This window comes from Pholcus phalangioides, unplaced genomic scaffold, assembly GCF_987345545.1.
Source record: "Pholcus phalangioides strain wild (caught in Gottingen) unplaced genomic scaffold, Ppha-v1.0 ptg000015l_1, whole genome shotgun sequence".
Classification (NCBI taxonomy): domain Eukaryota; kingdom Metazoa; phylum Arthropoda; class Arachnida; order Araneae; family Pholcidae; genus Pholcus; species Pholcus phalangioides.
In genome coordinates this window covers 27,873,158-27,945,246 of record NW_028301608.1, presented here as the reverse complement: position 1 = coordinate 27,945,246, position 72,089 = coordinate 27,873,158, and the positions used below count along the sequence as shown (strand labels likewise).

The 72,089-nt window shown below is 35.9% G+C and overlaps 1 protein-coding gene across 4 annotated transcripts; it reads left to right on the top strand.

The window, feature by feature from the left end:
* Positions 1 to 35,327: 35,327 nt before the first annotated feature.
* LOC149075769 (uncharacterized) lies at positions 35,328 to 67,587 on the top strand. 4 transcript variants are annotated; one of them, XM_089243280.1, is made up of 7 exons: positions 35,328 to 35,410; positions 37,371 to 37,598; positions 42,347 to 42,578; positions 42,678 to 42,801; positions 49,608 to 49,711; positions 54,370 to 54,519; positions 66,171 to 67,587. In XM_089243280.1, the coding sequence occupies exons 3-7, from the start codon at positions 42,352 to 42,354 to the stop codon at positions 66,364 to 66,366; spliced, it is 801 nt and encodes a 266-aa protein (XP_089099406.1). In that variant the 5' UTR covers positions 35,328 to 35,410; positions 37,371 to 37,598; positions 42,347 to 42,351; the 3' UTR covers positions 66,367 to 67,587. The 4 variants fall into 4 exon arrangements, with proteins under 4 accessions (XP_089099406.1, XP_089099403.1, XP_089099405.1 ...); XM_089243277.1 differs by having other exon boundaries at positions 49,608 to 49,726; XM_089243279.1 differs by lacking the exon at positions 35,328 to 35,410 and having other exon boundaries at positions 37,476 to 37,598; positions 42,347 to 42,584; positions 66,171 to 67,347.
* Positions 67,588 to 72,089: the final 4,502 nt, after the last annotated feature.

Sequence of the window (72,089 nt, the reverse complement as noted above, 5' to 3'; positions counted from 1 at the left end):
ATTAGTTGTTTGCGTCAAGAGATTTTTGGCCCACCATAAAAGTGATTTTTCTGATTTGACAAAGTGTAGGTAAGAAATTTTTTTGTTCATAGTAGTTAGTAATGAGGTTCAGTGTTTGTGTTTCACGGGAGAGATTTCATTAAAAAATTCAAATACTAAATTCGTTGACAAATTCATTGTTTTCAAAAGACTTTTGAACTCTACTGTATGTTTTAATAGACGTGATGAATTCTGTGCTTATGCATAATTACCAGCTATTTAGGTTCGATGGATATGTAGATGTTGCGAGTACAAGCGCTATAGCGCATGTACATGCATTATATATGTGTGCGCTAACGAGGTGTTTTCAATCTGGCGATGAAACACGAGATTGAAAACACCACCACTCTCATATATCCGTCTGATTCAATATCACAGTAAAAGCCACTTATTTGTGAGTGGCACACGTATTTTTTGTTTCTCCAACTCGATGTTATAGAAAATGGAATCGTGCAATATTTGTACATCCTCATAACTTATCCTCCGATAATGTCTCAAGGACTTCTTGAATCCACGGCGATAGTAATGTTACCAATAGCCAAGCAAATGAGAATTTATGCCTCTTGTAGAAATATTCATGTTTCGAGAATGACGGTTCGAATTGAATGTTTTACGTCGCTTAGGTAAGAATATGCATTCGTGGTACTTGTATCCGTTTCTAAGGTGACTTGTATTCATTATGGATAAAAGGAACATCTATGAACATCTACATGAACATCTCTCTCCCTCACTCTCCCCCCCCCCCACCTTCGCTATTTATTCACAACAGATAAATGACATTTATTCGACAAGATTATGGGTTATGCATAAGGTGATCATACTTTATCGTGAAATATACGAGAGATTAGGATACGAGAAAACACGGGATATTGCCGAATATGAAGGTGCTGTTAAAAAACATGCAAATTCGCATGGCCAGCTGTTAAAAGGCCTTCCATGTGGATAGCGAAGAGTGGCATCATCCTCAAATATTGCCAAATGTTTCCAAAAAGTTGCTAATGGTCAACAAAATTGTACAAGTATGCATACGGGTACATGCAGTATAGTTCAAATCATCATCATCAACCATTTTAATCCACTGCTGGATGTAGGTCCCCTCAAAATTTTTTCCATTTTAATCTGTCTTATGCTTTTGCATTCCATTTGAATCCAGCCACCTTTCGCATCTCATCGCTCCATCTTGTTTGTGAGACGCTCTCTAGGAGGTTATCCCCCCCCCCCCCCCAAACAATTTAAAACACTTTTGGTCAATTTTTTGTCCTGTCTTCTTGCAATATGTTCAGCTTATTTCCATTTTAGACATTTAGTTCTATCCATGATATAATATACTTTTGCTTGGCTCCTTATACACGTTATTCGATTTTTGTCTCTTCTTGTGATGCCCAGCATACATCTTTCCATGCTCCTCTGCGCTGTCTGTACTCTTCGTTTTGCTTGTGAGTGCCCATGTTCCAGCTCCATAAGTTAGCGCCCGAGTAGCGCTGTGGTAAGATGCTCGTCTATCACTATGAAAACTTCCGTCAAGGTTCGAATTCAGGCATAGAACGTCTGAAGCAAGTTCTTTACCTACCGAGCCTGGGGCGACCACCGATGGATGGAGCCTTCATTTCCCACCCAGCTCCACTGGTTGGATATTGCCGTATGGCGATATATGACCGAAGTTAGTGTGCGGTAAAGTTACTAGCTCCATAAGTCAGTCCTTTTAGTACACACTGGTTGAATACTTTTTTTTCAGGCATAATGGCATGCCGCTCTTCAGAATCACGAGGTTTTTGCCAAAAATGCTCCACTCAATCCTAATTCTTCTGTTTATTTCATTGAGATCACTGTTGGGTGTGGTAGCCCAAGTTGATAAGATACTCGCCTAAAGTACCAAAGAATATTTAGAGGTGTCCCAAGTTGGATACCAGATTCTCCTTGTCAGAAACTTTTCTGACACAGCGGTGCAACACAAACGGTGACATGACCACAGGAGTAGATTACTACAGCTGGAATTCGCATCGAGGGATTAGCGCACCAACCTTTCGATGAGTACAAAAAAGGCTACCGTTCGGAATCGGCAATACATTGTAGGTCCCGGTCCAATTAGCCCTCGTGTGCAGAAAATGACGTGGTGTGACGAAAATGATCAAATAAGATTACTGTTGTCCATAGTAATTTCTTATCCAAGTATACATAACTTTATGTCTCTTCTATCTCCGTGTTGCTGAGAAACGCAAATGGTTGTGAGAATTTCTCCATTTATTTTAATTCCTTTCTCATCCCAAAATCCAGTTTTCTAAATATATTCAAAAAAATATTAGTATCGATAAGACAAAAAAAAATGAAGTTTTTCGAAAATGGGAGAAGGCCATTCAAAGTACGATCACTAGCAAATCATACAAAGGGATTGAGTTGGTTTTTCATTTTGAAATCAGAGTAACAGAGCCACGTTTAGGCCGACAGACCAGACACGACCCAGGCTCTGTCCCTCCCGGGATATAAGCCATTTACCCGTGCGGGTTGTATTTTTTTTTTTTTTTTTTTTTGACGCTGCCACGTTTAGGCCGATGCAACACGAACGTTAACTTCATGTACGTCATTTTCGGCGTACGAGAGAGGGGGCGAAGAATGAACTAGAGTTTGTAGAGAAAGATGTATCCTCTCCACTTGTTAATACAAGATACACAAAAAACTGTATATCTTGGTATACAAAGAGAAACATTTCTTTGACATAAATACAACTCTATCTTTTAAATTATCTGACAATACTGGGTGCTCTCACAAAAAGTTGAGCTAGGATATAATTTCAACTCTCATATCTCAGGAAGCATTCAGAATAGATGAGCGTTTTCTATGTCTGCGAGTAGATCTTGTTAATACAAATCCAATGGTATCACTCTGGTTTTAATGCCTTTTCCCGGTCTGAGAACAAGGCTCGCGGCCCGGTTTCGTAACGAAATTGTTTCACACTATATCTCGAGAGGTTTCCAACGCAAACAGAAGACAATGGTGACGTCTGATAGATATTCTTAAGATAAATCCAATGTCATTACTTTGGTTTTAATACCTCTTCCGGTTTTGGCACCAGATCCGCGGCTCGTATTCGTAACAAAGTTGTTTTACGCTATATCTCAGGAGTTTCGCAACCAAAATAAACAACATTGGTATCGTCTAGTTTAGCTTTTCCAAGAAAAACTTCGATTATGCCAATTACATTACGTCAGTACCTACCGCGCAATGGTAGGCCCAAACAACGAATTCCCGTCAAAACTGTGTCTATGACACAGCCCACCTCAATTTGTTTTTATATCAAAACGAACGAATTAAAAATATTTTCGACTTCGATTTCATTAAAATATTATTATCAGACGTCGCAATCTTATTTGATGATCAGGTAGCTCCTGATTCATTTTCCCCCTATTAAAACGATATTTTACGCTGATATTAATCAATTCAGTCATTATCGTAAAAAGCCGCGAGCATCGAAATCTCATCAAGTTTTCGTTAAATGGTTGCTAATGGCCTAAACGTTATGTTTTTTGTCGATTGCAGAGAAGAAATTAGAACACTGAACAATATAAGAAGGTACAAAATAAAAATCTTTGAATAATATTAAAAATTCAATACGATTCGATTAATCAATTTTTTTATAAAATGTCATTGCCATTTTCAGAGTGAAAGACGCCTTTTATTCACTGTGTTATATTAAACAGCGTGGAATAATGTAAAATACACGAGAGTCACCAGCAACATATGATTTCAGATTCTAAAGGGACATCAGAGTTAGCAAACATTAACCAACTTAAAGCCAAAAGTAGCCAAATACAGTGTGAAAAAGTTGATCAAATAATAAAACTTTTGCTGCCATCTAGTGAGCATAATTCGCACCGAAATTGCAATTAATCGCGTCCGTATAGGGGTTTTAGTCTAGTGGAAAGAATGATGAATGAATGTCTGTGACCGTAAGGGTGACCGTTAATTAGGGGTTGGAAATACATTATTTAAATACGCTTTTGCCGGGAGATTTTTATTTTGCCATAAAACAAACGGAGGAGGTGACCGTTATAAGAGCAGTTTTATTGCACTGTATTTCTCGCGAGTTCCAAAATAAATGTTTTTCCCTCTCTAGTTCATATAATTTCATTTTTCTAAACATCAATACTTCTGATTATTCAAATGTTCTCGGAATCTTCTGAAGAGAATAGTTAGATGGAATAAAATCGATAGCTGTGTTATATTATACTGCCACCCTGGCATTATTATCATACTGTCCTGAAAAAAAAATCAAAATACATTGAATAATTCATAAATAATTAATATTTTGAAGTTGACAGAGACTGGTTGGATCTTTTTTCCAAACCAATCACATATTCATTCGTGGACTTGTTATCGTCGTTGTCCTCTTACAAATTCGTAAACTTTTGTATTCGTCTTCTCCTCTGACGCATATACAAATTGAAAAGCATATTTTTCAAATGCGGCACATTAAACAGCGATAAGCTTACCACCGTTAAAGTAAATACGTTCCCCCTCTCCCCATACGATAAGGAGTACAAAAGGAAGCTAAACCTGAATTGTGGCTGTCGGTTAAATGCGAGAAAAATTATCAGCGATGAATAATTAGGCACTTCTTTAAGTACAGGAAAAAAAATAAAGTTACGGTGGTGTGCGTTTTTTTTTTTTTTCTCTTTCCTGCTCCCCGTTCGCTTGAATTCAAATGTACCATGGCACGAAGATTAATAATACGTACGAGTACTAAAAAGTATACGCCGTTATCTCAAGCGTCGCGTATTAAACGCCCGCAGGAATTTTGCGACGCAAGTCAGTTCGAGCAGAAACATTCTTGCTCTGGAGGATTTATGAACATTAGTTTTTTTTTTCATTTTTTTTTTTTTTTTAACCTCTTCTTATTCACAACAAGCTAAAAATGAAGGTAATTTGTCAAAGGAAATACTCACCAGAAGGTTTCGTGCAATATCAAAACTGAAAATTAAAAAAAAGATCTTATTATGCTCCCAGTACCTACTTCATTTTATTGCTGTCCCTTCTATGAGCGAAAACACTGACTATGAGTATTTATCAAAGCGTTTGCCTTTCGTTTAATGTGACTATGGAAAGTGTGAACTTCGAGGATTATATCGAGAATTGTTTCCTCATTTTCTTGCTTAAAAATAATAATAATAATAATAATAAAGTTTTAGGGAAGTTTTGGAGAAGAAAAATGTTTAGGCATGACGTTTCTCTTGCTGAACGCACACAAATGCGAATATCGTCACGTGAATTTATTGAAAGAAGTATTTCTATTGCCACAAAGCATATTATTTTTGTTGCACTGGAACCACTACTACTACTATTGCACTCGAATCACTGTTGCCATCTAGAAGAAATTAAAAAAATATATGTGCATCGAAAAATGTTTCATTGCTCGTTAGTTTCAACTACATCTTCGGCACACCAAAAAAATAATTTCTGAAATTTTGTGGCAAACATAAAAACACAGCAACCGATATCATAACGCATAAAATTTACACCAGTGCGCAGCATAAAAATGAACAATTCATGTTTTCATAACATATACGTATATCGTTCATTTCGATGTTGCATGCCGATTTTATCCTAGCAATCAATTTTACTTTCTAACCCGTATTAACCTATTATAACTAATCCGTATTAGCCCTCTAACCTATTATAACAGATTTTCTAGGATTTTATTTGATAAATGCCAGCAGCGGGGGTTTGCCACTGTGCGGTTGTGTGGACATCGTGCTGGACTCTCGTCCTAATAATCCAGGTTCGAACCCCGTTGACGGCACAGTGGTGGTTGGCAGAAGTTGGTTTTCTGCGGTTTTCCAGCTTCGGGGAGCGAATGCGGCCGGTCTCCCATTTAAAAAAGTCTCTCCGCAGAGAGCAGGCAGACCTACAACACGATACAGACATAACATGAAAATTCAAGCATTTCCATCTTTACTTCAGAAAAGGTAAGACAGATGGCAGCATGAACACGAAACAAGCACAACTCTATAACATAGCTATGTTAAGTTCACACATTACGGCATATGCCGCTTCAGTAGAAATTCCGGGAAGAAATGTGTACGAGGTGCATGTACGGTTAAGTAGTGTAGCAGTAGGAGTCTTAGCTAAACAGTGTTTCCCGCATGTGTAATTATATAAAGGGTGTCTCATAAAAATTAGCAACTCTGGTATAGCGAGTAGGTTATGAACCTCTGGGTATAAAATAACGAAGAAATTATTTTAGTCCCATCTTACCCTCATGTATTTTATTGGGCATTTGTATATGTTTTAATAAGTCTGTCATAATGATCCCTAAGAAGTATGAAAATCAGACATAACTAACTTTATCGATAGAAGTTAAGTTCCAAGAAGATAAAGTTACTTTTTCTTTTCTACATGGGTAATTTTTTTTTTTATTGCTAGATCAACCACAAAATTTTCAATGTTTTAGACATCAAAATTTATCTTTCTGTTTCTGTACTTCTTGCCTTGTCTATGGCATAACTTTTCAATGTCTTTCAAAATTCTTCAGAGATGATATAGAAAACTGAGTAAAAAGAAAGCTGTTCCAAAGTTTTTCATGGCAAACAAAAAATTTTTCTCCCTGGGTTTGTTATTTGTAGAGATTTTCAACCTCAGTGATATATCTCGGCTAACAAAGATGATTCGTACCGGAATCACGTACGTTAGCCGAAACATGATTTCCCATAGGTTTCTATGCAAATCGTTTGATCCGTTAGCAATCGGAAACTGACCAAAATTTGAAGATAAGCTTTTAAAGCACCAAGAAGCGCTGTAAAAAAGACAAAAACAGGAACTCTAAAATAGGCAGCTTCAGAATTGGGCAAATGAGAATCTGCAGAAAGATGAGAGATGCTGAAGATCTTTTTATTTTACGCTAATATACACAACAAACACCAGCTTTAGTCTTTCACCGCCACAACCTAGTCGGCATCATAGGTGCCCTCATTCATTTGTGATTTGCTCAGATGGAAAATATAAGCTCCTAGAATGTGCCTATCTCATGTAAACGGTTCAAGAGTTCATCATGTTGGACCCTATCAAATGCTTTCTGGAAATCAAGATGCGCAACGTCGACGTTTCTGCCTTTACCCAAAGTCTTAGTCACATTATCATAGAAGGGAAGAAGATTCGTTGCACATGACTTTCCCATCCTGAACCGCCAATTAGTTCTTGGAAGTTGCCTGTGAGAAGTTGGAAAGTTGGAGTGGGAGAGATTTGAGAACGGTCTTAATACACAATATATACAAAATATATATAAGCACCTCCAATGTGACGGGAAGCCTCCGTCCACAGTTTTGTTTCCCTTTTCTTTTACGGAATATGCAATATACGCACACAGAAAACACGCATCACTTACACTGCGACGGGAATATTCAAACAGCCTCCTGTTAAACAGAGTTACCTGTGAGATCTAGTTTAAGCTATTCCACGTAAATCCCATTTTACTCTCTTTCGTCGTCTTACGTAAGTCTCTATAAAGCGAACGATTGTACTCCTTGTCATGTCTTACCATGATAAGTTTCACTTTAAAATTCAGATGTTGTAATATCTGTCAAAAATCGACCCTACTTCTAAACGTAGCCTGAAATTGAAATTTCAACTATGATAATAAATATAATGAAGATGAGGTTCTCGATCCCCAATTCAAATTTATATATTCATGACTCCCTTTCAGTAACATATCTCTTTCATCTAATTACAAAGACTTCGAGAATTCAATTAACAGTCTTTATCGCATTTATGTTTCATTGAAAGTAACATTCACCGAGACATTCTACACGTGCAATATCGATTGTCGCTCTCTCGCATATCTTTCTATCACATTGATTGGGATAATAGAAGCGGGGCTTGTTGTTTTGTATTATGCCGTGCTTTTAGAACTGCGCACAACACTAGTCTATAGTCGTAGAGCAATTCATTAGAACTTCACCCCGAAAAAATAAAATGGAGATTGTGTTAGAATATTTTGGCCTAGAAATGGATGTGCCTACGAATATTTGCGTTTGTGATAGTGGTTGCTACCATCTATTTTGCGAAGCAGTGTTCTTCAATCGCTAGTCCGAGGACTAGTACCAGTCCATGAGAATTTTCTACTTGTTCGCAAAACATTTCGCCCAATTCATATAACCGCTGCATGATTTTTTTTAATTAATCAATTTGATCAATTTAACGAAATATTACAGCATCTCTTAATTAATCATTAGTTACATTGTAAGCTTCCTCGTCCTCCATTGATTTCTATTCCTATCATATACGTGAGAAGATCTGCGATTTTTTTTTTCATTTATTTACTTTAAAAATTATTTCTTCTTTTTATTTATTTTTTGCTGATCTGTGAAACTTAGTAAACGTAGGAGCCAGCTCGTATTCACCCATTCGTAGTTGACAAATTCATATGAATGCTATTTACATGCGATTCATGACATTTGAATAATATCGCGTCTGCACATTTCGTGACAAAAAAAAATCTATGTTTGAACTTAGTTCGAGTTGAATTTATTCAGCATTGAGCACATCAACGAATATATCTGAATATTTTTTATTTCCAAATAACGGTTTATCTCACCGTTTCAGCATTGATTCACTAAATCTGGGTTGCAAAAGTGTTCAAACATTATTATCATCATCATTATAGAATAATTTGTTGTGTAAAAGTTGTGAAATTACAAATCTCCTGTTGGGAAATTTCAGAGAGGAATAGACTAATGCGTGCCAGCAATATATCGTCACTGTTGTAAGATTGGCATTAATGAAGGAGAAGAAGAAAAGAGTGTGTGTTTAATCGTATTTTGTAGAGGGGGCTCCATTTTAGTTAAAATTAAATTCCTCGCATACTTACTCCTCGTTATTGCGGAAAGATTGATTGATTGATTCCAGAGCAAAATTGCTTTTCCATTGGAGATCGGAAAGAGTTCAACTAAAGACGTTGATGGAAGTTCAAAAGAATCTCTTTTCTTGTCTAACTTTGGAATATCCTAAAGAATGAATTTATTCATGATAAACTGAAAAAAAAATTGGATTTTAATTTAAATGGAATGAGACAAGTGAAATCACACAGTATTTCCAGTTCACACTGCATCGGTAAGACCCACTAAGCAAAAAATTACATTCACAAAAACTCATCTTCCACTTCTAATATGCAAGGTAGATAGCAGTACTTTGGACCTTCACGTATACATTAGAGTAGTAATAATAGGTAATCGATGTAAATATATTTACGGTACAAATATACTCAACGTTTTTGTGCACGTGCCAATTTGTAAGAAGTGCATGAAAGAACTGTTTACGTGGTACAAGTGTAGTTTGTAAAAGCAGCTATTGTTTTCAGGCCATTCTTCTTTATTCCTGCATCTACAAAACACCAAAATGTATCGTAATTTATCGTAACAAGGTTGGTCACATTAACGTATCAAAATTTCAACAATACAACCTTCATGAAGTCTTAGAATTATCAACTGCAGATTTATCTGAATCGTTCTGTCTGGAAATTGGAAATGAGTTTATAAAAGTAACGTCAATTTTAGAATCGAAATTTATACTTCAAACTGATTTTTGCGAAATCAACTGAATATAGAAGTTATGACTTCTGTGTGTCCGGTTTTGCTCGTTCAAGTAATGGATGTCATGGAACTTTTATTCCTATGATTTTAATTCCTTCAATTCAAGATTTTCCAAAATAAAAATGTCTTAATGAGATATAAATTTTCATCTTTCGTAACGTAAATTTAAAATACGAGTATGTCAAACTTAAAAAAAACCTTCAACTCACACACTGAGCTACTTAATACCCATTTGATTACTCATCAAGAAAAAAAGTAAAACTCACAACTGATAATTAGAAACGATGATTTCTCACGGTCCCCCATACTTATATGAAGCAAAACTTAACCCCCTCGCTTACAAGTGATTGGCAGCAAATTCGGATAATCTCTATTTCATGAATCGGCGATAAATATGGTAACCTTATCCTAACCTAACCACACGTTAGGAAAAAAAAGATGGGGCAAAAAAAGTATACGGGAAAAGAAAGGGAAAAATACAAATGAAAGAGCGTAAAACAGTCTAATACAAGTTGTAGATAAGAAAATAAGAAAGCAGGTACTGCGCAAAGTTAGATTTCTCTTTTCACAGTCACCCAACCTGTTTTCTTTTACCCTAAGGCCAGGTTTATACTATCGTGATACGGCAAACGATGCAGCATGCAACTCGACGCGGACTGGTTAAAAACCTGAATTTCAAGTTTTTTAGCCAATCCGATTCGAGTTTCATGACGGGACGCTTGCCATATCGCGCCAGTGTGAGCCTAGCCTTACATGTATATATTAGAAAGGTAGTGAACTTTTTTTCACATATGATGTACTATCAGGGTATAGAAAAAACGAAGGTGAAATAAATAGGGTTACAACAAAACCTCGTCATGATGAGGAGAGAGGAAATAAAACAGAACTTGTCTGAATTTATTCCACTGTGTGTGTTTGGACTCATTATTACGTCCCTGATCGTAAAGTGGTTAAATTTCTTGAATTTTTTGTAATGTTGAATTTTGTCCCGAATAAGGTGTCAAACTCCAAAAAAAATCCAAGAAACAAGTTAATAGAACTATTTGATAACAAGTAGCAATGCAGTCACAGTTTCATTTTGAATGAATTTCAAAGGCAATTGGGGGTTAACCATTAAAATTCTGATTAAAAAGGGAGTCGTACTACAAAAAGTTCGGAAACCACTGATATATTTTGAATCAATTGCGATAAAACACTTCCTTTTCTTTGATTTTTTTTTCTTTTTTTGCGCCAATCAACAGCTTCTCTTGCTTCTTATCTTAGGCAGAAGTCTTTTCAAGTTCTACCTATTCAACTGCATTGTTTTTACTCGTGCTAGCCGCAAAATTATAAACTGTGTACTCTTCCTTCCGATTCACATACTTGGACGAATTTCTTGAGGTCACGTGATTAATTTTCTGACCAATCAGACAGTCGCACTTGAAACGCAGTTCTCATAATATAGGTGTGTCCCTCGTGCAGAAAAGTGCAATGTTGGGATACGATCTCGTGGAATGAGTGTATTATATTTCAAGTGACCTTTTTGGATGTGTTGTTTTTATTATATTTCCATGATAATCATATTTTGAGTGGCTAATGAGTTGGATTTTTTTATTCATGTGAAACATATCCAGTCTTTGCGGAGATTGAGACTTTTCGTTGTACTTCTGCGGTAGGAACAATCGGTGCATGTGAGAGGCAAACAAAGAGACGGAATGACTTCCTCGGCAGACAGTGATATACTGGTGCTTCGTTTGGAGATGCAGAGGAATCTGTGTGTCTTTGTTTGACGTCGAACAAGTGACGCATCAATTTTGGTATGATGAAGCAGATTCTCATTGGTTTGGTGGGATTCGGAGGTTCCAACTTTGAATGGGAGATCGGAACTCAAAGGTGTTGATTTCTTTATACTCTTGATCTTGGTCTTCGGTATTACTGAGTGTCTTGGTACACCCAAATGCTGTCCCGCTTTCCTCACATTGAAATTTGAGTTGTGTTTGTAAACCTATATTGCCTAGTGGTTCAGAAATGCATTTGTATCACCGGTCTTCATATTTTCTTTCAATGGGTATAATATTTGTTTTATTTTAAAATACGTTCATGTTTCTGCATCACGACAAGGAGAAAACATTTTCTTTGCACGTGTACTCCCACAACAGAAATTCTAAAACTTTGGTCAGCAAAGAAGCTGGCATCTATTGCAGGGGAATTCGCGGAAGTTCAACATTTTTGCATCCGTCTTTTGAAAAAGTAGAGAAAAAATGTACATAAGGTTAATAGAGTTGCTTTTTTCTTTCGTAGATTCTTTTTGAGCCAAGTTCTTATCTGTTTCCAAGCATTCGCGAGAGTTTTTGTTCCTTTCTCTATGTCTCAGTGTGTATTCACAGTTGGCGAAACATATGCAACGAAAAACTAATTCGCTTCCAGCCAAGCGTCACCACCGACTCACAAATGAGAAAACCGGAAAAAAACCAACTTTAAACTAAATTAACTCCCGCAAAGAAATCGCGTAATAAGAAATTATTTAGAGAAAACAAAAAAAAAAGTTCACTAATGAGATTTCCGTGAATTATTTCTCTTCCAAAAAACTCAAAAGTCCACTTTTTTTTATTATAATTTATAATTATCATCACTGTCATTACTTTTGCCCCGAAAAAAAAACATGAAAAAAATTTCTTTAAAATCATGTACATATGTAGTATACAGGGTGCACATAGCCAACTCTTCGCGCTGCAAAATATTGGAGAACCGTTGATCGTAGAGGCAAACTTCCAATAAGAAAGAGCATCCAGATAACGTATTTGTTGTATGGTTATCAAAATTAGAGAAAAAAAAAAATTTATACTCTCCCCATGTGCCCAAAAATCCAATTGGAAAGTTGTTGCCCTGTTGCCCCTGATGCCTACTAAAAATATTCCACATTTTAAAGTGCGATATTCGCTGAGGTACTTGAGTTCAAAAATCGGAGAAGAACAACATAAAAAAAGTTAATTCATATAAAAATTTATTTTTTTGATTTTAACAACTATATAACTTCTTGCAATGGGGATTCTTATTCTTGCGGGCCGGTGAATACAGTAAAAAAAATCTCGTGGACCGGCGGAAGTCGAAAATAATAATTTGTGAACCGCAAAAGTATGAATATATAAATAAGGGAGATAGTTTGCGGACACGCACAGGCAAAAAATAAATAAATATGATAAGTAATTTGAGTTGAGCATAAAACAAATGAATAGGAGAAATAATTCACAGACAAAATTATTGACATTATTATTGACAAAATTATGTTACAGACACAAACATATACATAAATACAACATATAAACGTAAAAACACTTTGTGACCTCAAGGAATTTGAAGATGCTTCCAGCAGAGGTATACGGGGTTAGAATTACTATCTTCTTTCGTTATTTTAATTTTTTTTAATTTTAATAAATATTTCTAACTTTTGATCCTAAGAAGGGAGGCATGGACCCTGAATGTTTCTGCGTACTCTTCTGCCTTAAAGAATGCTGTGTAAAAAGGGCCCAAAAAAAACTGTGTTTTCCCAGGGCCCAAACTCATGAGGACCAGGCCTTGCTTTCGTGGTAGTTAATTCTGAATTAGTAGTTAAAGCTAAATACATTGAACATAAACCACCAGCAAAAAAAATTTTCCATGAACTTATGCCGGTGGTGGAAATGCGTTCTTCTCCGCTATGTCTTTTATAAACTGTAAGTAACGTACTTATGGATTTCCTAAAGCGATCAAATTTTGTATTCTTATGAATGAAGAATTCTTAGAATGATTTATGAGAATTCGTATCGTACTCAGTTTTGCAGGGAGAACGTTGGAATCGCTCTCTGCAGCAGTGCGTACCCGATTCCTCTGAACTGTTTTGCGATAATGTGTTTCTGGTTTCTGCTTAAAGGCGCATCTTGCTTTTAAACGTCGAGCGCCGAAGACGCTCCTTTAACGATCTCACGCTGCTTTCTGCGCGAGCCTGAAAGCAATGTTCGCGAGCGTTTCATAAACTGCCGATATTTTCATAAAAGCGATGAACTTACATTAATCTCTGACCGAGCGGGCGTAAACAAAACGTTAATCGTTGCATGAAGGTGTGGTCGTCTCACTTATTGAGTGTAATGGCGTTAAGCAACGATCAGAGTGGGAAAGATATCGGTATCGATCCTTCATCGTATTCCCATGCCGCTGCGTTCTCTAGCGGAGCCTAATTTCTCTTACGTGTTTCTGCACCAGCAAACATTACCAGCTATCTCGGAGGTTTCAGCTGCCCGCGTCGATTCAACCGTACAATAAACGCATTTTCACTCCATTGAATCTGTATAATATTTAAAATCTTACCACCGCCCATAAAATTCTCGTTGTTTCGCCGATATTTGGCTTTTATATCTGTGTTAATAAATAAGAATTATTTTGTTTCGCTCCTTGCAATAGCCGACAATTTTAATTCGTTAACTCAATTTTGACTGGCGTTGCATTATTTGCCCAACGCTTTGTTTGACATTTTTTTCAAGTAATTTTCAGGTAAATTTTTCTATAAAATGAATATTCTGGGAATCAAAAGGTTTAATGAATGTCATAGTATTTTTTTACAATTTGTTTACAAAGAAATTTGATTTTGTATAACGTTTCAGAAATGAAATTTTAAGAAATTTTATCCGGATTTTCAATTTGCATTTTTTTTGTAATGACCGTGCAGAAATGATTTCTGAAAATGAGAAAAAAAATTTCAATTTTTTCAGTCTCATTAAATTGAGGTAATTAATTTATATTAGTTGAAAACTAAATTTTGTTTATTCATTTATGCAATATTGTTTGGCCAAGGCCTATACAAGAGAACGTGGTGATTTGAAATAGGAGACGATTGATACTACATACAGTATCAGAAATCGAAGTACAATCTATAATTTTTTATTTTTTTTTGGGGGGGGGGACTAAATTTGAAGCAATCTGTGGATGCAAGAAAAGGTTTTCAAATTTTTTTGAGAGTGATTGAGCGTATCGGAAAAATGTGAAGATTTGATTAGAATATGGGAAGTGTCAATGTTAAAATAGTCGTGGAAGTCGTGGAAGTTTGAAAAGTAGGGTTAGGCGAGCGATATATCTACGGGAGGTAAGTGAGAGGATATTAAGTTGGGGGGCGTTTGAGCTGTGTGATGGAAACAGGAAGAACAGCGGTTCAAAATTAAGCAGGAAGATGTATTTTTATAAATTAATTGGAAAGCTACATTAATTACAAAGAAAGACATGCTAAAAAGCTTCTCAATATTTTTAAAATTCTTCTCAAATTTAAGTGACCAGTCATCATATATATATAAAAATTGTGCGATTTTGTCAAGAATTTGAAGAGCGGTAAGAAATTGGCAATAAGAATGGGGGGGGGGGTTGTGTGCGATAAAAACTGTTGCTGTGTCATATCAGTCTCTATCCGTCTTGATTATGTGACTTCAAACGTGATTTGCAGCGACAGACATCTTTAGTACTCCTCACATGGACCTTCGCTGTCTTGAAAGCGGGAAATGTGATCCATCAACTTCAAAGGATTAGGAACGACTTTTCCAAATCTTGGAGCTCTCAAACGCAAGTACAAACAACGCAGACACTAACTGGCGTATTCTAGCACATTTACTGATTAGAATAGCTTGGGAATAAATTGTGCTTTCGAATACTCTATGAGATTTAATTTGAATTTTTTTTTCGAAGACGATTTTTTTCCAGGTGGTCAAGTCTCAAATTGGACAAAATATCACTATCTCTCAGCTCAAAAGCAGAGAAACGCTCTGACGAACTGAAAACTTTTGCCTTCGATTAATTGCTAATCATTTTTAGAGTCAACACTTGTTTTTCTGTTTGTTTGTTTTTTTTAATGCAAAAACTGAATCAGTTAATCTCGTTAAAGCAACGTCGAAAATTTCACAAAATTTTGTCATTATTATCGGGGTTGGCATTTTCGAAACTTTTTTCGATTTTTTGACTTAGAATAGAATCTATATTGTGCAAATAATATGGGTAAAACTATTTCATTCTAAATAAAATGACCATATTTGATTGAGGAAAAGTACGAGCAATCGTGATCGTTAATATCAGACATCGCCAATTTTTGCCAAACATGTTGCCAATTATCAGCAAAATCACCAAATAGTATAGCTTATAAATAACCTACTGCAGTGATTTTATAATATATCCGCAATAGAAAAAAAAAGTTTAACATAGTAAAAATACTATACGTGTTATTAATAGTCTTATTTATTATGATTATAAGTTATGCAAATTACCTTCATCTCGATTCCAATATATATCATTAATTAAATAATTGAAGTAAGCTTCATTGGAAGAACAAGGAAAAACGAGACATTTCTATATAAAAGAAAGAAAGAGCAAAAAAACTGAAATAATACGGGAATGCCCCACATATGGATCATATCGTTGAGCAAGTTGGAATGTCAAACATTCAATGTTAGATATAAACAGCAGCAAAGCAATGTGATGTGCTCTAATTCTAGGAACATTTTGGGGGAAATGTGAAAAAACCAGGAGCCAAAAGCGACGAAAAATATGTCGTTGTATCCGAGGCATTGCTCATTTTTGATGCACCATGGTCTGCACACGAGGACTAATTTCAGACCGGGACCTACAATTCATTGCCGATTACGAACGGCAGGCTTGTTTTTTATGCTCATCGAGAGGTTGGTGCGCTGACCCCTCGATGGGGGAACTCCCTGCGGTAGCAATTTTTTCTGCGGTCATGTCGCCGTTTCTGTGGTACCCCTGTGTCAGGAAAGTTTTCTGACAAGGACGAACCGCGTATCGAACTCGCGACACCTCTAAACATCCTTTGGTACTTTAGGCGAGTATTTTATCGACCTGGGGTACTGCACCCCCAAGGCATTGCGTTTTCATTGACGTTACACAGTGAAAACTCTATATAACGATACTGTAAGGATCCAGAAAAAAATATTGTCATAGAAGGTTAGGGGGTCATTCAAGTATTACGTCAGCATCGAGGGGGATTTCGGATTTGCTGACTTGATGACAGGGGCAGGGGGGTTTGAAGGTTGCTTACGTCATCAACCACCCTTTTTTGAAGATATGAAATATTCTAAGCTGCTGAAGAAATTTTGCTGACAAGTGGGAGGGTCAGTGTTTTGCTGACGTTTGCTGACAAGGTGGGGGGGGGTCAAAAATGGCTAAAAATCTGCTCTGCTGACATAATACTTGATGATCGCCCCTTATCGTCGTGGACAGTTTGGAAATTTGTACTATTTTCTTTTGCATAGGACTACCACCGAGACCAGAGAAAATATCGTCAAAAGCCAGTTTATCGTTTTAGACAGAATCGTTATACACCGGTTTCACTGTATAAACAAAATTCATTAATATTATTGTCTATAGCAGTATTTCTCAACCACCGGGTACTAACATTAGTCACACGGACCGTGAGTGTGATTCGCAGTTTCATTTCCCCCATTAATTTCTCGTTGGTTGTGTGTATGACCGGGTCTTTCACTTACGCAAAAGATTTACCGGGCTGCGGGATTCCAAAGTTTGAGAACCAATGGTCAATGGGATTCGGTCCTAACCAATAACTCTTGACGTTATAGCCGAAGTAACGTTATAATATATTTTAACTATATTTTAGCGGACTTCGGGAATTTTACTACTGCCTCGTCCTTAACAAGAAGCCAGTCCTAAATTATTTGCTAAGGACGAAAAATAAATTTTATAATATTATCGCACGAACAGGATGAAGCGCTCTTCAAAATAAGGATGACCCTTACCTCGTGGTATCATTGTTTTATCGCAGTCAACACATATTCAAGAATGGTGCTGTGAAACCTTTTCTATATGTCAAACTCATTCCTGTATCGTTAAAATATGGATAAAGATATTAACGATATCCGAGGATGGTGTTACATCCGCTATCCATACAAAGGTTTAACACGTCATCTGATAGCAGTGTCAGCAATTGTGAGCTTTGTGCCTGAATTAGTTCGACCGTTCAGTGCACACGAGCTCCAAGGAAAGATTGAGATATTCGTTGCCTTCGAGTCTAGTGGTCAAGGGCGTTCTCCCGGCAAGAGACAGGACGTGAGTTCGATTCCCTGCAATAGAAATTTCTCTCTTTCTTAAATATATCTCCGCGTCAACCAGCTGTTAAAAACCTTCGTGTTAACGATATATCTATCAAATTGAACAAAACTGACAAATTGGATATTGATGGTGCCAGGTGTTGCGTTTGCATACATTAAAGTCCTTGAGTGTAGATCTCATGTTGACATCTTCAAGCATGAAACAGGCATCATTCATTCTAGAAAAATGTTTGGATGGTGGTTATTAGTGTTACGAAGAGTTCATTCGATATTCTGTCAACTGTGCATCTCTACCCGAGAAGCAAACGCACTTGTCTATTGACACGAAAGATGAACTTGAAGAAAATATTTTTTAATCCACACGATACGTGCCACAGAAATTCTTTTTCAAACATTCTGCACATTCAAAAAAAGACTGCTTCCTTCCAAGCGCAAAGCATCGCTTTCCTGAAAGTTATTCGTATGTGATTAAAATCGCACATCGACCAAAACAAAAAACCAAACTTTCTCATCTAAAACAATGGATACTCCGTTAATTCGTTTCACAAGCACCCCCCTTCCCCACGGGAGGTTTAACCTCTAAATCAGGAACGTCAACCTTTTTCAAGTCGCGAGCACGTTTTACGTCAAGCATCAGAAGAAGAGCACCCATATGGCAACTCTGATAAGTGCTCATGCTGGAGAGAGTGGGGAGCAGGAAAATGTAGATTCTTGGTCACAACTTGAATGAGATTGTTATAGATTGAGGTAAAGCTTCTACTGAACCTTTCTTTCTTTCAAACTGAGCACAACTCTGGTCTATCATCATGGGCAATTTAGCGCCGAATGAGTTGTCTGAAATGAACATGTGTGTTGAACAGTCTGAGTGTGACTGCGTATATAATGTTGTGTGTGAATTGCTAGTGCTGCCATCCATTTTTCAAACTATGAGTGAAGTGTAATGTACTCTTACAACCTGTTGCTCTCTGTGACGAGATTTTTTTCACGGGGAGATCGACACACAGCTATGCATGCACTTCGTACACATTCTTCTACGGAATTTCTAACGAATTGGCATATGCCGGAAACTGGTATGTGTATGTATGAATGCGTGACCTTAAAACATTTATAATGTCAAAGTTGTGCTTTGTTCGTGTTCTACTAGTGCTGCCACCTGTCTCCCATATTTTGAAGATTTTACTGAGAGGTCATGATTTTGAAAGCATGACATCGGAACTTGCGTCGAACACCTTGAAGTGCATTGCTCGCCACTATTTTGTTGAAGATGCCTGCTCTAAATACTAATTATAGAAAAATAAATTGGCACAATAATGCATTATATAGCGTGCATATTCTATGTAGATTAAAAGTAGTTTTGCTCACATGATGAATACAGTAACTGCTGTGACTTTTTTAAAACGCTAGAACTTCCATGTGTTCAATGAGCTTATCCTCGTTGGTCGTTAATTCAATATTTGCTCGAAAGTTGGGTGCATATTCAACCTATAGTTTTATCTCGTAACTCAGACAACTTGCAAGACAAGGCACTCATATTTCGAAACATCACTGTCAATGTTGAACCTACCACCGTATCATAAAAATTAAATCCGATGATAGGGGGCAATGGAAACTCCAGTTATTTCTCATGTTCTATCCATAGAAATAAAAGGAAAATATCTGCAAGAGAACTTTTAAGAACAAGAAATATCATCTCAAATAAACAGCCTAAAACCCAGCTTTTGCAGTTTTTCAGCCATTAACTTTCTTTATATATAGTTCGGTTGTTCTTTGAGTCATTCTTCGCTGGGATCTCTTCGACCACCTTTTCCAAAGATCATAAACTCGAAGAGCGAAAAAAAAAATAAGAAAACCATTTTGCGAAACCTCTTTTTTTCTCTTGGCATTTCACACCTGCGACTTGCACCTCCCGCACTGAAGAAAGGAGAGAAAAAAAATCATTAGTTCCATTTCCCGAAGACACCTGCTAATTCCTCCAGGATACTGCCATTAGAAATGGATTTAAAAGAAGAAATGTCTTTTCTTTAGTCGAAAACTTCTCATCGAAGCTGACAGTGTCTTCTTGATAACGATGCCGAAAAAGAATCGCACTCTTGAGGAAAGATGTCCTCTTTCTCTCTCTCTCTCTGTCTTCGGAAAGACCGACGACGTGCAATGTCAGTCTTCTCTTTTTCCTATTTCTTAATCTTTGAACATCTGCCCTAAAAGCCAGTGAGGATCCTATGGCTTCTTCATCGACGTTGGTTTTTCAAAATATTTTCTCTCGCTTAAATAAATTTTCAGTGATTTTGAGTCGGATATCGGCATCTTTGACTGTCAATCTAACCAATTCGGCGTGCAGCAGGTTCACTGGACCAGATAGAAAAATGTTTCAATTCAAGAACCAAGCATTATTTTAAAAAAACATTATTATTAATTTGAAAAATAAAATAATGATGCGCGCACACACAAGTAATTCGACCATCTTTACTATATGCTACACCAGCACGACTGTATGCCTCCAAAGACAAAATAAGTACAAGCTACAAATTTTTCAAAACAGTTCTAAGACGCTCTCAGGAGCTCCGGAATACTTCGAAACAAGGAACTAAAGGTGGAGTCTGTGTATAAATGCAGTGTGTCAAAAGCACCTCAAAGAATTTTTATGAGAAATTAATTGGAAAAATCTAATAGTGACCAATTTCGAGATATGATGTCATAGGATTAAAATGAGTTAAGACATCTCGAGCCGAAAAATGTCGGGAGACCCGGAGCCAAAACACTTTTTGGCACCCATGTAATAACGCAATACTACGATCAATATTAGACAACCTGTAATCGATGACTTTGCAAAACTTCGCCGGTACACCGAGATAGATATTTAAAATTGAGTCGTCTATTCACCTTTGTTGACGTAGAAAGCAAGAGAAATAGCACATGCTCGCACGCTATATTGTCCGAAACATCCATATAGTTAACACACACACGTATACAATATCCTCTTCGCTCCAGAGGTACATACATGTGTGTGCCTCATTTTTAATGGTTTCAAATGGTTTTTTAATAATTTTTTTGTTCAGTTCAAAACTTGGGGTAAGGGTACTTAACTCAAATGGTCCTAGTGAAAATATCAACCGTAATCAATTAATTAATTGAAAAAAAAAATATTTTTAAAGGGCATTTTGACATACAATAGACACAAATCAATCAAAATAAATTTTTAATAGTCGGTTTTGGCTCAGGTTTGAAGAGGTTAAATTCAAGTTAGAGAGGTGTCCAAGATATAGAGGTGCCGTATTGTGGACATGGTTGGCCCCATTTAAAACCGTCCAATGTAGAAGGCTGTCTAGGATAGGATGCAGAGGGGTCCAAACTGAAAGGTTTTACTGTACACATTTTGTTTCATTTTCCCAACAAAGTATAATTCATCCCTATATTTTACAACACACACACACATGGATATCTTACTGCAGTTTCAAGCCATGTACCAGTTGAGTACTGAATAGAAGTCTGAATAACCGATTCCTCATCGCCGTTTTTTTCCTCTCTTGGGATCCACAGATTCAAGAAAGAACAGAGTTGATTAAAAAACAGCAACGTTTGGTTTTCGGCTGTTTTTGTTGTATTCTTCTTCTCATTAACATTTAAATTATTCGACCACACAGTGGCCTTTATTTCGAGAGTGGAAAAAAAAAATTTCCCACAAACAACAAGAAAGTACAGAAACTGATCAATTTTCGCGGAGGAAAAAAAAAACCAAAAGGAAAGAGTCGAGATTGAATTTTCTCGGGTGTTTTCTATATATTTAAAGGTATAGCTGAATTAGCATATAAATTTCCTGTTTTATTATACTTTAGATCTTCACTTAAAGCTTTTAAATGGCCCAAAAAAAAAAGAAATTGCTGAAAATTCTCAAGGAAAATATACTTTTTTATCGTCTTAAGTTTTTTTTTCTTATTTCATTGCATTAACTAAGAGGGAAAAAAAAATAATGATAAAAGATTTTTTCTTCTCTTTGAAAGAGGAATGAAGGAGAAGGAAACTTCATTAGAATCAGTTGAAAGATTTTTTTTTTTTTTTATCTTTCGTCTTTAGAACCTCGTTTGGGCCAAAAACGGAAATTATTTACGCTTCGGGGAAGAAAACAGCTTTTTACACTCTAATTTGAAGAAAAGGAAAAAAAAAAAATTTTTCCTTGAAATTTACCGAATAAATTTCCACATTAGTGCACCGTTTAAAAAACTCTTAGAGCCGCTTTTTCCCTTTTCTAAAAACTATCCCGTTTTTTTTCCTTTGGATCCAGATTGTTAATTCCTTCTGAATTTTGTTATTCTACTCGGCGATTAAGCTCGCAATATGGCACGTGTTCTTCGGTTGTTCCACGTACCGAAGGCAATTTGAGGTGTGAATTATGCCCGGGGTATTCGTTGATCTTAATTCGAGAAACTGTTGCGGCACCGGAATATGAATGAAATCGATTAGATCGCGGAAAAATGGCCTCGTTTCTTGGAAGATAGATGCATCAGGGGTGTGAAAATTACGGGAAGGAGAAAATAATTTCTCGGAGCTTTATTTCGTAATTGTGTTCGGTTACATGAATCAACGACAGGACTCTGCCATCGGACATCCCGTGGCCGAGATCTCTGCCAGCCCAGCTTCGGGCTTCGGGAAAAAAGTTTGAGGGAAAAAAAGAAAGACTGCCCGTCTTTCTTTTTTTCCCTCAAACCAAGCAAAATCCAGCCTATCGCCATGGGCAATTTACTACCGAGTGAGATGTGAAGGAAGTGTGAGTGTTTGTATGTACCTGATAGTACGTATATAGTGTTGTGTTTGTTTTTTCAGTGCTGCCATCTATGTTTCAGAAGTGAAGTGTAGTGATTAAATATTAGCACTATTTTAGACCTGCTGCTCTCTGTGGCGAGACTTTTCAATAGAGAGATCGACTCACATCCGCACCTTGAAATTGGGAACCACAGAAAACCAACTTCAGCCGACCACCACTGTAGCGACGGCGCGGTTCGAACCCGTGAAGAGTCTGGAACACTTTTATGAGTCAAAAATAATTAATAAAGGAAGAGGAAAAAATTACAAACGTACCAAATTATGACACATATTTCCCCAGACAATTGGATGCTGTCGTGGTAAGATTTTATGGTGATATCAGCAGGGCCTGTTTATTGCATATGCAAACGGGACATGTGCCCAAGGCCCACTAGTTTTCAGGGGGCCAAAGAAATTTCTATCTTTTGTATTTTAGTGATTTACCTCTTTTTTTGCAGAATACAGTCAGAGTGCATTTTGATGTGTTTGAGGAAGTAGATAGGTCTCTCTCAATCCTTAATGCAATATATGATACCACAAGAAAAAGAAGATCACCTAGAAGCAGGTTCTTTGGTGATGGGGATACCGCTTCTGTAGATCTTTCTCCTATGGACAATTTTAGAGTAGCATGCCATTTAGCATTATGTGATGCATTGGTATTGCAACTGACGTCAAGCAAAATTGCACGGGAAAGTATTTTGGAAAAAATTTTCTTTCTTAAATTGCAAAACAGATGAAGTCTTTCACAAAGCCCAAGCGCTCCAGATACATTATAATACTGCTCTGAAAAATGATTTTGCTGAAGAATTTCTACAATTTTTTGCCAATTTTGCGCTTGTAGTGAAATATACAAAAGTTGCACAACCTTTTGACATTAGAGCAACATTCCAAAATGCTCTACTCTATAAATTTCCATGCTATTCCCATAAGCAATTATACAACTATACAACTGAGCGAAGTTTTTCCCTTTTGAAAAGATTGAAGTCTACCCTGTGAACTGTGCACTAGGTCAGAACAAACTTCTCCAATTTACAATATGACGAACGCTGCAGCACTCAAGGCAAGGAAAAAAGACAATTTTAGCAACCATTTTGACTCACAAACACACACAAATTTGATACTGCATCTTATTAATTAAATAAATACCTGACAACACATTTCATGCTTTTCATTAATTTTGAAAGATGTGTTAATATAGTCTATGATAATTATTTATTACTTTTGATTCATGAATAATATCTGAATGCTTTTTTCATGGAAATATACGCTAGTTGGAACAAAATATATATTTATACGGCTCTTTGTCCTCTAACTTCCAATTCGAAAGTTGTTACCCTGTGTCTCCTGAGGTCAGCAAAAAATATTTCATGTTCCTTGGTGCAATATTCGCTGAGATGTTTGAATTCAAATAGAAGAGAAAATGGGAAAGAGCAGCATAAATGAGGGAAAGAAGCTTTGTCCGTTCATTTTTGAGATCAAACATCTCAGCGAATGTTGCACTTAGACACGTCAAATATTTTTGTTGACCTCAGGAGAGACAGAGCAACAACTTTCAAATTGAGTTTCTGAGGACATAGTGTACTTATAAAAATTCAGATTTTTGTTTTACACACACACTGTATTTTCACTCTTAAACTGAAACAGGATGATTTACGAGCACAATTTGAGCATTTTTTAAACCATTATTGGAACCATTCCTCTGAGGCGAGCGGTTGATAAGATAAAGGCCGAATTAGGACTTACAGGCCACCCTGTGTACATATAATGCATAAAAATTCTCATTTGTGTAATATATATATGTTCGATTATAATAAATTCTTGATAAGTATTTACTTTGATCATTTTTGTTTCACCACGGCCATTTTCTGCACACGTGGGCTATCTAGACCGGGACCTACAATTTATTGCCGATTCCGAACGGCAGGCTTATTTTTTATACTAATCAAAAAGTTGGTACCCTAACCCCTCGATGGGGGACTCCCTGTGGTAGCAATTTTTTCTGCGGTCATGTCGCCGTTTCTGTTGTACCCCTGTGTCAGGAAAGTTTTCTGACAAGGACTAACTGGGTATCGAACCTCTAAACATCGTTTGGTTCTTTAGGCGAGTATTTTACTGACGCGCCCCGATAAGTATTTAATTGAACTGCAATATAAGACACTATCATGAAGCATGTAAATCTTTTGCATTCCACCGACACAAGACAGACGTTTTCAAACTAAAATGTGATATTGAGATAGGAGAAATAGTAGGATAGTAATGTAGGACTTTCACGAATGCGGTTATAAATGTTGCGAATCCAAGGGTGTTTATAGACTCACAACATTTTAGATTGTGGAGCCGAGGAAGTATATTTTCAATTAATTTTTTTTTTAGAACAAGTACTCTACGCAATCCAAGACAGATTTAATATTTAGCTTATAACAAATCGGGAAAATGCAATTATATTTTTAATATTAATATATTTAGCCAATAATTACGCCATGGTTAAATAACAGACAATCATCCACAAAAATGCCAACCAAAGCAACCATACTCACTCTACATCGTCATAATCCTTTAAGGGAGGACTTCTCTCTTTAGCGCTCTCAACAATTAGACGTTCATTCCTAAAGGCCCCTAGGCCCCTGAGTGTGTGTGTGTGTGTGTGTGTGTGTGTGTGTGTGTGTGTGTGTGTGTGTGTGTGTGTGTGTGTGTGTGTGTGTGTGTGTGTGTGTGTGTGTGTGTGTGTGTGTGTGTGTTACTCTCAATCTTTCTATTCATTACATCTCCGGCTTTTTTTTTTCTTTTCTATATACAATCTGATTGGTTAATGACGGCACATGATTGGAATCCGATATAATATGATATGTCGAAAAATTAAAAACTGAATATCATCAGGAGGCTGTTCGGATATGAGTGTGATAACGTTTTGGATATGGGTGCCAATTCCGACTGCAAACGTCTTCGGTCTTTTTTGCCTCAAGAGATATCTTGTATACTAAATTATGTGTTGGGGTGCTTCAATTTATGTCTCACGGTAAGCAAAAATGGAATTTCGGAAGAATTTAGGAATGAGTTATTCTTCGGTTAATATATTTGAAGTGACTATACGATCGCCAAATATTTTACTATTTTTGTTCAATTGTATCATAAGGAAGGAATTGCTCTCACGACATAAATGTCTTTGAAACTTCAAACCATTATAATCACACATGCTGCTCGTAAACAGCGACGGCCATACATAGCGACAATGAAAACTCTACGTTGGACCTTCTCCCATATTGTGATTAAAGTAAAAATTGCCCTTTCCAAAATTTTAAGATAGGAAACAGCTTCATTAACTTTTTGTGACAGTCATAGTTGGAACAATCTTCGCGTCTTTCCAACATTTCCATGTTTAAAAGCAGTTATTTTCTAGAACTTTATAAAGCTGAACCAAATGGACAGACAAAACGAAACCTCAGCAAACAGAAACAATGGTCTACAAAAGTAAGAACAAATGAAAACATTGTCTGCAAAAATCAGAGCAAACGGAAACAGCTTTTAACAAAAATCATGGGGAACGGTCTACTACTAAACCGCACAGTCACCTCGTAAACAATCCTCTGAGGAACTTCTAGCGAATGGGACTGTGTCGAAATGTGCCGTATATGTGTTGTGCGTAGTGTACCTACCGTGAAGTTTGTTTCTAAGGAATGTCTGGTATGAAGTCCAAGAATGCTGCAACTACTACTAAACCACACATGCACCTCGTCCATATTCCTCTGCGGAGCCTCTAACGAATTGGTGCATGCGGGAATGTGTGTGTACATGTAGTGAAACCTGACGTGAAGTTTGTTTCTGTGTAATGCTTGTTGTGTGTAGTGTTGTCATCTGCCACCAGCTTTTCTAACAAGAATGCTGGTAGCTGCCTTCCGAATTTTGAAACAAACAACTCGCAGGCTACTTTGCCTGTTGCATTATGCGTGAATTTTGAAATTTGGAGATCTCGCAACTCTCTCTGCGGAGAGAATTTTGTAACTGGGAGCTCGGCTGACTTCCACGCCTTGAATTTGTAAAACCACTGAAAAACAATTTTTTTTTTTCTTTTGCCGACCACCACTAGCCGTCAACTGGGTGTGAACTTGGATCTTCGCGAGCGAGTCCATCACAATGCCCACAGTATTGTTTTTACAAATAACTTGATATAAGTTTGAGAAAGGTATGAATTTTTCCCATTTTTTTTCTCCCATTGAAAACTGTTTAATGAATTCGTAATTTTCAAACAAAACTCTCTCTCTCTCTCTATTACATACCAAAATACATATAAAGAAAAGTCTTCATTAACTATCATAAGTTTTTTCTTTGAATGTAATACACAGATTCGCGAAAAATTTCTCTATCTTTAAACAGTTTTCAACATTCCGAAAGTTTTTATTGTTCGAAACGCCTCTTTTGGCCCCACGGTGTCCCACAGGCTCCACCACTCCTGTCTTAACGTGCATAAAAAAATCATCATTTACTACACATCATAACATTCAGCGTTCGGCACACCGGTCAATAGCCATTCCTCATTCGGTCGATCGCGGGGCCATTTTTACTGCGATTTGTCTTTGAAAGTCATTACAATAAAAATTTATGAAATCATAAATTTCAGCAGTTAATATTTTATTAGTAACGATAGGTTATGATCTCATAAAAGACAAAACGTAAAATTATCTTGGAATGAATTTAGTGATAACATTAAGAAAGACATCAGGGGCCCCTGGCACGGATCCAGGGCGATGTATCAGTGGGAGGGGATTTTAAAGGAAAAACTGTGTAATGTGTCCGCATTTTACTGTGCAGAACCAACATTCTCCCATGTAAGTTTTTGATTCCAAACTCTTGGAAGAACAGACGAAGATCCCTCCTTTTTTCGGTTTCTTGTGCGTGCTATACTAAAATTTTCTCATTCAAATTCATACTCAAATTTCAAACACAGATATTGAAATTTTTAAACAAATATAATTCAAATTTCATACAGATGTTTCCTTTGACGTAGCTGAACGTGTTTTACAGTGGGTATTAATGACCACAGAGAGCGGTCACAGCTCTCACTATAGTGATTGTCTTGAAATGGATTCACACAAGAGACCGTCAAGCCCTCACGGCAGCGTGGGCAGCGAGCCGTCACGACAGAATAAAATGAAAATAGTTAATTTACAGGGCCGTAGTGTGCCTTCTTGAGGCTCCGGGACAGACTTTTCCTTTGGGGGGGGGGGGGGGGCTTTTTGAAAGGCTTATTATTAGGTATTTAACAAATGTAAACTCTTTTGTGGGTCCCCCTTTGGCTCGGGCTCAGGGGCAGTGCCCCGGTTGCCCACCGCAACCTCGTTACGTCCCTACGTGTTTAAAAATGCTAAAGACCTTCGGTGCATTAGAAACATACATGATAATATCTCATTTAAATTAAAATCGACTTTTCGCAAGCCTATTGTGACTCCAGTGCAATACGCTGCTCCGGAGCCCGCAATGCTGTCTCCCCATATAATATAATATTAACGTATGCTATAAAAATATGATACTTTTTCCCGGCCTGACGAATGTGATTCACCATATGGGGTTCCCCGGAGCGAGCATTTATTCTCTCCGCAAAAAAAAAGTTTAAACATTACATGCTACCCCAGGATGCACCATCAACATATCACGAGCAGCAATTCAGTGCCCCTGGGGTTGCAATTGTGGGTGGGATACACCTTCTTGAAGCTATTAAATAGCTTGATTAATAACTGTATGCCGAACAATGTTCAGCATACAGCTATTACAATGAACATACTTGTCATATCCCGAAGAATTTCGTAACGTGTCATTTTTTTTTATGAAGTGATTTGTCTCCTCCGGTAATCGAACCCAGATCCCCTTGCATACCGGGCAAGTGCGCTTACAAATACACAAAAGACACACTTTCTTCATACAAACACGCCTACTGGGGCGAAAATTGCTGTAGTTAAGGGAGGCTGCTATGACTCCACTCAGTGCTTCACGCTACTAATGCGTGTTATAAGGGATTGAAAAGTGTGTCTCTGGTATTATTGGTTAGCGCTCTTGCCCGGTATGCAAGGAGATCCGGGTTCGATTCCCGGAGTAGACAAATCCCTTTTCTTTCCAATTATCAGTTTCTGCTAACATCCAGAAAATTCAATTTTTTTTTTATTACTTTTCTTTTTTTTAAATCAATGAGTCACTGATTTCACCAAATTCAGGTTAGTCACAGATTTCGAAACTAACTTCGATCTTCGTGCTGTTATTTTTTCCGCTGAAATTGCTCTCAAATGGTACGATGGAGGAGAGGAACTGATTTTTTCCAAATAACAAAAGCGCTGTTTACAGTGGAGACAATAAAATCGTTGGTCTGTTCTTAATTTCCATGAAACTCGATTTGAAACTAAAATCATTAGTAGTTTTCGTTGAAGTGACGTATTTCCCCAAACCGAAAAATTTGATCAAAATATTGATTCAAATATTTCTAAATATGGTTACCCATCTGAAATGTTATGAAGAGTAACATAGTTTAAGACAGGGGTCTTCAACCTTTCAGATACAGCGAGCCAGATTGAAACTGCCTGAAAAGCCCGCGGGCCAGATTAAAATTGCCCGAGAAACCCACGTTACACCAACTCATACTTAGGTATTTATAATCGTAAGAAAAGAATCCTGATTCATACAAGGGCTTGCTTATGTAATTTACAGTGACATATTGATAGAAGAAATCGATGAGGCCCCTAATTTTATTGGGGCAAAAATCATAGAAGATTTTAATTTATTCTGATTTATAAAATTTTCATTAATTAACTATTTTGATTTGTTCTGAAATCACATTTTTTCACCAATTTTGGAAAAGTGTCTGATTAATTAAATTGATTATGATTAATTTTTAATCTGAGATGACTTTAAATGGTTCTTCGATTATTCATTTCATTAATTCAGAAATTATTTCCTTCTTAGTAAATGAAATCAATTAGCATCAAATCATTTATTTTCAAAAATTATACCATTGCGAGATAACTTCGTAATTTGGAACAGAAATCATCTGTCTCATTGATTTATATGTTTGTTTTTTTTTACTGATTCTGAAATTATTTGTTTTATTAATTATAGGATTAATCGTCTTTCAATTTTTTCAAACATTTTCTACAAACGGTCGATGAGCCACGACAAACAGCTCCGAGGGCCAAATGTGTCTCGCTAGCCATGAATTGAAGACCACTGATTTGAGACAACAATCGATTTATAGTCAAATACATCAAGTTAAATTATCTTTGAATAAAAATTTCAATCGAATTTTAATCGCATTGATCGGGTCGATTAACACTCAACTAATTTTTTTTAACTTCGATCAACCGAGTTGGACTAGCCCTAATTAAAGGCTTTCATGAATAATTCAATCAATCAATGTCGGAATTTGATTTTATATGGAATTAGCGTATTTTACAATCATCAAATTATTTAGCAAACATCATTCAAGATTTTGGGCACTAAAATTTATTGGTCCTGTTCGCGTGCCTCGTTAGCCCATACGAAAAAAAGGACTGCAGCATTTCTGTTGCTACCTGTTTCTATTTTTGGATGAATAAATCAGCTTCTGACGCTACTAGTGCTATATCTAGCTATTATACAGGGTGGTAACTATCGACCGCCCAATAATTGCACACGTGATTCCTTGTGAAAAACTAATATGGAGAAGTGTTTTCCGTTTTTTGATCTGACCCATAATTAATGAGTTATAACGCTTTAAAAATTGATGACGTCACTTAAAAATCCGGCCAAATTCCCCAAACGTACACCAAATGTATAACTTGGAGTTTTTTAAAATTGCACAATGATATAACCCTATGCAATCGAGAAAGTAAACCAGTTTCTTTTCTTGTTTTGTGTGCACACTTTTCAAATTTTTAGTTGGTGTTAATTATTACGATTTTATAAGGTTGCAGATGTTTTTGAGTTCATCTATAAGATTAAGAAAAAGCTACTGCCACCCCGAAAATTCTGAAATTTTGCTCAAATGTATTATTCACCATGAACTTCGTAAAATGAACTTCGGATTTCGTAGTTAACCCTAGTATTTTGACAAATATTGAATATTTTCTCATATTTTTGAAAATTTATACATTTCTTCAAACTTTAAATTTCGTAAACTTCTAACGGATGATCAAACATCGAAGTTCGAGATTCGTCTCACTAAAAATGCCATATAAATATTTCTGCAAAATTTCATAATTTTTGGTGTAGTATATATATATATATATATATATATATATATATAATATATATATAAATATATATAAATATATATATATTTATATATATTTATATATATAGTTTCTTTCAAATCTTAAACGGATGAGCTCAAAAACTGCAATTTGTGAAAATCGCTTTCAAAGCGTTTTTCTTGTTCACATTTAAACTATAATTCATTAATTTTTCACTATTGAATGAAATATTTTTTAAAGTCATGTTTGAAAATTCGACTTCAGGGGTCATGACACCCCTTAAATGAATAAATCATCTCCAATTTTAAGATGAGTTTTTTTTCCAGTTCCAATTCAGAAGTTCTGGAAGATTTACATGTTGCATATCACAGCTTTTGATTGAAATTCTGCAACACAATTATCTGAGTAACACAACAAACATAATGAATGAACTCGATCAGTTACAAATTGTCACGATTACAGTTTAACAATTACAGTTTAAAATTGTTGCGGCATCTCATTTATGTTATGAATGTGTGTATTAAGACATGGTGATAAAAAATTCTCAAATTTCGAAAATTGAGATCCAGGAGGAAGGGTAATCATGATTTTTCGGAAAAAAATTAAGAAACGAAATACACATATAAGGGCAACGGGGCGGCAAAATCCTAAAGTCTGTCTCTATTAAGAGGGGTCCCAAGGTAATTGTCTCCTTTCCTGGCATGACAAGCACAATTATTTGCAATTGGTCATTTGTTTTGGCGCAGTTTGACCTAATTGGTTCTTGCGCTACAAAAATCAAAGTCCAATCGAATAAATACGCCCCTGAATAAACCTTCATTTTAAAAAACTTATCAAGTTCTGCGTGAATCATGTAAGCTGGAATAAAAATTTCAAAGTGGTCTAAATCTTCCTTGTGAAAAGATTTATTATTAAGTAAAAATTTATTAATACGTATTTCATCGCGATAAAAATTAATTGCATTCAAAAGGAAATGAAAAACCGTCATTGCAACATGTAGAAATCGGTATGAAAATGTGACTCGATGAATAATCAATAGAAATATCCGAGACAAACCACTAATTATTTTGAATATGCCAATTCATAAAATGACTAGTTTGATTGAAAGTTTCTGATCGAAGCGTTGTTATTATTTTAGTGTTTTCACGAGTCACCTTCTCAAGCTACCATTTTTGCAATGCTTCTTTGAAGTTTATTACACATGACTGTTTCGATGAGATTTTAAAATAACTCAAAAAATATTGTCCTGTTTCATTGATCAATATGTAATCTGATTAAAACGACAGCATATAAAAACGATCGTGTAATAAACAGAACGCACTGTATGCACCTTCCCCAAAAAAATGTTGACTTGATAGTGAAAGAGAACAAATTACCACATTTTGGAAAAAAAAGTATTGATTTTGTTTAAAAAAATTTCAAGTAGATCTCATTTGGCTAACACTTTAAAAATCTGGTGATAAATTTGCCAATTTAGTGAATGAAACTAATACGTAATTACACGTAACAACAAGGTTATACTATCACACTGCATTCAGAGTAAAAGCGCCAATCGTAAAAGAAGGCCGAACTTGGCTTCTAATGGGATTGAATATTTCAGTTCATTTTTAAGAAGTGACAACCCGCTGCTGGCGGAGAAATGCACTTTGGTTCGGTGCTTGGCATATAACTGACCATTAGAAAAATGACACGTCACAAAATTTTAAAAGCTTATAACTCGTCCGATCGAAAAATGGGAAACACTTTTCCATATTAGTTTTTCACAAGGAATCACGTGTGTAATTATCGGGCGGTCGATAGTTGCCACCCTGTATATATATATTGACTGAAAAATTTCGTACATTAAGTTTCTTTAAAAACAATGAGAGATAGTAATACGAGTTTCCAGGATTTATACTCGCTGGTTTAATTTTCACATGGTGACCATATATCCCGTATGTTCCGGGACATTCTTGTACCTTAGGAACAAAAAAAAAAAAACTTAAAACCTTAAAAAAAAATTTTTAAAGTTTAAAAAAAACAAAAAAAGGTTTTTCGAGTTTTTCCAATATTCACTTTTAACTTGCCAAAGCAAAGTAAAACTCTCTTGGGGTCTCGCTTCTCCGTAATTTTGCCCATATCCCAACATTTTGGTAAAAATTTTTAATTTTCTTTCGTAATTTTCAAAGAAAATATTTTTTTTCTATCTGAAACCGAGGATAAAAATTATTTTCAAAATTTATAAATTATATCAAGGTAAATATTGCGATTGTGATTATGCATAAAAATATTCATAATTTAAATACCTATATGTGTAAAATGACTCGGTGATTCTTCTGTTTTTCAACAATAATTGGCAACTAACATTAGCATAGTTTTTTCTATAATTGAGATTTCGCGATTTCTCCGTATTTTCTCGAAGAAATGTGGTTATGGTGTCCCTATATAGAACAGTGTTTCGTTTCTTTAATTTTTTTCTCCACCTTCGACCACCCTATGGATCATATTTTCTTCTCGTGACAACCACCGCCTTACGGTGCGAACATAATGCCCGCTGGTTTCCGATTCTGCGAATCTCCGCCATTACGGATTGGTTGAAAAACATGAAATTCAAGTTTTTAACCAATCTGTTACGACACCGATTTGCGGAATCGGAACCTTTATGCGGAATCGTACGCACCTTTATCCAACCCAAAGTTGATTAAATAACTTTTTACCTCGTTAACCAACTATTATCTAGCCCGTCAACTCATCCATAAGCGAGACACGGGAATCCAATTTAATTTTCAACATCATATGCCACCCAGTGCTTTCTTAACGCATTGCTAGACCCGTATCTAGGCCAGAACACTTCTCCGGGCCGAATGGGGTGTCCTACAACGGAACAACTGCTGCTGTCTGATATTTATAAAAATAATAATAAAATAAAACCCACATCTACTATCATCCTTGAAAACTAGATGACAATGAACATTTCATTAAAGAAATATTTTTCACACTAAGAAGTAATAAGTCAAAACCGTACAGCTTTCTGATGCGAATACATTAAATCAAGAACGACCGTATTTACATCAGTGGCGTATATAAATGAATGTTCACACATTATTTCGTACTTGTCGGTTTACAACATTTAGCACGTTTTTTTTCCTTTCAACTGGCGCTTCTTAGGGTGAGTTTGTTACATCGATGGTAGCTTGCATCATCAATATTGTCAGGAACACCATATCTGATGGGCCTGGCTTCGAATCCAACAAGCGGGCCGCCATGTTGGTTGACAAATAATTTCGACGTCTTTGACCAAGAGTAAAAAAATATTCCACATTTTACTGCTATCTGTCGTTCATCAGGAATAGTACTGGTTGATGGTGTTTTTTTATTTGCTTCTTAAGTAACAGATGGCAGCATGAGTCCTATCTTTTCTGTTTGTGATTCTTGAATGAAGTTCTCAAATTTATGGATAGATGGCAGCAAAAAACAGCCGTATTTCGATCACTGAGCTATACGTAGGTTGGCCATATTTTATCGAGAGAAATACGGAAAATTGGGATTCCAAATACTGGAAAATACGGGACATCGCCAATTATCGCCAAAAATGATGCCAAAACCAAAAAGTGTTGCCAAATACTGCTGACAATAACGGAAAAATGACAATGGCGGTAAATGAAGCATTACTGCAAATTGCAGGGGATTGAAATGCATTCCACGATAAGAAAACACGTTCATTAAGACAAATGTGGGAGATTAATATTCTAATTTAGTTGTAATTATAGGGTGACCATACGTCCCGTATTCGCGGGACAGTCCCGGTATTTTATGTTTTTATGGTCATCCCGACTTTTTGGCAAAAGTGTCCCGGTTTTTCCCGTATTTTACACGAAGCCTACTTGAATATTTACTTTTTATTGAAGTCAAAGATTGACATTATTTTTCTACTCATAAATTATTTTATGATAATTACAACTATAAAAGAGAATATTAAGAGAATATTCTCCCACATTCGTGTTGACGTTTTTCTTCGTGGAATTCATTTTAATTCACTTCAATTTGCAGTAATGGTTCATTTCTCACCATTTTGATTTTCCGTAATTTCAACAATATTTGGCAACTTTTTTCGGATTTGGTGTCATTTTTGGCGATAATTGGCGATGTCCTGTATTTTCCCGTATTTGGAATCCTAATGTCCTGTATTTCTCTCGAAGAAATATGGTCAGCCTAGAATTATCATATAATTTATGAGTTGAAAAATAATTTTAATCTTTGACTTCAATGAACAATAAAATTTCAAATAGGCTTCGTGTAAAATATGGGAAAAACCGGGACACTTTTGCCAGAAAGTCTGGATAGCCAGAAAAATAGGAAATACCGGGACTGTCCCGGGAATCACTCTATAAGTAAACTTTACTTATAGCTCAAACTTTACTAATAGCTCAGTGATTTCGACATAAACTTCAATTATTTTAATCTTTCTTGTGAACAATAAAAATTCAACTGATCTTCGTTGAAAAAGACCAATACTAGATATTTTCATCCACAAAAAAATTCAGAACAGTCAAAGAAGATCTTGGAATGTCCCGTAAAATGCGGGGCGTATAGTTATCGCTCATAATTTAAAGGAATGGAAATTATGTCTGTTTTGTGGCAATGTAAGCGAGCCAAGAGCGAAACCGGGATTTGGTTATTTTCAAATTGGCCAAGAGTACGTCTCTATAGAAATTGGACCCATAGTTAAAAAAAAGTAATGTATTTTAGACGTTTCATTATTATTACTACTACTATTGTGTGTTGTATCAAATATTCATAAATCATGAGAGTTATCTCCAAAGTTAAAAATTTGAAGCATTTTAAGCTTTTTCCCCCACCATGTGGAGTGAGTGATCGTGGGTAAGGTGTAACCAAAGCTGTATAAAGATCTCGAGCCGCTTTGGGTATAACCGTACCCTTTACTCAAAAAAGGGGACTTTTTCATTAGACCAGGGGTTCTCAAACTTTTCCCACCCACGGCGCCCCTATTCAATGTTCGTGAACTCCCCGTAGCTGGTTAACGAAGAATATTTTCAAAAACCTTTGTCAACAAAGAGTGGAGGCGCACAGTTTGAGAACCCCCAGCATTAGAGAATGTTATTGTACGACAATCATAAAATAACGCAGCATTTTTCAACCTTTTTAATACCGAAGAACTATCCCCTTAATGTCTTTACCAGTTCCGTAACTAATTTCCTATTTAAACCAGGTTCTTTTTTCATGCCAAACTTTGGTTTAAGTGTCCACTCTCTGTCAGTGTACTTCTAATTCGAGACATTGAATATAGAATCAAACTTCCCTCATAGAAAGTAAAGGAAACTCAAATGATTCGTTCCATGATCAAGTCTTCCTTGTGTCAGACATGATTGTAAATACAGTAACGGTACATATTATAATCATGAATATGTTATGATTCTGGTATTATTATCACTTTCGCTAAATATGGAGCCCACCAATATCACAATAACGGAAAAATTTAATTATAATTATCAGGACTTTCGCTTATGTGGAAGGGTAGATAAACTTTGCTTAATAATACTCACCAGTGGAACAGTTACAGTTGACATTGCTTATTGGAATCACAAATAATGTTATCATTTTGGTATTGCTATCACATTTGGAAAAAACTGAACAGACCAATATCATAAAATGGGAATAAAAAATTTTTACAGTTATCAGGTCTTTGGATAACATTATCTTTTTTTCCGTTGAAATTTTTTTGCTCATTCTGCAGCTAAGGTTTAACTAAATTTATTTTGCCCCGTAAGTTATCGGTATCAGGCTGAAAGACCTTTGTTGGCAGGTGGTGTTATGTATCCTCCTCTTGATGATGGAAATTTCTGTGCTTAATGTGATTAATAATAATCAGTCCATGGTATACGTTGTGATTTCATGGATTTTTGAATTTTGGTTTTTTGGCACAAGGACCAAATTAGGTCAGTAGCAGTAATTCCATGTATGTGCGGAGCGGTTTTTGCAATGGCCTTCGTATACTGAAGGTAAATGTATGAACAAAAAAAAACCCTTTTCTTTTCAGTTAAGTTCTTGATCAATTTCTTTCGCTTGACCAAATTCATATTTCAAAAAATATCATAATTCTTTATTGTACATTCAAAAAAATATTTTAATTCGTGATATACATTATACAGTTCCCTTCTAAGGGTACGAACATGGTGCATGCTAGTTTCAGATTCTGCAAATCGGCACCATTGCTAATCGATTAAAAACCTGAATTCAAAGTATTTTAACTAATCCACATAAGGGAGCCAACTCGCAGAATCAGAAACCAGCGTTCGATATATATTTGTACCCTAACGCTCACAAACCTCAGTAATCAAGCTTTCAAACAGTTTAGCCTCACAATGGTTAAATAACAAAAATGCAGGATTTTATCTCAAAGTTCTGATTTAGAATACATATAAAAAATGGAACGCAGGATTGAAAGTTTTTTTGATCAATCATGTGGGAAAGAAAAACAGACGTGTTACATTTTACCACATGCCCCATTCAACCAAACGAGATGTATGGGTATGGTCACCATAGATGTATGGGTATGGTCACCATACTTGCAAACGAAACTTTTTTTTGGATATTTTATAGTTTGATTACTGTTATATAGGAAATCCCCATTGTGATCATGTAAAACGCTGTGATCTTATCTTTACATATCACAGATTGAGAAAACATATGTGGAAATGGACTTGAAGAGCTGTAGGTGGAAGCACAAGTAATGCTGTCGATTGACCACATCATTGGCTCTGAAAGGGAAGGTGGCATTGCCTTTGCATGCCTATGGTCCTCTGAATCCCTACGATGAGATAGGATGATGGTGTAATACTCTATTAAACTTGTGACTGATCTGCATGCCTTTTGAAAGCTGCCTCTCTTTTATCATATTTTTGGTGAGTATTAGAAACTCAAAATTTTGTGAAATATATTTAGTTTATTTTTAGAACATTCACGGAGAGCAACTGTATCACTTGTGCAACAGTTGTAATTTCATGTGTATGTGTATTTGATATGTATACAAAGCTATATATAATGTTTATTATTACGAACACGTGCTGTGGAACCCTTCCCCCATTATAAGGACCAATATGATAAGACCAGTTTTCCTTTTCATTCTCATGTTATTTTTCATATAATACAGTACCCACCACTGGATAAGATCACATAGGGACTTGTGGTTTCGGATAGCAATAGCTGATTTATAACTATCCAGAAAAAGTCCCTGTGTAAGTATGATGACTATTTTTCCTGTTTGATTGAATGGGATATGGAAAAATGGGAAAACAGTTTTTCTTTGCAATTAAAGTTTCCAGGGCTCCCACTCCTCCTACTTTTGTCCTACTTTCTAGTTTTGTCCTACTTTTCTTTCTTTTTTACCAAATCCTATCAACAAAATTTGTGTAATTGGTTTTAATTGAGCAGGGAATCATCTGTATATTGCCAAATATTACAAATGTAGTAGATTGCAATTAATGATTCTGTCAAAGCAGAAATTGTATCGTTTTCACGATTATTTGGAGGGTATATGTGGACCATTTTGGTTTAATAATTTTTTATTTGCTTATTTTGAGGGTTCAACAAGTAGAGTAGGCCTAGTCATCAAAAACTTCTGTCTGAAGAGAAAAAATAATTTTGTATTTACTAGTTCATGGTCTTGGACCATAACTAATATTCATCATTCAAAAGTACGGTCCATATTTGGTGTATAGGTGAAACAGTAGTGCATTACAAATCAGTTGGACACATAGGCCTATACTAGGTTTGGTGATTCTGATGCTATCCAATAGCATTCAATTGTCTTTTATATTTTTATTTGAAAGGATTTGTTTACATTACACTGTTCAATGCCAGTGCAATCATTTTTTACAAATTAAGCACTTTCATTTCTATCTCTTTGCTGAGCATTGCAAATATTGTTTATGCCTCTTCATGCCTTAAAGGATGGACAGCACTGTAAAACCATCCAGTTCACCTTGGCTTATTTACATCAGATATTGTAATTTACACATTTTGCACTGTGCTTTTCAAAGTGGCCTAGGAGGAGCATCATTGTTAATAAAACACAGCCTCTGGATGACAAATATGTTTTAAAAAAGGATCTAAAAATCTCTGTGTTGAAAATGAATAGATTTGATTTGACCTAATGGTCAGTCATCAGGACAACCATTAGCACAGTTTTTCAAATGGCATGATTTGTGTTACGATTGCATCTTACACACACTCTCTCACCCTCTCGTCTTCTCATAGAGAAACCACACATCATACATACATACATGGGATGCAACACGTGTGCTCTCCTTTCCCTCACCAGGTATTTCTAAGACGCACTTGAGCACCGAATAAGTATGTATTACATAACATCATCACAACTCTGCAGACAGACATTGTGCCTCTGGGCCAATGAAACCCCTCACAGAAATCAGGCGATTGCCTTTGACCAATAGCAGTGGTCTTCACCAACTTGGTTTGGGAACACACGAGGCTTTAGCCAGAGAGAGAGAGAGGTATTGCTGAAGGTTGGACGACCAACATGTCGCGCTTGAAGAGTCGTGAAGTTACTCTTTCTCCCCCCTCCTAACCCCGGGTCGAGATCCCTCAATGTAGGGGACGCAAGAAACCTTGCCCCGAGATGACGGTGAGTGATTCAAATTATAATTATTGTGTGTTTAATTTGGTGAAGTGAGAGTGTCCATGTTGAATATAAATTGTATCGAGTTTAGTGTAATTCACAGTGTCGAAGTAATTTCAATGAATGAATAAAATTAAGTTGTAATTCGCTAAATTGAAAAGGTAATGATTATTTTTCAATCGTAGTAAAGCCAGCAACATATAGTGGTGCCGTCGACCGGCGAATCTGTGGTAACTTGGCGTAACTATACTGAACTGTCGTAATTATTATTTTTCAATCGTTGTAACGTGTTTGTGCTAGCGTATTTTTATATAGTTGACATAATTTTATTGAGTGTGTGATTTGAGTCATATTTTGAACGTATAAATTGTGTTTCTCATGTTGAATTCCAATTATTGTCGACGCTGTGATTTCAGTATCGTGATTGAGTTCAATTGTCAAGACCTAAACCTGAGCGCCATTTCTATTTCCTTTTCGGATGAGTCTGTGTGTGAGGGAAAACTCGTTTTTTTTCCCCGATTTTTTTTTCTTCCTCGTTGTCTCCTCCCTCGCAACTCGTGTCATGTCTCCGGTGGAAAATTTTATTCGTGTTTCGTTTTGGTTGTGTTGTTTCGTGATTACCGTTTAGCCGATTAGTTTCCCAGTCAGATTTTTTTTTTTTATATACACATAGGGATAATTTCACACAGACTTGCACAATTCACAAACATTGAGGTACATTTTGGATTTGAGAGGACTGTATTTTATTCTTGTAGTGGTCTCAACTACTAAATATTTGATGTGTGATCCTCCTCTTTCTCGTCCCCTCTATCGTTCTTAAAACGGTAAAGGCTGCCGCCTGTACACTTCTCCAGGCGAGATACCTTACACAATTTTTCTTTTTTTATATATTTTTTTTACACATATTTGCCCCTTACGTGTTTATTGAGAGTCCGCTAAAATTTTTTTTTCTTTTCACACTACATCGTGGCTCACGAGGAAGCCCAAGCTCAGAATGTCCAGCAGTTTAACATGTTTCCGATCATAGTAGGCACTTACAATTCCATACCCGTATTTGATGGAACAAATTCAGGATTGACAGTGACTGATTTTTTTTCAAGAATTGATCGTGCATCAGCCTTGGCGAATTGGGATGCTCGTACTAAGAAAGAAATTGCATTACAGAAATGTTCTGGAGCTGTACTTGCTCACATTCAGTCAAGCTCTCACTTGATAGACCCTATGACATATGAACAATTTCGTGCTCATATAATAGACAGATTTTCTTCACCTGACAGACCTGAGATAGTGTTGTCTCAATTGACAACAACAACTTATTGTGTGTTTAATTTGGTGAAGTGAGAGTGTCCATGTTGAATATAAATTGTATCGAGTTTAGTGTAATTCACAGTGTCGAAGTAATTTCAATGAATGAATAAAATTAAGTTGTAATTCGCTAAATTGAAAAGGTAATGATTATTTTTCAATCGTAGTAAAGCCAGCAACATTTGTATTGCTTTTGATGACTGCTTGGGCTTTCTATTCATGCTTGTTATGAGCTGCAACTCTTTTTTTCAGACTGACAATGTAATCCCACATAAGACTTGATTGGTTTCTCATCACCGATTGGTGGTCGTCCCAATAACTGACCAGTACCGCCTTCCATCAGTGCTTTATAACAGTTATCTACTAGAAGGAAATCAATTTTTCTGAGATGACTATTTCTTTACGGCGTAACAACTCTCGTTATATCGCAGTACTGCAATTTAGTTCCTATGGAGTTGGGTTAGAAATGAAGGTGCCATCTATCAGTGGTGGCCACTGGCTCTGCGGGGGGAATACCTTGTTGTCTGTGCTCTTCCCCATGATCAAATTCGCAGACATGACAGCAACCTTCATGGTGGAAGATAACAAGGGTATAGCGAGGGGGAGTGGACTTGGGGGTCTGCACCACCCCCCCCCCCCGAAATGTGAGAAAATGGCTGAAAAAGGGAAAAATATAGCCAAATCTATTGTTCCATCAATTCGGTTCCCCCCGAACGATATTTCTGGCTATGCCCCTGAAAGATGAGCATCTTACGACTGCGCCACTCTGGCAACTCAGAGAGGGCTAGTTTTCTACATCTTCCAGTATAGTTACCTTCACGGCAGGTTCACAGCATGCACATTCCAGCATGTACCAATTCGTTAGAAATTCTGTTGAAGAATATGTATGAGGTGCATGTATATATATGGTTAGTAGTAGTAATATAATTATGAGATGAATAAATCTGTTCAGATAATTTGAAAGCTGGGTTTGCCTTATTTTTGATCAGTAATGGGCCTTGGATTTTGGTAACATCGAACAACATTTGGATAGGGGTGTGAGTGGCTGAGTGATAAGATGCTTGTCTACTGCCATGAAGGCTGCCACCAGGTTCACTGGTTCGATCCTAGGAAAGGACATAGGTTATAAGTTCTTTCCCTACCAAACCAGAGGCTACCACAGATAGATGATGCTTCAATATGGCTGTCACCAGAAATCCCCTCTCTCTGAGAGGGGACAGAAATATAACATGACTGGTTATATTCTCTATAGAGGGGATTTCCGACTCAATTTCATTGGTAGTAAATTGCTGTACGTTAATATTGCCGAAATTGTTGTGAGGTAAAGTAGTAGTAGACAACATTTTCTTTTGACAAGACTCGTTAACCGAGAAGAAGTGAACTTCTTTATATATATGCAAGGCCAGAAGCACATGAGTGCCTTGATCACTTCTATATAAGGGCACTACTGTGGTCACCGTAATCATGTAAATTTGATTTGCATCATTAGAGAGAGCCTTGTTGGGCTAACGGTGCAAGTATAAGTATGTTCAAACTTGACATTCTGAAGAGTTATCGATTCACTATGTGTTATGGTGTTTCTGCCAAATTTTTTGTTTCTCTATGCTTCAAACCATTTTTACCTAGATTTCAGACATTTAACATTTGAACATGCTTCCAAATGTTGTGGCAATAAAATTGTTTTTGTTTTCTTCAATTTTTTAATAGTTATAATGGATCAGAGGGTTTTACGCAGCAGCCCTCAAGGGAAGGTCATATCTTTGGCTACTGACTTGAAAGTCCTACATCAAGGAAAATGTGGAATCTTCACTGTTTTTGACAAATCTGAAATAATGGAAAGCAAATATACATCTTTGGATGTAGTCAAAGATTCCATAAAATTCTGTGAATTCTCCGATGTATTCAAAATTGAATGCTTTCAACTCACACCTAATGCATCGTATGGGTATTTGTTTTTGACATTTCTTTCAAAAAATTTTTCTATCACTTTGATTACTCATTATTATTCCTTAAATTTTCCCCCACTTTTCTTTTCTAGCTCCAAACTGATAGTCAATGATGATGTTTTATGTGAGGCAACTGGCATTTCGCCTGAAGCTGCAAAGGAACGTGCTGCTCAAGTTTTGCTTCATGCTCTGAAGCAAGAATTTTACACAATAAAGGTAGTTTCGAAACAAATGTATTATTCTCACTTATCTCTGAGTATTGCAAGTAGAGACAAGAACACAAAATAAGCACAGCTGTGGCAACATAAATATGCTAGAGCTGTGCACATGTTCTATACCTAGAACACACATTCTGGCACGTACTGATTCTTTTCAAATTCCTCAGAAGAATGTTGACGAAGTGTGTGTACAGTTTACCAGTGTTGTGACTAGCAACCAGGGCTTGACAAATCAAATATGACAAAAAAAATTTTAAGTGCCAGTCAAATTTCTTAGGAGCCAACGTTTTTTCCCCTCAAGAGAAAAACTCTAGAATCTTGATTCAAAATTTGTTAGACTTAGGGTTACCGATATTAATTCAAACGTATTTCATTGTTCTCAGATTCCAATTTCCTAATCAGACAGAAAATTTTATATTTCAATACCAACCTTTTTGTCACCATGGCAATGTGGTGCCTCAGATTTTTCAAGTCCTGCCAGAAACTTGAATAAAAAACATGAGGTTTTTTTTATTTTTTTCAGATATAGGTAGGAGGTTTGTTCATAAAATATCCTAACATAATTATCTGTGTGTCAATAGAGGGAGCCAGGGAAGCACCTTTTTTGTGCACATTTGTAGGTGATCCTAATGTGAATGCTTGAATTTTTTCCTGAATGCAGAAGCTGTCAATCACTGGCGGACCACAGATCAGTGAGGAAGTGTGAGAGCTGTGGATTTTTTTTTCTCCTGGGAAGAGCGCCTGGTATTTCTGCTAGCCTATATACAGGGTATCCTGTATATAGGCTAGCCTTTATCTCATCAACTGCCCATTGTAGAGGTATAGTTTCAATTTAAAAAATGCTTAAAAGGTGCTTGAATAATATTTGCTGCACAAGCTGGACCTATGACGTTGCTAACAATGGAGGACAACAACTACGACGACAAAATCTATATATATAAAATTGATTTTCTGTCTGTCTGTGTGTGTGTATGTTCTCTATACAAATCTACAATTTTAGATCAATCATCGCCAAATTTTGCATATATGCCAAATGGGGCCCGACTTGAACGATAGGCTACTTTAAAATTTCGTCAGAGCAGGGCAGATGCCCCAAACGAGCCTCAACAATCACTTTCCGAATGTTTATTTTGGTTACCGTGGTTCCCTAGCAATGCGTTTCAGACGTGTGTATGCCTTTACAACGGTTTGTCACTTCTTTAATTCTGTTAGTATATGCATATGTATAATAGTTTATGCCTTTATAATGGCTTGATACATTTTCAATCCTGCCAGTGACGCTTTTTGAATAGATGTCATAATCATCATCAGCATCGCTTTGAGGGTCAAGAAAAGGGTGATCCTCATAGAAATCAGTGTTAAAATTGCCAATTTTAGTGTAGAAATGCTGAAATTTTGTGGAGTTTTCTGTCACATCAATAATTTTAAAAATTGTATTGATTTCTAGATTTCTGAAATATTGAGTTCGATCAGAGATATACAAAGCCCGGGAGATTAAATATTAAGTAATTAGCTGGACCTACTTTTGAGTTGGATATCCAGGCAATGACATTGATTTCAACTTTTTATTTATATCTCCTCAAGCATGAAAATTAATGTCTCCGTATTGTCTTTTGATATTCAACTGCATAAATTCATAGTTTAGGATGTTTTAAAATTAATTATGGGCCCGTAAAGTACATTGAAGAAATTCCACAGCTTCAATTAAGCATTTTTGAAAGCTGAAACAGGCAGATGGATAACTTAAAGTTCGGGGGGGGGATCGAAATACCTAGCACCCCTTAAAAAAAGGGGAAAAAATATATATTCGTTTCTATGTTTCTTTAAATCTAGATTTGTTTATTTCATGAAGTCGCGCAGGAAGTCGCCATATTGGTTAACTTAGACACGGTTTGCATGTCCCTCAAAGAAAGAGGGAGATATCACGTGATTCAAACAGCCTCATTGAAGAAAACCCGTGCAGCGCCGGGAATTATAGCTAGTTGGGAATAAAAATGTTTAACGCCAGCTGATGAAGTCAATGCTTGCCTCAAATCATCAACACTCTGGCACGAAGTTAAAAAATTATCATTATCCACTAACATGCGAGTTCAACTGAAAAATGACTCAGCACTGCTATCATTTTCACGTCAGTTGATCAAACTTGGCAATAGAAGAATTCCCGTGGAAGCCCAAGCACTGGACTCATTATGATCCCAAATGAATTTTGCCAGTTGTTAAACTCAGTTCAAGAACTTGCAGACAAAGTCTTCCCAAACATTGAACAAAATCACCGAAACTATGAGTGGCTTCATGAGAGAACGATTCTGGCATCGAAAAATGACAGTTTGAACAAGATCAACGAAAAAATCCTAAAAATTATTCCGGGAGACTCCACAGCTTACAAATCGGTTGAAACTGTCACAGGCAGACAGTTATGTATTCTGCAGAATTTCTAAACTCTGGATATTCCGAGTGTGCCACCACACAATTTGACCCCCGAAGTCGGAGCACCTATAATGCTTTTAAGAAATTTGGAAACACTGAGACTCTGCAATGGCATCAGACTCTGCATGAAGAAATTGCGCAATTACATCATCGAAGCACCGATTCTACTGGATGTGCCAAAGGAAAAGACGTCTTCATTCCACGTATGGGATCATTCAAGTATTACGTCAGCATCGAGGGGGGGGGGTTTGATATGTTGACTTTTGATGACGGGGGGAGGGGGTTTGAAGGTTGCTTACGTCATCAACCACCCCTTTTTGAAGATATGAAATATTTTAAGCTGCTGACAGGGGGAGGGGGGGATCAGTGTATTGCTGACAAGGGAAGGGGGGGGGGTCAAAAATGGCTGAAAATCTGCTTATGTAATAATGTCCTAATATCTCATACTTGAATGGCCCCTATCCCAATTATCATGGAAGAAATACCATTCACTTTTAAGCGATGGCAGTTCCCGATTCGTTTAACTTTTGCCATGACAATCAACAAAGCGCAAGGCCGGTCGTTAGCAGTGGCAGGTATCAACCTACTTGAACCCTGTATTTCTCACGGACAGCTTTTCGTCACCTGTTCGCGTGTTGGTAATCCCAAAAATTTGTACATCTACACACCAGGTGGGAAAACAAAAAATATTGTGTATCCACAAGCGATTGCCTTAAGTTTTTAATTAAAATATTTAAAAATAAAAGTAATTTTTTCTTACTTGATGCAGAAATGTTTTTGATTAAGAAATAATAAGCTATATGTATATAAATTTTTTACGGAACGGGCAACGTCCCCGGGTATCAGCTTGTGGTTATATATAGATCGAAGTTGTGCTCAGTTTGAAAGACAGAAAGTCTAGAGAAGACATGCAGAATGTGATGGACCATCTCAATAGAGATGTTCCAGTGTGCAACAGCCCAATGGGATTACTTTAAAGGAGATTAATATACGATTGTTGTATCTCAATGTGATTATTTTTTATGAATAAAGATAGAATATTTTTTGAACAATTCTTGTATAGCATTATCCTGCCCATTATCAGAGTGTTATTTATCAAAAAAACATCAGAATTTTTCTTGGTTCAAGTTATATGCTAATGTTTTTTGTTTGTGTTTTTTTTTTTTTTTTTTTTTTTTTCTGAGAGGTTGAAATAGAAATATATATTTAAAAAATGAAGCGAACATTTTATACATTGCTAATATCTCAAATAGTGAAGCTTGTTTTTAATATTCAGTAATAATGTTTTGTATTTGATTGTGTTTCATAAAGCGATTTGCTTATTTTTCATTGCAAGTAAATACCTACAAAGGTTTTTAACAGCTGGCTGATGCAAAGATATATTTTGGAAAGAGAGAAAAATCAACTGCCCCTGCGGGGAAAAGAACCCACGTCCTTGCACTTTCCGGGTGAACACCCTAGACCGCTAGATGTGGTCTACGCTGTTAAAAACCATTGTATGAATAGCGAAGAGTGACATCATCATCAGAGAAGTAATTACCTGTAGTAAATACCTGTCTGCCACTAGTTCTTATACCTCTCCCAGTAGAAAACTATATCATTAGTATATTGGACCGGTACCAGCCCAATGTACTAACGATATAGTGTGCTGCTGGGTGGTACATCAGTTTTCTGATTTACTAACTTTTCATATAATATATTTTACATGTCTTTTTTTCTTTTCTTGTTAGTTTTCATGCATTGTAATAATACTGTTTGTACTAATGACTTTTACTGTACATTTTATCTACATTGTAATATCAGTGCAGGTAGCCCTGTTACCTCTTGTCAACTTATATGTAACTTCATAGTTTGTCTATATCAATGTCAGTTAGTAATATTTTATGTTTCTTGTTCTCTTTTGTTTTACATTTTTGTTATATTAAAAAAAAGATTAGTGAAAAGAAATTAACTTGTAAAAATAAAATAATTTTTCAAACATGTATAGGTGCCATAGAGATAGGAGTATAAAAAATTGACTTTTTTCCCCCATATGAACATTACCAATGACCCTCTTTCATTCCTTAATATTTCATTATTGGTGTGTGGAATTTGCAAATACAATTATCTTATTACATTGTTTCCCCCTCAAAGTAGCAAAATTCACACCTGTAGATTTATACTCAGGAAATAATTGCAAATGGTTTCTAAGTAGACACCAGAGGGCTTGACAAATCTCAGATCTCCATGGCAGCTAGAAAATATTGGCACTTAATATTTTCTCTATGTGATTGATTCATTGAATATGTTTTCTTCCGAACAATTCATTATGGAGATATGATTGAAGAATTTAAGCTTTTTAATGAGATTGATATGAAGAATCATCAAATATTTTTACACTGTCATTCAACTGCTTCCACTCTGAGACACCAGTTTTGATTAGTTAGGGGACAATTTTCCATGTTGTTGGGTCGCAGGAAGTTTTTCCTAATAGGTTATAAAAGCATTTCCCAAGATAGACACCTTCAAGAGTAAATATGATAAGCTGGGTGAGCTATCTATAAAACTATCTGTACATAAATGGATGACTACCATAGTTTTATTCAGCAATGTATTTTAGTTCTTTTTCTGATTTATTTGTATTGGGTTACTGTATTTATGCTGTGATAAGCATATTTTTATAGACTTTTTTCTCCAATGTTATTTACTTTTTTATATATTTCTTTTACTCTCTCTATTTTTTCCAGCCACCTTGTTTGGCAATTTGGCTTTGCCTTTTGATTTCTTATTTGTATGCGTTAAATTTGAGTAAGGATAACAAAACATTTCTGATTTCATTACAGATGTCTTCTAACATGGGAAGTAGTGTTAAGTTCCTGATAAAATTGGAAAAACATTATTTGAAACTGGTTTTTCTTTTTAAGCTAAAAACCATGCTTGACTCCTAAGAGGAATTCCTGTAAGCTTCGGACCACTCGGCTCCTAAGAAATTTTGCTGATGCCTAAATTGCTTTCTGATTTATCAAGCCATATTTGCAATGCTAATATGTAAAAATATTCTGCCCTGTCATCAAATGTTTTCAGAACAATGAAAAAAAATATTTTTACGTTTGAAATTTGAGAATTTTTGGTATTTATCAAAAAAAAAATAACAAGATTCATCATTAATTTCTGAGATACATATTCCTTGTAAATCTCTAGTGATTTTCAGCTGTAGATTGTGTTGTAACAGATACTTAGAAAGCAGTATTCAACACACATAGGCAGAGATAGTCTGGGGGCCACATGATGATAATATCAAGTCATATATATATATATGCATGTACACATTAGATCAGTCAGCTCCACCTTTGACTGCTCATTAGCATTCACGCTGTTTATCACCATTTCTCCAAATCAATATGAAAATATGTCATTTGGTGAGTTGCTGAGAGATCAAATTCTCCAAAAATTAAGTGACCATTTGGTTTATGCAATCCAATGGACAAGTCAGGTATATGCTCTGTTTTTGGTCCAGATAATTTTCCTACTTTTGGCCAAAAATTGTTAACTGTTTGCTTTGATTGGTGATGACTTTTTCTGTCTCAGTGAAGTATGTTCTATCTTCATCTCTACAGACATACTGTGTAGACTGATTTTTTTGGTCGTTTGTATAAATTTACAGCTACAATTCCTACATAAGGGGATAACTGTTTATTTGTATCTGCAGATGCCTGGTTTTCAAACTTTTAAGGGAAAAATTGTAAATGAATAATTTATCACATTCCAAAACTTTTACCGCTTTCATGTGTCTACTTTTTAGAAACCAACTTGTATTTGCATCATGGGGTTGCTTTTTCATTTTTTTACTGAAAAAAACTAATCTCTCCATAGACAGAAGTATACCCAAAATGTGTGATGAAAAACAATAGCTAGACGTGTTTCGGAAATATATGAAGTTCTTTCTTCCATGGCATAGAAATCTGTTTTTTTATGCTTTTGAAGAAGGAATTTCATATATTTCCGAAACACATCTAGCTGTTATTTTTCATCACATTTTGAGTAAACTTACATTGTTCTTATGTCTATTACCTCACCGAAAAGGTAATCTCTTTCTATATCCTTCATACATCAGTATTCTCCGGTCCCATCACACCTCTCATAGTGTTATTATATTCCATCTATAACAATAAATCCTGTGTAACAATACTTTTCTCCAGTCTCATGAGTATCACTCATAACTGCTCATATCGCTGTAACTTTCACTGCATTCTTAAATCAAACAATATTAATATTAAAACATGATCCTCATCCCATAAAACTTCAAAAATCAGTATAGTTAATAAATGTCAAAAATTTCAAATCTGTGATATTTTGAAATTTCAGATGATTGCTTTTCTTTCTTCTTTTTTTTTTCAGGTTGTAAAAGAGAAAAAGTTGAACGCTATCGTCATCACAATAGATACTTTGAAGGAGTTCTGTTCTCATTGCATGGATGATGAACCTGATGATGCAAGTTCAATGCAAGTCTTTTATGAGTATATGAAGTTTGGCTACTTTTTCGACTTAAATTGTGTTTCTGTTGTATCAGTATTCATGAAGTTGATGACCCCTCCTATTTTTTGTAGGATTAATTTTACTACTTTCTCAGTTAATTTCATTTTTGCCGCTTGAAATTGCATCTGTTGTTAAGAAGCAAAACGTTTTGTATTATACACTGGTGAAATAAATTAAGAGAATTTGCATATTTTATCGAATTTCATGAAAAGAACTGAACTGAATGTAGAACCACTGTTTCTAGACAAAAATGCAAATCTTGTACGTCAAATACGTAAGTGTACATGTGTATGTAGGCGGAGCCAGTAGAGAAACAGGCTTTATAAGTGCGAGTAAGTTAAGACGCATTTCGTTCGCTAGCACACCTCGGCGAATTTCTTGGTGTTATTTTGCAGCAATTGGTTAACTTCAAATTGTAACAGTAAAAATGAATAACCACCAACGTTTAGATGATGAAATGAGGTGGCAAATTGTGGGGAGGCTAGAAGCAGGCCAATCTCAAGTCCAGATTTGTAGAGAGTTCAATTTAACGCCCAGCGTCGTGTGTAACTTATGGAAACAGTTCCAGGATACCGGATCTATCGAGAGAAAGCCTGGGCAAGGTCGTCCAAAAGCCACAACGGCCAGAGAAGATCGTCATCCATCTATTATAGCGAGGCGTAACAGGAGTGCTACAGCTTCTCAGCTCTATCGTGACTTGTATGCAGCCACAGGAACCCGTGTACCAAGGGTGACTGTTTCCAAAAGACTTCATGAGAGAGGGTTGTTTGCAAGAAGACTTGCTGTTTGCGTCCCGCTCACTTCTACGGACAGGAGAATCCGTTTATCATGGTGCAGAGAGCATAGAGATTGGAGTATGGATCAATGGGCGACCGTTCTCTTCACTGATGAGTCCAGGTTCAGCATAAGCACCGATTCTCGCCGTACGTTCATATGGAGAGAACCAGGGACCCGCTACCTACCCTCCAATGTCTGCAAAATCTACCATTATGGCGGAGGAGGTTTAATGGTCTGGGCAGGCGTCGTGTTGGATGGCCGCACACCTCTCCATGTCTTGGAAAGAGGCACTGTAACTGGTGTGAGGTATAGGAATGAGGTCTTGGAGCCCTATGTTCGCCTTTTCATGAGTGCAGTTGGCCCTGAGTTCATTTTAATGGATGATAACGCGGGGCCACATAGAGCTCTTCTGCTCGACGATTTTCTAGAGAGGGAGGATATTCGCCGGATGGATTGGCCAGCCAGATCTCCAGACCTTAACCCTATAGAGCATGTCTGGGACATTCTGAGGAGGGCAATTTCAACTCGCAACCCCCCCCCCTTCGGGAACCATCCAGGGAATGAAAACAGCGTTGCTGAACGAGGGGGACCAATTGCCACAGGAAATGATAAACTGCCTTATTTCAAGTATGAAATCACGCTGCGAGACCTGTGTATCTGTAATAGGGGACCATACCCCCCCCTATTAACCCATTTTTTTGTTTATTCTGCAACCGCTGTTTCATACCTTCCGACTCCAACGAGTGTTACACACGATCATGCATGTTTATTACAATTATTGAACGGTTATTTGTTTTTTATTGTATCAAATTTCATTAAAATCGGTACAGTATTTCTAGAGATAATCGACCAAGTCTGCAAATTCTCTTAATTTCTTACACCAGTGTACTAAAGTAATTTAATGGTCCATACTCGTGTCTGTCTGACTTTTCTGAGCCTGGTGTACTCTTCTATGAACAATTGCTATATGACAAGCTATGAACAAGTCCAACTTCTATTGGTGCAGTGCTGCCCTCTGCCGTCAATTTTCTTAACTATGAGTGAAGTTAAAGCTTGGTTCTCAAACTTCTTTCCCTGATGAACACTTGTTCATGGCTCGCCAAAGCAGTTTAACAAAGGATCTCTTTGAAAACCCTTTGTCGGGGCCACACAGGGACACCAGAAGTCAAAAATACTTGGTATTGCTTGCATAATTGAAAATAATGTTCACTTGGATATGTATGACAACCATACATCACATATTCAACAAAAATGTCTCGTTTTTGTGGTAAATCTTTCATTGCCTGAACTGAGAAAGTATGAGCTATATTTGAATGATGATTGGTGCTGCTTTAACAACATTAGCATATATGTTCTGCCGTCCCTGAGGCCACAATTCCATGGTGCCCCTAACATCAGATTGGTGGCACACAGTTTGAGAACCCCTTCACTACACTATTTAACTAACATGATTTGAGGAATGGATTGATCAGCTTCTCTAGTGAAATCTCAACGATACTTGATGTAACGATAAATCCCGCTACAACAATATTTTTTTAATCGTATTTGGAATTACCTATAGTCTAATGCTAAACTCCTCTCAGTACATCCATATCCTTTATGATGATGATAAATCCTCTGTAATGATATTTTTTGAGGTGGGTTTCGAAACTGCTAAAACAATACTTTTATTTGCACTGGTCCCAAGGATCTTGTTGAACACATTTTGGTTGGAGACAGCTTTTTTTCTAGTGATCATAAGATTGTTAACTTTTTGTTGCTTCGCAGATAAACAGAACAGGTTTTGGAGACCATACCTACTGAGGGACATAGATTTGGTCGAGGGGGTGCAGAGAAGAGCCACGCGTGCTCTTGATGGCAAGCTGGGCTTATGATATGAAGAGACTCAATTTTTTTAAATGTTACATTGTAAGAGCGCAGATGTCAGGGAATATGATTGAAGTGATTGAAATTTTCAACGGGGTTGAAATGTATCATGAGATATTAATAATCAATCAATTGCTACAAGGAGACACCAGTATCAATTGACAAGGGACAATTCTAGGTTGTGGTATTATAGAGAGTTTTTCTCTAATACGGTTGTGTAAAGTTGGAATAGAGCTTACCTCTGGTGGGGGGGATAAGGAATTCTAACACAAGTGGCATGTTTAAAAAGGAATATGATAAACATATTGGGATAAATTAAGAAGCTATCCATACTTAGATGAGACAACCACTATTTTTTGTAGGCAGTATATTTATATTTATCATAATTATTGGTTTTTTATTGCTCTTATTGGATCACTGTATTTTTGACATAGTTTAGATATATATTTGATATACATATTTTTTATGGGCATCTTTTTTCAGCCACTCATTGGGAATTTTGTGTTACCTTTTTATTTAATATTTCTTATATTTTTCTGAAAATTAACTTCAATATAATTTTAAATTCCTCGCCAGTTTTTGTTCATTCAAGGGTATAAGTATCTAATACCATCAGTATTTTGCACTATATACACCATAAAAGTGTTAATGAAGTTGCTGTGAACCTACTTTCTGTATAGTACACAAGAGTTTTTTTGGTAAACTGTTTACAGGATGGAAGGACTTACTGAATTTTTTTCGCCAACTAATCAACTACAATTTTTTGTTGTGAATAAGCACTTACAAATGCATAATATGGCAGTACCAACAGCAGCAATTTAGAAGAGCTACCAACAACAGATTAAATATGGCGATACCTGATGATATAATGTTACCTCTCGATGTAACGATAACCATTCTACAATGATATTTTTCTTGGTCCACAGAATATCTTTATATCAAGGTTTCAAAGTATATGACTTTGCTCCAAATGTCTGTTACCTGAAGATATGCTTCGTGCCTTCACTTCCGAGTGATCAGTGCTTCTTCAAAGAGTTATTTGCAATCATGCATTTGAGATTGTTATGATTATTCTCTATTCTTTATTATTTAAATAATATTTTTAATATTAGAAAATAGAATCCAGTTAAATGGTTTTTCTTTGACCTAGTGGAGTTTGTATTTTGTCACAGTAATGAACCAATAGGGCCATCTAAATGCATGGACCCACCCTGACCAGGCCTGGAGACCTCACAAAAATTCAATTTGGTCATAATTTTAGAGATTGAGCATGTAAGTTTACTGGTGCATAGCCTTGTTTAAGCGTATAACATAGTCAGGTATTTTTAACCAAGTAGAGGCCTCAGAAAAATTACTTTGCCCAGTGCTTCATAATACTTTTGAAGCAGCCCTTTGAGCCAGTCACCTAAGCAAGATGTTAATACAGTAGATCAGTAACAAAAAAGAATTGCTAGGAAGTAGACTCAGTTCATACTGGCAATCATAAATTTATAAATTAGTGACACACAATATATGGATCAGGTAAATTTGTACAATTTCTTTTAGAAATGAAAGAAAAGGGCACAAACATAGAATCACAAATACATAAATTTTATTTTTGCAGTTACGATGCAGAAACAATACATACAAAATTAAATTTTTCCCAAATATATTAGGAAAAATAAGTGTGTTAGACACACTTCTGGCACGATTTGCCTCCCGAAAATGTGGGAAAATGGCATCAAATTGCCCACAGTGATGGATCCTATTGTGCTCATTGAGAAAAATAATATTTAAATAGAAATATATTCACCAAGGAATTGCCACTTCGACAATGTAATCACTCGGATGACTAAATGATGGAACAAGCATCTGAAACTTTGTGACATCTATATCGTATAACTGATGTTGCTAAATACATAATCATACATGTAACTGCTTTATCAGAATCTCTTGTGATATGTTTTTTTGAACTTATATCATTTCTCAATTGTTTTGATAGGCAATGTAGTCTGGATATGTCTGATGTGTCTGTAACTGAGACATTCTGCGAGATGGTTAAATGTGTTTTTGAAGACTACATCATTTCAGATGTGACTTGTGACCTTATTTTTGCTGGATTTGACTCTCGTGTGATGGAAACAATCAAAAGGTAGTGAATGTGTTTGATATTTTTCTTCCCGTCCAGGGAAAAATAACTATTTATCAGCTATACAGTGAATTGGAGTTATTAAGCATGGATGCTTATTCTTATTTTTTTAAAACAGTATCATCATCTACCATTTTCAAGCCACTGCTGTATGTGTATTGTATAAATTATAACCTCTCAAGTTGGTGTGTGTGTGTCTCTCTCTATTTTATCATCTGTAATTTGTAGCATGTAAACCTATCATTCTCGGTACTTTAATCCCTGTATTGCAAGGGTGCTCAACTTTTTTAGGCTGAGAGCAAGATACAGTTGAATCCCGTTTTAACGAATACAGATATTGCAAAAATCTCGTTTTAACGAGTACGTTTCTAATCCCCCAAATAAGTTTACATAGGAACAATGCAAAAAAACTGGAATTCTTTTATAATGAAATTTTGTTATACAACATATTTGTTATCACGAAGGGATTTCTCCGGTCTCTTGGAGTTTGTTATGACGCGATTCGACTGTACGTGATATGGACACCACTTACAGGCCAGAAACTAGTGTTTTTATTGTAGTTTAATGATGAAAATCAGCGTAGGTTCAGGAAGGAGGAAGTCATGTAACCAACCTCTTTCTTCTATGATCACATGACTAAGGCTTTGTCAAAAAGGCAAAAACATTGACATTGTTTATTTGATTTTCAACACTTTTAAGCGTTTACATGAGATTGGGATTAGGGGCAACTTGTTTAAGTAGATAGAATCTTGGTTGAGAGATAAGTGATGGTGGGTTATAGTGAACAGGGAATTTAGTGATTGGACAGGTATGTCTCAAAGAACAGTCCTCGCTCCCATTCTTTTTGCACTTTTTATTGATAAGCTTGATCAGGGAAGATCAGTTATCGATGGAATTGTGAGAAAATTTGCAGATTATGTGAAGCTTATGCAGGTAGTCAGGAATCACGAAGAGATAGGGACTCCAGAAGAACTTGAATATGATTGAAGCATGAGTTTCAGCATTGACAAGTACATGGTCACTTCCGGATGTGTGCAACTAAGGTCACCGATTTGGGAATTTTTATTGACGAGCGGCTTAGGTTTTCTAAACATGGTTTAGCAGTGGTCGAAAAACATACATAATGATCAGATTTAATCTCAAAAAGGTCTCCTTGCATTCTAAAGTGATCTTTCCACTGTTCTGGGCCTTAGTTTATCCTGGATTAGTGTATTCCATGAAGTTTTTGAGACTACCTATAGAGGGACATACACTTGTTTGAACAGTTGCAGAACAGAGCCATGCCCACTCTTGGCAGCACACAGGCCTTAAGCTATGAAGAGGGGACTTGATTTTTTGAATAGGTTTACATTAGAAAAGCAGAGGTGTCAGGGATATGATTAAGTCTTTAAGATTTCAACAAGATGGATAGGATGGACCACACATGAGTTATTAATACACCATCAATCGATTGCTCTTAGACAGGGGAAAATAAGCACAGTCTCTGCCCCTGTATTCGCTGGGGTTACATTCCTGGGGTGACCGCGAATACGGAAATCCGTGAATAACCGAAACCATAGGTTTTTTCATATATCTTGTTTATTGAACATCATGAAAAAGAGCAGGGTGACACAGAGGTAGAAGGGAATATAAAAGGAGTGCAGCGATTGTGTTGACGGTGTTTTCTGAAAGAACATTGTGATTTCTGTTTGTCATTTCTTCTTCATATCATCAAGTATTTAGACCATTCCCAAATCTCCCAATTCAATATGCCAAGTTCTTACTTGTCCCACAAGTTTTTTCACACTTCTTTTGAAATCCCAGGCTGCTATGTCCGGCCCTTATGTGCCACTGGGCGCACGTGCAATTCTTCTCTCTAGTCATTGGGTTCAGCTATCCATTTTAGTTAAATGGCTTGTACGTTACATCGAGTTGATAGCTGTCTTCATGGGGAGAACGACGTGAGTGATTCGATACTTGTGAGCATGGGACTGGGGAGGAGGGGGCAGTGCTATAAATCTTCGCTAACTTTTTCAGACACAACCCTGCCTCTTTTTGAGGTAATGGAAGTAAGTTGCTTTGCATCAGTCCGGGGTTGTGAGTGGCTCTATATGTTTATGAAAAACCACCCTTTAAGTGATAAAATTCTGATGAAATAGAGAGAGACGTTTCACCAGCCCTTTCGTTTATAGAACAGTAAAATTTTTCACCTTTTCCGTTATAATATTACAATCAATTGGAACATCATTTTTGTAGCAATCTTGTACCCACAAAAAACATTTTCTGTACAAGAAACACATGGATCCCGTAGGCGATGCAAAGTTTTCACTGACAAAGGTGCAGTTACAGCCACGGTTGCTCGAATTTCAGATTCCATTTTCCTTGATATATATTAGCGTAGATTAGTTGATTCCGTAATGGCGGCCACTGCAGCAATTGACTAACTTTAGACAAGAATACTCAATATATCCAATTTTTCTTGTGTTTTTCACTTTTTTTTTGCCTTTTCGAAGCATTATCAGTAGCACTAGAAAAATTTGCCAACCTAAACACGCAAAACACGTGAATGATGATTGCTGAGTGTTGATAAAAAAATTTCCAATAAAGGAAAAAACCGCGAATACGGGGGTCAAGGGCCAACTGTATTATTTAGTAATGGGTAATTCTAGGTTGTGGGTTTTACCCCCGGGTCATGAATTCGAACTGGATTGACACGTTTAAAATGAAATACGATAAACATAGTGAAATGCATAAATCAAGAAGCTACCCATACTTAAACACAAGACAACCATAAATTTTTTTTATCACCATCTTTTTTCAGCCGCCTCATTGGGCATTTTGCCTATTGTGGCCTTCGTATTTGTGTTTTTTAAGAACTTATAGGAATACTTTTTGAAGTCCAGACAAAATCCATCATTGTACACCTACTAATTACCAATATTGTTTTTGGGCATTGTAAATCAGGTTAATATGCAGGGTTCATACAGTCCTTAAAAGTCCTTGAAAAAAAAGCTCATTTTCAAGTCTTTAAATGTCCTTGAAAAGTCATTGCAGTCCTTAAAAAATAATCATTTTTAATTGCTTATATGTGCTTGAAAAATATTTTGGTGTGAATTTCTTCCATCAGTTTTTGTCGCCCTTCAACTAAATTCCCCTCTAGAGCAACAATGATAAGTTATAACTTTGTTTTTCCTTCCACTTGGGCCTTTAGTTGTAGTGTTAGTGTGATTTGAGATAGTTAGCTAATTCCAAGAAGTAAAAATTGTACTTTGTAGCTTAATACTTTTTTTGGAGTGTGTTCTATTCTTTATTTACATACTAGCTATAATACCCGGCGTTGCCCGGGTTTTCTTCAATGAGGCTTTTTTGGATCACGTGATATCTCCCTCTCTTTTTCTTGAGAGACATACAAACCGCATCCAAGTTAACCAATATGGCGACTTGCGCGATTCATGAAATAAACAAATCTAGATTTACACAGAAACGTAGAAATGAATATATATTTTTTTCTTTTTTTAAGGGGCGCTAGGTATTTCGATCCCCCCCCCCCCCCGCCCCCTCTTAACTTCAAGTTATCCATCTGTCTGTTCCAGCTTCCAAAAATCCTTAGTTAAAGCTGTGGAATTTTTTGATGCACTTTTCACGGGCTCATAACTAATTTTAAAATATCCTAACCCACATGAATTTATGCAAATAAATATCAAAAGAGACAATATGGAGACGTTAATTTTCATACTTGAGAAGATATAAATGAAATCAATGATATTGCTCGAATATCCAACTCAAAAGTATAGGTTTGGCTAATTACTTTATATTTAATCTCCTGGGCTAAGCGAACTGAATATTTCAAAAATCGAGAATTCAATACAATTTTTAAAATTATTGATGGGGCGGAAAATCACACTAATTTCCGCATTTCTACAGTAAAATCGACAATTTTATCACAGATTTCTATGTGGATAACCCTTTTCCTGACTCTCAAAGCGATGCTGGTGATGATTATGACATCTATTCAAAAAGCCTCACTGGCAGGATTGAAAATGTATCAAACCATTATAAAGGCATAAACTATTATACATACGCATATACTAACAGAATTAAAGAAGTGACAAACCGTTGTAAAGGCATACACACGTCTGAAACGCATTGCTAGGGAACCATGGTAACCAAAGTAAACGTTCGGAAAGTGATTGTTGAGGCCCAAAAACCATTGTTGCCGGAAAGTTTTTTGCCCATTTGGGGCATTTGCCCTGGGCTGACGAAATTTTAAAGTAGCCTATCATTCAAGTCGGGTCCCATTTGGTATATATGCCAAATTTGGCGACTATCGATCTAAAATTGTAGATTTGTATATAGAACATACACACACACGCACAGACAGAAAATCAATTTTATATATATAGATTTATTTTATTCTCGTGATTTAGTGTTGAGCATTCTATTTTACGTAATTTTTTCATACAATCTTTTACGTATATTTCGCATAATAATGTATTTTACATTATTTTAATTTCCTGTTAACGTTTTTCATTTTCTATTTTTAATTATTATTATTATCTATTTTTAGCAATAGTGTTAGTATGCCTTGACCTCGACTAGTGTTGTGTAGAGCTTGCGACGGGAGGTTTCCCTGGTCTACGGGTATAGTAGCTGATAGTTTCAACTGTAAAGGGTGCTTGGATAGGAAAAGGCAGGAACTCGAGGTCGAAGCTTTACGGGAAAAAGTTAGGGTGCTAGAGGGCCCAGTTATAACGGAGCCTCTGGTCGTCAAGCCACCTGTTGATGAAGAAGCAATCTCCACGAACAATGACAGTTTAGAGGGCGAATGGGTGGTCGTGGATGAGGTAGAGGGGGATAGTGAGAGGGGTTTAATCATCGGCGATTCTATGGTTAGGGAACTTGGGAACCGAGTGTGTAGGGATTTTCGGGGTTTCGAGCACTGTTGTCTTCCTGGGGGGAAGATTGGCAACGTTCGAGACGTTTTTCATTGCCGAAAGTTGCCCTTGTGGGTGGGAACAAATCAGGTAGGAGCGAATATTAGTGAGTCTCTGTCAGAGTACCGTGATTTACTATTATCCCCCTAGGGAGGGGGATTCAGATGTGGCAGTGATTCCTGTGCTGCCAAGGGGTAGTAGGGGGTATAGGAATAGGATCCACCAATTCAATATAGGCCTGAAGGACATTTGCTCCTCACTTGGAGTCACGTTCTTGGAGCTTCCCGCATTTACCGATAGGTGGCTCCGTTCGGATGGGATCCAAGGGGGGTCTGGGACGTTTACGATAGCCTTAGGTCAGGTTTTTTACTCCCATACCATGTAGTCGGGAATGTGGGTTAGTTAATGATAATCACAACAGTACTGATGGGGAATTACCCACCTCTGACTTGGATGGCTTCTCGATTGACACTAAATCACCGGGCAAATTAAAATGTGTGTTAATAAATGCCAGGAGCTTGGGTAATAAGAAAGATTTTTTAGAAACTATGATAGTTGTGGAGGGCTTGGATCTTGTAGCCATTACAGAATCTTGGGCAAACGATGGGGATGAATCTTTCTTACACATCTCAGGATACGATACTTTTGTGAGAAATAGATCTGATAGGAAAGGGGGTGGAGTGTTGATATACGTGAAATCCTGTTTGAAGGCTAGAGAGTGTAACATGCAGAGAAGTGATATTGAAACCATATCGGTTGAACTTGAGAACAAAAGACGTCATAAACTTATTGTTGGGGTTTGTTACAATCCACCAAATAGGGATCCAGACTACATTGCCAAATTGCATGATGAAATTTCCTACATGTGTAAGCGTAAGAGGGTTCTCATACTAGGTGATTTCAATTACCCAGGTATTGATTGGGAGAGCCTTTCATCTGGAAATCAGTATGAAAGAGACTTTCTTAAGTTGGTGCTCGAAAATTTTTTGTATCAGCATGTATCAGAAGCCACTAGGGGTACTGCTATTTTGGATTTAGTTCTTACTAGTTCTGAGGATCTAGTTGAACATGTTTCAGTGGGGGAAGAGTTTTCTTCCAGTGATCATCGTATCGTCAGATTTCACTGTAACTTTTCCTCGGGTAAGGTTGATAACAAAAGATTGGTTCCTTGTTTTCGGAGAACTAACTTTGATGTTTTGAGAGGAAGGTTAGCGGAGGTTTTCAAAGACCTGTTGGAATCAGTAGGGGTGGTAAGTTAATGGGAAGAATTTAGTACGAAGCTGTCCTCTGTTTTGCACGAGGTCATACCCTTTGTTCGAAAAAAGCGTGTTTGTACATCGCACCCTCTATGGTTCACGGATAGCGTGCGGAACCTTTATCTTGAAAAGAAAAGGGCATTCAGAGAGTATAAAAGTGGACGAGGTCACCTATCATTCATTACTGATAAAAGAAGGCTGTTGAAGAAAGCGATAGGGGATAGCCTAGTAAAAGGAAGTTGAATCTAGGTTGGCAGATAACATTGGCTCTGACATAAAATCATTTTTTCGAAATGTCAATAATGGATGTAAGGGGACAGTTAGCCCCCTCTCGATAGGAGGCTCTAGGGTAGAGAGCAATGTAGGCATGTGTAGTGCTTTCAATGCCTTTTTCGCTTCTGTTTTTAATGGATATAATGATATTCCATATATGGGTGTTGCATGGGGTAATAAAACCCGCAACGATATTCAAGTAGAAGACGTGGAGGTCCTAAATCTTCTAAGAAATGCATGTGCAAGCAAAGCACCAGGACCAGATGATATCTATCCCAGGGTCCTCAGGGAATGTGCTAATGAATTGTTGGGGCCAGTCGCACAGATATACAGGAGTAGTGTTGCTGAGGGTATCGTCCCAAGAGATTGGAAACTTGCTAACGTTGTTCCGATATTTAAGAAGGGTAGTAGAGAAGCTGTGTCAAATTATCGTCCAGTGAGTTTGCCGTGCTCCCTCTTGAAAATTTTGGAAATTATCATCAAAAGGCAGTTTGTGAAGTGGATAGACGAGAATAATGCATTGTCTGATAATCAGCATGGGTTCAGGAAGGGGAAGTCATGTGTAACTAACCTCCTTTGCTTCTATGATCACGTGAGTAAGGCTTTGGGTAAGAGCAAAAATTTTGATGTTGTTTACCTTGATTTCCAGAAGGCATTCGATCGGGTCCAACATGTCAAACTGTTGAAGCGTTTACACGAGATTGGAATTGGGGGCAACTTGCTGAATTGGATAGAATTGTGGTTAAGAGATAGGTCGTAACTAGTTATGGTGAACGGGGAATTCTCTGGTTGGACAGATGTCACAAGTGGAGTTCCTCAAGGAAGTGTCCTTGGCCGCATACTTTTTTCACTTTTTATCGATAAACTCGATCAGGGTATCGATGGGATTACTAGCAAATTCGCAGATGATGTGAAGCTAATGGGGGTAATCGGGAATGAAAGTGATAGGGAGTTGCTCCAGACCAACTTAAACAGGATTGCAGCATGGGCAAATGAATGGAGCATGACGTTTAGCGTTGATAAGTGCATGGTCGCTCATTTTGGTTCGAACAACCCACGGTTCTCTTACAAGTTGAATTGTGTCACTATCCTGGATGTAACTAGGGTCACCGATTTGGGAATTTTCATTGACGAGCGACTTAGGTTTTCTGAACATTGTTCAGCGGTGGTCAAAAAATCGAATAGAATGCTTGGTCTCATTTTCAAAAAGGTCTCTTTGCGTTCTCCTAAAGTCATTCTTCTGCTTTTTCGGGGATTAGTTCGTCCTGGACTGGAGTATGCTGTAAGGTTTTGGAGACCATACCTACAGAGGGACATAGACTTGGTTGAAGGGGTGCAGAGAAGAGCTACGCGTGTCCTTATTGGCACACAGGGCTTGAGTTATGAAGAGAGACTTTATTTTTTGAATATGTTTACATTGGATGAACGCAGGTGTCGAGGAGATATGATCGAAGTGTTCAAAATTTTCAATGGGATGGATAGGATGGACCATGAACTTTTAGTACACCGCCAATCGACCGCTTTTACAAGGGGACACCAGTATCGATTGGTGAGGGACAATGCAAGGTTATGGTATCGCAGGGAATTTTTCTCTAATAGGGTTGTTAATAAGTGGAATAGCTTACCCCTGGAGGTAGTAAATTGTAACACAATTGACATGTTTAAAAAGAAATACGATAAACGTGTTGGGGTAAATGGAGAAGCTATCCATTCTTAGAATAAGACAACCATCAGTATTCTTTATGGGCATTGTATAATATTTTATCATGTGTATATATTGTTTATAATTTGTGTTAATTGCATTTTTAATTGGGTTGATGTATTTTTGAAATATATTACATCCATACTTTTATAGGCATCTTTTCATCAGCCACCTCGTTGAGCATTTTGCATGTTGTGGCGTTGTATTTGTATTTGCATTATGAGATAATGTTTAAAACAGGACATATGGTCATGCATACCTGAGGTATTTCTGTGCTTTAAACGAAATTGCCTAAAATCTGACAGCAAAACAGTGCGTTCAATATATTGCTTCAAAATATTTCAAACTACAGTCACTCCCTCCCCCCTTATTCGCGGGGGTTACATTCCGGGATGATCATGTACACGGGAAATCCATGAATATAACTGGAACCATAGTTTTGTCTTGTATATCTCGTTTATTGAACAGCATGAGGAAAGCAGGGTAACGCTGAGGAATAAGGGAATGTAAAAGAGGGTGTCGCGATTGTTGGCGATGTTTTCTGAAAGAACTTGTGATTTCTGTTTGCCGTTCCATCTTCATATCATCAAGTATGTTGGAATATGATGACAAGGCTTCCTCTACCAATTTTTCTACATGTGAAGATCGTACCATAGAGGGATCTATGCCATGAAAACAATCTATTGCTAATTTGAACGTGCAAAGCCCTTCCGCTATGTCTTGTCTTCTACTTCTTTATCTTGATCTTCATCTGGTACTGCTTCAGTTTGCGGAGCAGTCAACTACATTAATTCTCCATCGGCAAATACCTCTGAATTGCTATTAATTAGCTGTTCGACTTCCTCTATATCCATATCATTGAACAGTTCTCCACCCACCTGTTTCGCTAATGTGGCAATGTCTTTTATAGTCTCTTCAGTTGACTCTGTAGAAATGGTTGTGCCTTTAGCACACATTGTGGCCAAAGGTTAATCCAATATGAGGTAACTGTATCTCTCTTGGGAGCTGCCACAACTCTCGTGATGACAGTAATGTCATTAGCAAGCCATCCTAAACATGCACAACTCGAATTTTGTAAACAAAACACATGAATGACGATTTCTGAGTGGTGCAAAAAAAATTCCAATAAAGGAAAAGAAACTGAATACGGAGGGCTGACTGTATTGAATTAATGAATGTCAATTGTATATATGTGGGCTGACCATATTTCCTTGATAAAAATATGGTAAAATTGCCAATTGTCATGAAAAATTATGCCAAAGGTAAGCGAAGTTGCCAGTTATTGCTAAAGGCAGACAGAAAATGAAGTACCATTGCATTGAAGCAGTATATTTAAATGAATTCTATGGAGGAAAAAACCATTAACATGTGAGAAATATGTGAGAATACTCATATTTAACCAGTCAGCTGGTTACGACAGCATATGCCATCACCTTGATTTTCAATCTAATTCAATTTTTGAAAACTTGTCAGTAATTATTTCAATTATAATTTTTTTTTTTTTTTTTTTTTTTGATGATTTTAAAAAACAGTTAAGAACATGAGGGCGTCAGTTTAAATGTATTCATAAAAAAGTTTAATCAGGAAAATGCATTTTATTAGCCTCAAAGTTTTAAAAAAGGAAAAATTGATTCAACAGCTGACTGTTTGAAATCGTAATCATCATAATATAATTTATAGGATTGGAAAACTAATTTTAATTCTTAGTTTTAGTAAAGAATAAAAATTTCAATAGACTTTGTTGAAAATATATGAAAAATAATGGGGCATTTTTTTATGAAAAAGTCGGGATGGCCAAAAATAACATGAAAATACAGGTGTGTCCCAAGAAATACAAGTCATATTGTCACCCTAGATATACAATTAGAATGATATCTAATTTTTATTATTATTATATATATTTATTTATTTGTTTGTTCAATAATGATATATATATAAACAGAAATTTCAATACTGTTTACAAACATAAAATGATTTCTGCTTAAATGTCATTTGCATACTAAACTACAATGGGTTTTTTTTTTAAAGCAAGACCTTTAGAACATTACATTGTCTGCAAGTTGAAATGAAAACTATAATTGTTTTAAACTATGTATATCTTTAGTAAATTAGCATTTCAAAATTAAAAACTTAAATGTTGAATATAAATTAAGAAAATTCAATTAATTTCATTTAAAAAAAACATGAATTTTATCAACCGTGATATGAATGTCCTTGAAATTTGAAATTTTGCCTGGAAAAGTGCTTGAATAGTCCTTGAATTTTTTTTACTTTCAATGAGTTTGCAACAAAATGGTTCTAACTTGAAAAACACATGTTAATATTAATAATCCATGCGGAACCTCTGCCAATAAAGTTTATCTGTAGGACAAGATGACTACAGAACATGTTTCTTTTAAAGTTCTTTCCTGAGAGATTAAAGAACCAAGACATATAGATAGAGAAAAAGAAATTGTCTAACGCTGCCATTTAGAGTTGGCAATAAACTATAGATCCCAGTCTAATTAGCCCTTATATGCAGAAAAGTATCAGTATGGTTTTTGAAGAACAGCAACTAACTCAATCAAATTTATGAAAATTAATAGGTTTTCATAAATTTGATCGAGTTAGTTGCTATGTTTTCTAGGTTTATTTTGATCGATAGCTTTGTTCTCTCATACTGTCGAATCCTGTTTTAACTAATACCGTTACAGCAAAAATCTTGTTTTAATGAACACTTTTCTAATCCCTCAAATATGTTTACTTTGGAACAATGTAAAAACCTGGAATTCCTTTATAACGAAATTTCTCTGGTCTTTTGGAGTTCATTATAACAGGATTTGACTGTAGTTCAAAGTATTAATACAAATGGAATGGTATGTTCATAGCATACACATTTCAAGAATAACCTTCAGGTAAAACCCTTTAGCACAGACCCGGGTATTCATTGTTTGGAATTTTCAAGATCCATTTGCATTTTTGATACTCAAAAAATTCATCAAAACAAATTTTATCAAATCTTTATTTTTTCAAATTTTCAAGAAACAATTTCCCACTTCCTTTAAATTTTTGTTACAAAGATGATGCGGGGTAGTCATCTTCACACAAAATTTTCTCCAAAATTGTATTGCTAAATTTTATTTCTTAAATCATATTTTTGCCAAAGGCACTTTCTCATGAAAGTCATCTTCAACCCCCTCCTTGAAAATTCAACAAGTGCTGCCCTCTGATGAAAGTACCCCAAAGTTCATATTCAATATATTTCTAACTCAAAATTTCAACAATCCTTTAAGCCAGGGCTTAACTCCTAAGGTAAAAAAAGTCTTCTACAATGAGAAAATGCAGCCCACACATTTGTGCATGCAGTGTCTGAAAGGGATAAGTCATACTTATTTACTAGACAAAATTTCCATGAGTTTGCTAAAAGCGAAAAGAGTTCTCTGGTATTGCTGTTTCACTTATGTAGTCATGTTGAAGTGTTTTAAACTTGCTTTTCTGTTATGACTTTTTTCTTTTCGTTTTATCCCAAAGCATTTTCAACAAGAAAGGAAGTAAATACTGGAAACGTATAGCTGTCATAGGAGAAAATGCAGCTGTAGGCGAATCATGGTTAAAGTATGCAATGGTTTTTGATCCTCTCACTTTGTTTCATAAGCTTAAAAATTCTGGCGGAAGACTAGGTAAATATGTTCTGGAACCACCAGTATGCTCTGTGAAAAATTGGTGATAAAATCATTTCAGTGTGGTTTTACAGCAGCGCAATTGACTTTTGCCAAAGATCATCTGTGGGCAAAGTGTGAATAATGTGAAATTTTATTCAAAAAATCACCTAAGTCAAACAGATTTGTTCTTCTCCATGAAAAGAGTTTATTTACCATATTTGTATTTCATTTTTCTTTTATTTTTGTGTCATGATAGCTAAACACACTGCCGGGCCAAAGAAAAGTTACATATTCTAACTTTTTTTTTTTATTCCCTTTTATCATGAATTACGCTTGCATTTTCAGTCATAAAAGTTTATGAGGTAACTGAATAACTGAACACTTATTTTTAGTTGAATGACTCTTTTGTTTTTCTTTTTAATGCACATCTGCATATGCAAACTTGGTTTCCTCATTGGGTACCTAATAAATTTGCCTTCTTTTTTCCACACATGCATAAACTGGTTGCAACTGAATCACTGTTGCCTTCTGCCATGCAAGATTTTGAAGGAGTACAAGTCTCTTTGGTGAACCAAGAAAATGTATAGCCTCACAACTATCAGTTCCATTGCTTTTCTCATAAATGATCATAACTCATCATCCTGTTCACTGTATGCGAACTCAGCAATTATGCATTGCACAAATGGGTAGATATATCTTAAGTCCATGGGCTCTGGATTGGAAAAATATGTCTGCATTTTCTGGTGGCCAATCCAAGTATCGAAATGAAGCCTCGTGCTTTTTTCAGCTTTATATGAATCTCTGAAATATATTTCACAGTTTGAGATAAATGACATGCCATCACCTTCTAAGTGATAATTATCTATTGATGATTATATTTAATAATATTAAAGCTAACCTTAGCATATGGTTAAACACGCCAAGGTATTTGACTGATTTAATTTTGTTTCCTAACATTCCCATCGGAGGCTTGCATAGTAGTAAAACTGTAATAACACAATGTAGCTTAACTCATGGCTCTCACCAGGAGGAGCTGAAAACTCCAGCTTTGGACGATTCTTATTTTTTATCTTTTCAAATTTTATTGCTATCATTCACTAGAGGGGTCGGTGAAAATTCTGGGTTGGGGGGGGGGTCCTGCTGCAGAATGTTGGGGCCCATGGCATGACTTGTTTTGGCTAGGCAGTGTATATTGATGTGTGTTTATATATATGTCAGAACAATGTATATTTTCTCTGTCCATAAATGTCTTGAGATCTCATATTATGAAACTGTTCTTTTCTTTATGAGTAACTTTTGATATGTGCTTGTTGTTTTTGTGAATATCAGATTATTTTGTTTTAGTATATTTAACACATTCCACAAAAAAATTAGAAAATTTGCACAATATTTTTTTAATTGCCTGCAGACAGGCATAGTTCAACCGGTGACAAGATTCTGATTAATGTGTTGCATTTTGCTCAATCTGTGAACATGCATTCACTTTTTAAAGTGCCTTGGTGAAAGACCTTTTTCCTAAAACTGTCATATAATTGTTAAAAAAAGTTGTATCTCATTTTTATAATATAGGTGCATGTATTATAGATGCAAAAAAGTCTGTTATAACGACAGTTTACAATTATGAGAAATTTTTTTGTTGCAATGGACTTATTAGCAAATTTCCCTTGTTTTTGTTCTGTCAGGTGAAATTCCAGAAAATTGCTACTTTATCCACATTAAAATGTCATTTAGATTGTTTCATTCTAATATTAATGAATGAACAGAACTCTAGTCATGAAATTGAATTTTTGGTCGTATAGCAGTTTTCTCGAACACATTTTTGCATACAACTTCATATTGTGAAAGTGATTCAGTCAACAAACTAAACAATTGAAAGTCTCAATTGTTATATCACTGCACTGCTTACTTCCATGGCTGTATGGATTCACCAACATTTTCCCACTAATCTGGACCTTTTTAGCATGATTTTTTCAGTCATTCTGAAATGACTTGAAACTGCAAGTTCTCAGTCACTGAAAGAGACTATAGTTGAATTAAGTCATCACATTACCCATGTGTACAGTAAGGAGGCAAAATAGGAGAAAACAATTTGACTTTTATGTCCAGTCTTTGTTCGAAGTACCTCAGAGTAATTTTTACAAGGAATTATTTGCCATGGTAAGAAATGTATCATGTTTATTTCTTGAAAAAAGAGAAGGAAAAACTAGCATTGTTTGAAAGAATTTATAGCGAATACTTCCTAATTTTCAAGTTGCTATAGCGAAATATTTTTGTATTTTAAATATTTGATATTTCACAATCACTTGCAAATCACTCGTTATAGTGAAGATCTCATTATAAGCCGTACTTGTTATAACAAACTTGTTAGCAATGTATGTCAAACAGTTTTTAAAAATAGTGAACTTTGAGTGGAACAATAAAATATTATCCTGTACATCTTTTACCCTCAAATATTAATTTATTTTTATAACACATTTTTTTAAAGCACCCAAATAGTCAAACTCATTTTTGAAAATAAAAGACTAACCATTAAATATCAGATAGCTGGAAATGTATTAATTAGCGATTAGAAGATTTGACTTGAGAAACTGCCTAAATTGTTTTCAACTGTTATGTTTATTCAATGTTTTGAGAGCAATGTTTTTTTAAAAACAAAATGCAATCACCTTTGCAATTTTTTGTGCTACTTGATTTGACAATGCAGTAAAGCCTTGATCACTGCAATGTCATTAGTACATCCTAGGTAGTTAAGACAAAATTTCAGGGAGTGAAATACACATCAATTTGAAGATCCAGTATCACATATTCTATTCCAATTATAACCAAGTAGTATGCATGGACACCTAAACAATTTAGCCATCTGATTTTGTATTGCAGCTATGTCATAAAGTTCCCGCCTCTTCTTCAACAATAGTTGTAGTGAGGTCCAGCATTTATTTTCTAATAAATAACTTGTGTAAAGTCGCAGTCAAAAAAAAAGAATGGGGAAAAAAAGACTTTTTCTGTTTATTATTATTCATTATTATGGGCATCAGAGATAAAGGAATGGGTGCCTATTTCAAATCAGAAAAATATCAGATATGAGTGAATATTTCCTTAGAAATGTTACAGGCTAAAACCTATTAACCTTGGACAAATTGTCCATACTGAAATCGGATCCATGGTGTGGTTGATTACATAGAAAGGCATATCTTGATAGGCTTTTGTGGGAGAGACTTTCACAGTCATTGTTCAGGTATGAATGGTTTTTCAGGCTTAAGAGCTGTTGTATGTTTGATGTATTGGTTTATCAAATAACCAATAAATCAATGGCAAAAGGAATTTTTGACAACAATTTCTGTACAAAATTAATAGCAATGTGACTCAATACAGTTGACTTCACAATAGCTTTGGCTGCCTCTGCTTCAAAAACTACTTATATGTTTGATTTTTTTTTTCTAAATCTACCAACTGAATTGTTTCTATATTTCAGTCGTGAAAAATAGTTGTAAAATATTATTGTGATTTTTTTTTTAATATGATATTTTGTGTGAAGAGAATTTTTTGTCCATCCAGATATACATTGTATTAGGTCAGTATGTCTATAATTTTGTCATATTTTTGTTTCTTATAAATAGTGGATATGAAAATTTTCGTATTTGTTCTTTGCCTGCCTTCAATGAAGAATAATCTAATACATTATACAATTTTTCAAAACGTTCTTTTCTTCATTGTATAGTCAACAATATGGCAACTCATTCCTTTTTTTTATGCAATTGACCTCACTCAAAATAATATCACCGGTTACATTTCATAATATTCAACTAGTCACACCATTAATATATTAAAAACTAATGAAGAATTAATGTTAATTTAAAAAAACTAATGAAGAATTAAAATGATTTAAAAAACTAATGAAGAATTAAAATGATTTAAAAAACTAATGAAGAATTAAAATGATTTAAAAAAACTAATGAAGAATTAATATTAATTTTAAAAAACTAATATGCTGTTGGAATAAATGGAACATCAAGATTATAATTACTATCAATATTGCCCATAAAAGGATCAATTTTTCTATTTAATTTTCTCAAGATCTTGTTAAACCCCTTTATTCAACCATGTTGCTCTCAAGCAACATGGGTTTCTTATATTTCTCAAGTAAAAGCATTTTACTGTTTATTTTGAGCTCGTTTCAGTATTGCGACTTCTAAGCAGCTCCTAAACGTTAGATTTTTACTTGTGAACAGTTCATAAATTTCTTACAATTGCCCAACAGATGTCTCAACAGTAGGTTGTCTCCCACTCATTGATAAGCAAAGCAAGGATGATTGTTAATCCTTGCATTTTGGAGAGGGAAATAGCATGTATGGAGGAGAAATATTGCTATGCACTATTCAACAATCTAGAAATATGTTTTCAGACAACAAATAACACTTTAATATTTTAATAAAAATATGTATAATATCTATGTTTTTAACTATCTATGTTGTAAATATTTGTTGCCTATAGTGCAGCATCCCATACTTTTTTAAACAATAACAATTTTTTGTCATATATTTACAATAATTTGCTTAATACAGTAAAACCCCTTTTGACGGTCACCCCTCAGATTTTGGTCAGGGACACCATTCCCATCATTCATTCCATTGGACCAAAACCCAGTATACAAACACCAGTAGTTGAAATTTTGGTTCAAATTATGCTCACCAGGTGGCAACGCAAGTGCTAATATATGATCCACTTTTTGACTGCTTTTCAGCAAAATTTTGTCTTGAATTTTGTTAAATGTTTGGCAACTCTGGTGTAAGTTTGCTGGTTGTGCTTGTAAAGTTTTTATCATTTCACACTGTTTAATATAGCTAGCTTTTGTCACTCTCTATCACTAAGAGAATAGTTTCTAAGAAAAAAAAATAGATATAACCAAATACAGAGCAAAACATAAAATGGGAGTTCGTGCTCATATTCAAATTAATTCAATTTCAGGAGGACACAAATATGCTTCATTTTTGGAGCAAAAGAAACACCAACAAGAAGGAATGGCTAAAAAACGGAAAGCAAGCTAGAAAAATTTATTTTTCCTAGCTTGATTTCGTTCCAAAAGTAATGATTCTCGTTCATTAATTTTCGAATGATCACTTTCATTAATTTTCGAATGATCACTTTCATTTATTTTGGAATGATCACTTTCATTAATTCTGGAATGATCACTTTCATCAATCTGAAATTATCACTTTCATTAAGTTTGGAATTATCTTTTTCCTTAATTCTGGAATTACCTTTCATTTATTCTCGAATAATCTTCCAATAATTCTGGAGTTATCACTTTCAATTACTTTGGAGTTATCACTTTCAATTACTTTGGAATTATCACTTCATTAATGCTGAAATTATAACCTCTTTCATTGATTTTGGAATTATCTCTTGTATTAATTTTTTCTTTTATTAATTTGGAATTATCTCTTAATTCTAGAATTTTTCTTGCATTAATTTTGAAATTACCTTTTCAATTAGTTTTGGGATTATCTCATTTTTATCAATGCTGAAATTATCTTACATTAATTTTAGAATATTTTCTTTCATTAATTCTGGAATTCTCTTTCATTAATTTTGTAATTATCTCATGGATATGATGAAATTATGTATTTCTGTCATTCATAAGCGGGGGATAGACTTGGAAGTCTGGGGGGGGGGCACGATGATGATGATGTCAATTCATATGCACATGTACATTAGATCTGCCCACTCCACTTTTGATGCTGGGGGCAATGCCCCCCCACGACCCCCGTACTCCCGCCTATGCTTTCAT

Coding starts and splice junctions, on each gene's coding strand:
- LOC149075769 (XM_089243276.1), top strand. CDS start 42,352: ATGGATCAGAGGGTTTTACGCAGCAGCCCTCAAGGGAAGGTCATATCT. Junction 49,727..54,369: donor TCAATGCAAGTCTTTTATGA/GTATATGAAGTT, acceptor TTGTTTTGATAG/GCAATGTAGTCTGGATATGT. Junction 54,520..66,170: donor GTGATGGAAACAATCAAAAG/GTAGTGAATGTG, acceptor TTTATCCCAAAG/CATTTTCAACAAGAAAGGAA.